General features: G+C 51.9%; 1 protein-coding gene across 1 annotated transcript; it reads left to right on the top strand.

The window, feature by feature from the left end:
• Positions 1-703: 703 nt before the first annotated feature.
• Positions 704-40,817, top strand: FDPS (farnesyl diphosphate synthase). Its single transcript, XM_056552733.1, has 9 exons — positions 704-981; positions 16,508-16,648; positions 16,722-16,802; positions 33,240-33,362; positions 36,530-36,618; positions 36,694-36,766; positions 36,841-36,918; positions 36,997-37,131; positions 40,243-40,817. Exons 1-9 carry the CDS (start codon positions 847-849, stop codon positions 40,441-40,443), a joined length of 1,056 nt encoding a protein of 351 aa, XP_056408708.1. The 5' UTR covers positions 704-846; the 3' UTR covers positions 40,444-40,817.
• Positions 40,818-55,000: the final 14,183 nt, after the last annotated feature.

Here is a 55,000-nt window from a genome sequence, read left to right on the forward strand (position 1 = left end):
TGATGATGATGATGATGGATGTATTGATGATGATGATGATGGATGTATTGATGATGATGATGATGGATGTATTGATGATGATGATGATGGATGTATTGATGATGATGATGATGATGGATGTATTGATGATGATGATGATGATGGATGTATTGATGATGATGATGATGATGGATGTATTGATGATGATGATGATGATGGATGTATTGATGATGGATGTAGTGATGATGATGATGATGGATGTATTGATGATGATGATGGATGTATTGATGATGATGATGGATGTATTGATGATGATGATGATGATGGATGTAGTGATGATGATGATGATGGATGTATTGATGATGATGGATGATGATGATGATGGATGAATTGATGATGATGATGATGATGGATGTATTGATGATGATGATGATGATGGATGTATTGATGGTGATGATGGATGTATTGATGATGATGATGATGATGGATGTTTTGATGATGATGATGGATGTATTGATGATGATGATGATGATGATGGATGTATTGATGATGATGATGGATGTATTGATGATGATGATGGATGTATTGATGATGATGATGGATGTATTGATGATGATGATGGATGTAGTGATGATGATGATGGATGTATTGATGATGATGATGATGGATGTATTGATGATGATGATGATGGATGTATTGATGATGATGATGGATGTATTGATGATGGATGTATTGATGATGATGGATGTAGTGATGATGATGATGGATGTATTGATGATGATGATGATTTTATTATTGATTGTACTGATGATGTCAGTGGGTGATGTTCTGGTGGTCCGCTGACCTCTCTTGTCCCCCCAGGTCTGGATGATGAGTTCGGTTACAGTCGTGTCGGGCGAGCGCCAGGAGTTCTGCGCCTTCTTTGATCAGATTGTGCAGGACCTGACAGCGGAGGATTGGGGTCACCCGGAGGTCGGCGATGCCATTTCACGTGTGAAGCAGGTGAGGCTGGTGGGGCCCCGTCTGATATGGGGTATGGTATAGGTGGGGCCCCGTCTGATATGGGGTATGGTATAGGTGGGGCCCCGTCTGATGTGCGGTATGGTATAGGTGGGGCCCTTGTCCTATGATCTGGGGCCCCGTCTGATGTGTGGTATGGTATAGGTGGGGCCCTTGTCCTATGTTCGGGGCCCCGTCTGATGTATGGTATAGGTGGGGCCCCGTCTGATGTGCAGTATAGTTTAGGTGGGGCCCTTGTCCTATGTTGGGGGCCCCGTCTGATGTGCAGTATAGTATAGGTGGGGCCCTTGTCCTATGTTCGGGGCCCCATCTGATGTGCAGTATAGTATAGGTGGGGCCCTTGTCCTATGTTCGGGGCCCCATCTGATGTGCAGTATAGTTTAGGTGGGGCCCTTGTCCTATGTTCGGGGCCCCGTCTGATGTGCAGTATAGTATAGGTGGGGCCCTTGTCCTATGTTCGGGGCCCCATCTGATGTGCAGTATAGTTTAGGTGGGGCCCTTGTCCTATGTTCGGGGCCCCGTCTGATGTACAGTATGGTATAGGTGGGGCCCTTGTCCTATGTTGGGGGCCCCGTCTGATGTGCAGTATAGTATAGGTGGGGCCCTTGTCCTATGTTGGGGGCCCCGTCTGATGTGCAGTATAGTATAGGTGGGGCCCTTGTCCTATGTTCGGGGCCCCGTCTGATGTGCAGTATAGTATAGGTGGGGCCCTTGTCCTATGTTCGGGGCCCCGTCTGATGTGCAGTATAGTATAGGTGGGGCCCTTGTCCTATGTTTGGGGCCCCGTCTGATGTGCAGTATAGTATAGGTGGGGCCCTTGTCCTATGTTCGGGGACCCGTCTGATGTGCGGTATGGTATAGGTGGGGCCCTTGTCCTATGGTCTGGGGCCCCGTCTGATGTGGGGTATGGTATAGGTGGGGCCCCGTCTGATGTGCAGTATAGTATAGGTGGGGCCCTTGTCCTATGTTCGGGGCCCCGTCTGATGTGCAGTATAGTTTAGGTGGGGCCCTTGTCCTATGTTCGGGGCCCCGGCTGATGTGCAGTATAGTTTAGGTGGGGCCCTTGTCCTATGTTCGGGGCCCCGGCTGATGTGCAGTATAGTATAGGTGGGGCCCCGTCTGATGTGCGGTATGGTATAGGTGGGGCCCTTGTCCTATGTTCGGGGCCCCGTCTGATGTGCAGTATAGTTTAGGTGGGGCCCTTGTCCTATGTTCGGGGCCCCGTCTGATGTGCGGTATGGTATAGGTGGGGCCCTTGTCCTATGGTCTGGGGCCCCGTCTGATGTGCAGTATGGTATAGGTGGGGCCCTTGTTCTATGTTCGGGGCCCCGTCTGATGTGCAGTATGGTATAGGTGGGGCCCTTGTCCTATGTTCGGGGCCCCGTCTGATGTGCAGTATGGTATAGGTGGGGCCCTTGTTCTATGTTCGGGGCCCCGTCTGATGTGCAGTATGGTATAGGTGGGGCCCTTGTCCTATGTTCGGGGCCCCGTCTGATGTGCAGTATAGTTTAGGTGGGGCCCTTGTCCTATGTTGGGGGCCCCGTCTGATGTACAGTATAGTTTAGGTGGGGCCCTTGTCCTATGTTGGGGGCCCCGTCTGATGTGCAGTATAGTTTAGGTGGGGCCCTTGTCCTATGTTCGGGGCCCCGTCTGATGTGCAGTATGGTATAGGTGGGGCCCTTGTCCTATGTTCGGGGCCCCGTCTGATGTGCAGTATAGTTTAGGTGGGGCCCTTGTCCTATGTTCGGGGCCCCGTCTGATGTGCGGTATGGTATAGGTGGGGCCCTTGTCCTATGGTCTGGGGCCCCGTCTGATGTGGGGTATGGTATAGGTGGGGCCCTTGTCCTATGTTCGGGGCCCCGTCTGATGTGGGGTATGGTATAGGTGGGGCCCTTGTCCTATGTTCGGGGCCCCGGCTGATGTGCAGTATAGTATAGGTGGGGCCCTTGTCCTATGTTCGGGGCCCCGTCTGATGTGCGGTATGGTATAGGTGGGGCCCTTGTCCTATGTTCGGGGCCCCGGCTGATGTGCGGTATGGTATAGGTGGGGCCCCGTCTGATGTGCGGTATGGTATAGGTGGGGCCCTTGTCCTATGTTCGGGGCCCCGTCTGATGTGCAGTATAGTTTAGGTGGGGCCCTTGTCCTATGTTCGGGGCCCCGTCTGATGTGCGGTATGGTATAGGTGGGGCCCTTGTCCTATGTTCGGGGCCCCGTCTGATGTGCAGTATAGTTTAGGTGGGGCCCTTGTCCTATGTTGGGGGCCCCGTCTGATGTGCAGTATAGTATAGGTGGGGCCCTTGTCCTATGTTCGGAGCCCCGTCTGATGTACAGTATAGTTTAGGTGGGGCCCTTGTCCTATGTTGGGGGCCCCGTCTGATGTTCAGTATAGTTTAGGTGGGGCCCTTGTCCTATGTTCGGGGCCCCGTCTGATGTGCAGTATAGTTTAGGTGGGGCCCTTGTCCTATGTTCGGGGCCCCGTCTGATGTGCAGTATGGTATAGGTGGGGCCCTTGTCCTATGTTCGGGGCCCCGTCTGATGTATGGTATAGGTGGGGCCCCGTCTGATGTGCAGTATAGTTTAGGTGGGGCCCTTGTCCTATGTTCGGGGCCCCGTCTGATGTGCAGTATAGTTTAGGTGGGGCCCTTGTCCTATGTTCGGGGCCCCGTCTGATGTGCAGTATAGTTTAGGTGGGGCCCTTGTCCTATGTTGGGGGCCCCGTCTGATGTACAGTATGGTATAGGTGGGGCCCTTGTCCTATGTTCGGGGCCCCGTCTGATGTGCAGTATAGTTTAGGTGGGGCCCTTGTCCTATGTTCGGGGCCCCGTCTGATGTACAGTATGATATAGGTGGGGCCCTTGTCCTATGTTGGGGGCCCCGTCTGATGTGTGGTATAGTTTAGGTGGGGCCCTTGTCCTATGTTGGGGGCCCCGACTGATGTACAGTATGGTATAGGTGGGGCCCTTGTCCTATGTTCGGGGCCCCGTCTGATGTGCAGTATAGTTTAGGTGGGGCCCTTGTCCTATGTTCGGGGCCCCGTCTGATGTGCAGTATAGTTTAGGTGGGGCCCTTGTCCTATGTTCGGGGCCCCGTCTGATGTGCAGTATAGTTTAGGTGGGGCCCTTGTCCTATGTTCGGGGCCCCGTCTGATGTGCAGTATAGTTTAGGTGGGGCCCTTGTCCTATGTTCGGGGCCCCGTCTGATGTGCGGTATAGTATAGGTGGGGCCCTTGTCCTATGTTCGGGGCCCCGTCTGATGTGCAGTATAGTATAGGTGGGGCCCTTGTCCTATGTTCGGGGCCCCGTCTGATGTGCAGTATAGTTTAGGTGGGGCCCTTGTCCTATGTTCGGGGCCCGTCTGATGTGCGGTATAGTATAGGTGGGGCCCTTGTCCTATGTTCGGGGCCCCGTCTGATGTGCAGTATAGTTTAGGTGGGGCCCTTGTCCTATGTTCGGGGCCCCGTCTGATGTGCAGTATAGTTTAGGTGGGGCCCTTGTCCTATGTTCGGGGCCCCGTCTGATGTGCAGTATAGTTTAGGTGGGGCCCTTGTCCTATGTTCGGGGCCCCGTCTGATGTACAGTATGGTATAGGTGGGGCCCTTGTCCTATGTTCGGGGCCCCGTCTGATGTGCAGTATAGTTTAGGTGGGGCCCTTGTCCTATGTTGGGGGCCCCGTCTGATGTGCAGTATAGTTTAGGTGGGGCCCTTGTCCTATGTTCGGGGCCCCGTCTGATGTGCAGTATAGTTTAGGTGGGGCCCTTGTCCTATGTTGGGGGCCCCGTCTGATGTGCAGTATAGTTTAGGTGGGGCCCTTGTCCTATGTTGGGGGCCCCGTCTGACGTGCGGTATAGTTTAGGTGGGGCCCTTGTCCTATGTTGGGGGCCCCGTCTGATGTGCAGTATAGTTTAGGTGGGGCCCTTGTCCTATGTTGGGGGCCCCGTCTGATGTGCAGTATGGTATAGGTGGGGCCCTTGTCCTATGTTCGGGGCCCCGTCTGATGTGCAGTATAGTTTAGGTGGGGCCCTTGTCCTATGTTGGGGGCCCCGTCTGATGTGCGGTATGGTATAGGTGGGGCCCCGTCTGATGTACAGTATGGTATAGGTGGGGCCCTTGTCCTATGTTCGGGGCCCCGTCTGATGTGCAGTATAGTTTAGGTGGGGCCCTTGTCCTATGTTCGGGGCCCCGTCTGATGTGCAGTATAGTATAGGTGGGGCCCTTGTCCTATGTTTGGGGCCCCGTCTGATGTGCAGTATAGTTTAGGTGGGGCCCTTGTCCTATGTTCGGGGCCCCGTCTGATGTGCAGTATAGTTTAGGTGGGGCCCTTGTCCTATGTTGGGGGCCCCGTCTGATGTGCAGTATAGTTTAGGTGGGGCCCTTGTCCTATGTTCGGGGCCCCGTCTGATGTGCAGTATAGTTTAGGTGGGGCCCTTGTCCTATGTTCGGGGCCCCGTCTGATGTGCAGTATGGTATAGGTGGGGCCCTTGTCCTATGTTCGGGGCCCCGTCTGATGTATGGTATAGGTGGGGCCCCGTCTGATGTGCAGTATAGTTTAGGTGGGGCCCTTGTCCTATGTTCGGGGCCCCGTCTGATGTATGGTATAGGTGGGGCCCCGTCTGATGTGCAGTATAGTTTAGGTGGGGCCCTTGTCCTATGTTCGGGGCCCCGTCTGATGTGCAGTATAGTATAGGTGGGGCCCCGTCTGATGTGCAGTATAGTTTAGGTGGGGCCCTTGTCCTATGTTCGGGGCCCCGTCTGATGTGCAGTATAGTTTAGGTGGGGCCCTTGTCCTATGTTGGGGGCCCCGTCTGATGTGCAGTATAGTTTAGGTGGGGCCCTTGTCCTATGTTGGGGGCCCCGTCTGATGTGCAGTATGGTATAGGTGGGGCCCTTGTCCTATGTTCGGGGCCCCGTCTGATGTGCAGTATAGTTTAGGTGGGGCCCTTGTCCTATGTTGGGGGCCCGTCTGATGTGCAGTATAGTTTAGGTGGGGCCCTTGTCCTATGTTCGGGGCCCCGTCTGATGTATGGTATAGTTTAGGTGGGGCCCTTGTCCTATGTTCGGGGCCCCGTCTGATGTGCAGTATGGTATAGGTGGGGCCCCGTCTGATGTGCAGTATAGTTTAGGTGGGGCCCTTGTCCTATGTTCGGGGCCCCGTCTGATGTGCAGTATGGTATAGGTGGGGCCCTTGTCCTATGTTCGGGGCCCCGTCTGATGTGCAGTATAGTTTAGGTGGGGCCCTTGTCCTATGTTCGGGGCCCCGTCTGATGTGCAGTATAGTTTAGGTGGGGCCCTTGTCCTATGTTCGGGGCCCCGTCTGATGTGCAGTATGGTATAGGTGGGGCCCTTGTCCTATGTTCGGGGCCCCGTCTGATGTGCAGTATAGTTTAGGTGGGGCCCTTGTCCTATGTTGGGGGCCCCGTCTGATGTGCAGTATAGTTTAGGTGGGGCCCTTGTCCTATGTTGGGGGCCCCGTCTGATGTGCAGTATAGTTTAGGTGGGGCCCTTGTCCTATGTTCGGGGCCCCGTCTGATGTACAGTATGGTATAGGTGGGGCCCTTGTCCTATGTTCGGGGCCCCGTCTGATGTGCAGTATAGTTTAGGTGGGGCCCTTGTCCTATGTTCGGGGCCCCGTCTGATGTGCAGTATAGTTTAGGTGGGGCCCTTGTCCTATGTTCGGGGCCCCGTCTGATGTGCAGTATGGTATAGGCGGGGCCCTTGTCCTATGTTCGGGGCCCCGTCTGATGTGCAGTATAGTTTAGGTGGGGCCCTTGTCCTATGTTGGGGGCCCCGTCTGATGTACAGTATGATATAGGTGGGGCCCTTGTCCTATGTTGGGGGCCCCGTCTGATGTGCAGTATAGTTTAGGTGGGGCCCTTGTCCTATGTTGGGGGCCCCGTCTGATGTGTGGTATAGTTTAGGTGGGGCCCTTGTCCTATGTTGGGGGCCCCGACTGATGTACAGTATGGTATAGGTGGGGCCCTTGTCCTATGTTCGGGGCCCCGTCTGATGTGCAGTATAGTTTAGGTGGGGCCCTTGTCCTATGTTCGGGGCCCCGTCTGATGTGCAGTATGGTATAGGTGGGGCCCTTGTCCTATGTTCGGGGCCCCGTCTGATGTATGGTATAGGTGGGGCCCCGTCTGATGTGCAGTATAGTTTAGGTGGGGCCCTTGTCCTATGTTCGGGGCCCCGTCTGATGTGCAGTATAGTTTAGGTGGGGCCCTTGTCCTATGTTCGGGGCCCCGTCTGATGTGCAGTATAGTATAGGTGGGGCCCTTGTCCTATGGTCTGGGGCCCCGTCTGATGTGCGGTATAGTATAGGTGGGGCCCTTGTCCTATGTTCGGGGCCCCGTCTGATGTACAGTATGGTATAGGTGGGGCCCTTGTCCTATGTTCGGGGCCCCGTCTGATGTGCAGTATAGTTTAGGTGGGGCCCTTGTCCTATGTTCGGGGCCCCGTCTGATGTACAGTATGGTATAGGTGGGGCCCTTGTCCTATGTTCGGGGCCCCGTCTGATGTGCAGTATAGTTTAGGTGGGGCCCTTGTCCTATGTTCGGGGCCCGTCTGATGTGCGGTATAGTATAGGTGGGGCCCTTGTCCTATGTTCGGGGCCCCGTCTGATGTGCAGTATAGTTTAGGTGGGGCCCTTGTCCTATGTTCGGGGCCCCGTCTGATGTGCAGTATAGTATAGGTGGGGCCCTTGTCCTATGGTCTGGGGCCCCGTCTGATGTGCGGTATAGTATAGGTGGGGCCCTTGTCCTATGTTCGGGGCCCCGTCTGATGTACAGTATGGTATAGGTGGGGCCCTTGTCCTATGTTCGGGGCCCCGTCTGATGTGCAGTATAGTTTAGGTGGGGCCCTTGTCCTATGTTCGGGGCCCCGTCTGATGTACAGTATGGTATAGGTGGGGCCCTTGTCCTATGTTCGGGGCCCCGTCTGATGTGCAGTATAGTTTAGGTGGGGCCCTTGTCCTATGTTCGGGGCCCCGTCTGATGTGCAGTATAGTTTAGGTGGGGCCCTTGTCCTATGTTCGGGGCCCCGTCTGATGTGCAGTATAGTTTAGGTGGGGCCCTTGTCCTATGTTGGGGGCCCTGTCTGATGTGCAGTATGGTATAGTTGGGGCCCTTGTCCTATGTTCGGGGCCCCGTCTGATGTGCGGTATAGTTTAGGTGGGGCCCTTGTCCTATGTTCGGGGCCCCGTCTGATGTGCAGTATGGTATAGGTGGGGCCCTTGTCCTATGTTGGGGGCCCCGTCTGATGTGCGGTATAGTATAGGTGGGGCCCTTGTCCTATGTTGGGGGCCCCGTCTGATGTACAGTATGGTATAGGTGGGGCCCTTGTCCTATGTTCGGGGCCCCGTCTGATGTGCAGTATAGTTTAGGTGGGGCCCTTGTCCTATGTTCGGGGCCCCGTCTGATGTGCAGTATAGTTTAGGTGGGGCCCTTGTCCTATGTTCGGGGCCCCGTCTGATGTACAGTATAGTTTAGGTGGGGCCCTTGTCCTATGTTGGGGGCCCCGTCTGATGTGCAGTATAGTTTAGGTGGGGCCCTTGTCCTATGTTGGGGGCCCCGTCTGATGTGCAGTATAGTTTAGGTGGGGCCCTTGTCCTATGTTGGGGGCCCCGTCTGATGTGCAGTATAGTTTAGGTGGGGCCCTTGTCCTATGTTGGGGGCCCCGTCTGACGTGCGGTATAGTTTAGGTGGGGCCCTTGTCCTATGTTGGGGGCCCCGTCTGATGTGCAGTATAGTTTAGGTGGGGCCCTTGTCCTATGTTGGGGGCCCCGTCTGACGTGCGGTATAGTTTAGGTGGGGCCCTTGTCCTATGTTGGGGGCCCCGTCTGATGTGCAGTATAGTTTAGGTGGGGCCCTTGTCCTATGTTGGGGGCCCCGTCTGATGTGCAGTATGGTTTAGGTGGGGCCCTTGTCCTATGTTCGGGGCCCCGTCTGATGTGCAGTATAGTATAGGTGGGGCCCTTGTCCTATGTTTGGGGCCCCGTCTGATGTGCAGTATAGTTTAGGTGGGGCCCTTGTCCTTTGTTCGGGGACCCGTCTGATGTGCGGTATGGTATAGGTGGGGCCCCGTCTGATGTACAGTATGGTATAGGTGGGGCCCTTGTCCTATGTTCGGGGCCCCGTCTGATGTGCAGTATAGTATAGGTGGGGCCCTTGTCCTATGTTTGGGGCCCCGTCTGATGTGCAGTATAGTTTAGGTGGGGCCCTTGTCCTTTGTTCGGGGACCCGTCTGATGTGCAGTATGGTATAGGTGGGGCCCTTGTTCTATGTTCGGGGCCCCGTCTGATGTGCAGTATAGTTTAGGTGGGGCCCTTGTCCTATGTTCGGGGCCCCGTCTGATGTGCAGTATAGTTTAGGTGGGGCCCTTGTCCTATGTTGGGGGCCCCGTCTGATGTGCAGTATAGTTTAGGTGGGGCCCTTGTCCTATGTTCGGGGCCCCGTCTGATGTGCAGTATAGTTTAGGTGGGGCCCTTGTCCTATGTTGGGGGCCCCGTCTGATGTGTGGTATGGTATAGGTGGGGCCCTTGTCCTATGTTCGGGGCCCCGTCTGATGTATGGTATAGGTGGGGCCCCGTCTGATGTGCAGTATAGTTTAGGTGGGGCCCTTGTCCTATGTTCGGGGCCCCGTCTGATGTGCAGTATGGTATAGGTGGGGCCCTAGTCCTATGTTCGGGGCCCCGTCTGATGTGCAGTATAGTTTAGGTGGGGCCCTTGTCCTATGTTCGGGGCCCCGTCTGATGTATGGTATAGGTGGGGCCCCGTCTGATGTGCAGTATAGTATAGGTGGGGCCCTTGTCCTATGTTCGGGGCCCCGTCTGATGTATGGTATAGGTGGGGCCCTTGTCCTATGTTGGGGGCCCCGTCTGATGTGCAGTATAGTTTAGGTGGGGCCCTTGTCCTATGTTGGGGGCCCCGTCTGATGTGCAGTATAGTTTAGGTGGGGCCCTTGTCCTATGTTCGGGGCCCCGTCTGATGTGCAGTATAGTTTAGGTGGGGCCCTTGTCCTATGTTCGGGGCCCCGTCTGATGTGCAGTATAGTTTAGGTGGGGCCCCGTCTGATGTGCAGTATAGTTTAGGTGGGGCCCTTGTCCTATGTTCGGGGCCCCGTCTGATGTACAGTATAGTATAGGTGGGGCCCTTGTCCTATGTTCGGGGCCCCGTCTGATGTGCAGTATAGTATAGGTGGGGCCCTTGTCCTATGTTCGGGGCCCCGTCTGATGTACAGTATGATATAGGTGGGGCCCTTGTCCTATGTTGGGGGCCCCGTCTGATGTGCAGTATAGTTTAGGTGGGGCCCTTGTCCTATGTTCGGGGCCCCGTCTGATGTACAGTATGATATAGGTGGGGCCCTTGTCCTATGTTGGGGGCCCCGACTGATGTACAGTATGGTATAGGTGGGGCCCTTGTCCTATGTTCGGGGCCCCGTCTGATGTATGGTATAGGTGGGGCCCCGTCTGATGTGCAGTATAGTTTAGGTGGGGCCCTTGTCCTATGTTCGGGGCCCCGTCTGATGTGCAGTATAGTTTAGGTGGGGCCCTTGTCCTATGTTCGGGGCCCCGTCTGATGTGCGGTATAGTATAGGTGGGGCCCTTGTCCTATGTTGGGGGCCCCGTCTGATGTACAGTATGGTATAGGTGGGGCCCTTGTCCTATGTTCGGGGCCCCGTCTGATGTGCAGTATAGTTTAGGTGGGGCCCTTGTCCTATGTTGGGGGCCCCGTCTGATGTGCAGTATAGTTTAGGTGGGGCCCTTGTCCTATGTTCGGGGCCCCGTCTGATGTGCAGTATAGTTTAGGTGGGGCCCTTGTCCTATGTTCGGGGCCCCGTCTGATGTGCAGTATAGTTTAGGTGGGGCCCTTGTCCTATGTTCGGGGCCCCGTCTGATGTGCAGTATAGTTTAGGTGGGGCCCTTGTCCTATGTTGGGGGCCCCGTCTGATGTACAGTATAGTTTAGGTGGGGCCCTTGTCCTATGTTCGGGGCCCCGTCTGATGTACAGTATGATATAGGTGGGGCCCTTGTCCTATGTTCGGGGCCCCGTCTGATGTGCAGTATAGTTTAGGTGGGGCCCTTGTCCTATGTTCGGGGCCCCGTCTGATGTACAGTATGGTATAGGTGGGGCCCTTGTCCTATGTTGGGGGCCCCGTCTGATGTGCGGTATAGTATAGGTGGGGCCCTTGTCCTATGTTGGGGGCCCCGTCTGATGTGCAGTATAGTTTAGGTGGGGCCCTTGTCCTATGTTCGGGGGCCCGTCTGATGTGCGGTATAGTATAGGTGGGGCCCTTGTCCTATGTTGGGGGCCCCGTCTGATGTACAGTATGGTATAGGTGGGGCCCTTGTCCTATGTTCGGGGCCCCGTCTGATGTGCAGTATAGTTTAGGTGGGGCCCTTGTCCTATGTTGGGGGCCCCGTCTGATGTACAGTATGGTATAGGTGGGGCCCTTGTCCTATGTTCGGGGCCCCGTCTGATGTGCAGTATAGTTTAGGTGGGGCCCTTGTCCTATGTTGGGGGCCCCGTCTGATGTACAGTATAGTTTAGGTGGGGCCCTTGTCCTATGTTGGGGGCCCCGTCTGATGTGCAGTATAGTTTAGGTGGGGCCCTTGTCCTATGGTCTGGGGCCCCGTCTGATGTGCGGTATGGTATAGGTGGGGCCCCGTCTGATGTGCAGTATAGTTTAGGTGGGGCCCTTGTCCTATGTTCGGGGCCCCGTCTGATGTGCAGTATAGTTTAGGTGGGGCCCTTGTCCTATGTTCGGGGCCCCGTCTGATGTGCAGTATAGTATAGGTGGGGCCCTTGTCCTATGTTGGGGGCCCCGTCTGATGTGCAGTATAGTATAGGTGGGGCCCTTGTCCTATGTTCGGGGCCCCGTCTGATGTGCGGTATAGTATAGGTGGGGCCCTTGTCCTATGTTGGGGGCCCCGTCTGATGTACAGTATGGTATAGGTGGGGCCCTTGTCCTATGTTCGGGGCCCCGTCTGATGTGCAGTATAGTTTAGGTGGGGCCCTTGTCCTATGTTGGGGGCCCCGACTGATGTACAGTATGGTATAGGTGGGGCCCTTGTCCTATGTTGGGGGCCCCGTCTGATGTGCAGTATAGTTTAGGTGGGGCCCTTGTCCTATGTTCGGGGCCCCGTCTGATGTACAGTATGATATAGGTGGGGCCCTTGTCCTATGTTGGGGGCCCCGTCTGATGTGCAGTATAGTTTAGGTGGGGCCCTTGTCCTATGTTGGGGGCCCCGACTGATGTACAGTATGGTATAGGTGGGGCCCTTGTCCTATGTTGGGGGCCCCGTCTGATGTGCAGTATAGTTTAGGTGGGGCCCTTGTCCTATGTTCGGGGCCCCGTCTGATGTGCAGTATAGTTTAGGTGGGGCCCTTGTCCTATGTTCGGGGCCCCGTCTGATGTGCAGTATGGTATAGGTGGGGCCCTTGTCCTATGTTGGGGGCCCCGTCTGATGTGCAGTATGGTATAGGTGGGGCCCTTGTCCTATGTTGGGGGCCCCGTCTGATGTGCGGTATGGTATAGGTGGGGCCCCGTCTGATGTACAGTATGGTATAGGTGGGGCCCTTGTCCTATGTTCGGGGCCCCGTCTGATGTGCAGTATAGTTTAGGTGGGGCCCTTGTCCTATGTTGGGGGCCCCGTCTGATGTACAGTATAGTTTAGGTGGGGCCCTTGTCCTATGTTCGGGGCCCCGTCTGATGTACAGTATAGTATAGGTGGGGCCCTTGTCCTATGTTGGGGGCCCCGACTGATGTACAGTATGATATAGGTGGGGCCCTTGTCCTATGTTCGGGGCCCCGTCTGATGTGCAGTATAGTATAGGTGGGGCCCTTGTCCTATGTTGGGGGCCCCGACTGATGTACAGTATGATATAGGTGGGGCCCTTGTCCTATGTTCGGGGCCCCGTCTGATGTACAGTATGGTATAGGTGGGGCCCTTGTCCTATGTTGGGGGCCCCGTCTGATGTGCGGTATAGTATAGGTGGGGCCCTTGTCCTATGTTGGGGGCCCCGTCTGATGTGCAGTATAGTATAGGTGGGGCCCTTGTCCTATGTTGGGGGCCCCGTCTGATGTACAGTATAGTTTAGGTGGGGCCCTTGTCCTATGTTGGGGGCCCCGTCTGATGTACAGTATGGTATAGGTGGGGCCCTTGTCCTATGTTCGGGGCCCCGTCTGATGTGCAGTATAGTTTAGGTGGGGCCCTTGTCCTATGTTGGGGGCCCCGTCTGATGTACAGTATAGTTTAGGTGGGGCCCTTGTCCTATGTTGGGGGCCCCGTCTGATGTGCAGTATAGTTTAGGTGGGGCCCTTGTCCTATGTTCGGGGCCCCGTCTGATGTACAGTATGATATAGGTGGGGCCCTTGTCCTATGTTGGGGGCCCCGTCTGATGTGCAGTATAGTTTAGGTGGGGCCCTTGTCCTATGTTCGGGGCCCCGTCTGATGTACAGTATGGTATAGGTGGGGCCCTTGTCCTATGTTGGGGGCCCCGTCTGATGTGCGGTATAGTATAGGTGGGGCCCTTGTCCTATGTTGGGGGCCCCGTCTGATGTGCAGTATAGTATAGGTGGGGCCCTTGTCCTATGTTCGGGGCCCCGTCTGATGTGCGGTATAGTATAGGTGGGGCCCTTGTCCTATGTTGGGGGCCCCGTCTGATGTACAGTATGGTATAGGTGGGGCCCCGTCTGATGTGCAGTATGGTATAGGTGGGGCCCTTGTCCTATGTTCGGGGCCCCGTCTGATGTGCAGTATAGTTTAGGTGGGGCCCTTGTCCTATGTTCGGGGCCCCGTCTGATGTACAGTATGATATAGGTGGGGCCCTTGTCCTATGTTGGGGGCCCCGTCTGATGTGCAGTATAGTTTAGGTGGGGCCCTTGTCCTATGTTGGGGGCCCCGACTGATGTACAGTATGGTATAGGTGGGGCCCTTGTCCTATGTTCGGGGCCCCGTCTGATGTGCAGTATAGTTTAGGTGGGGCCCTTGTCCTATGTTCGGGGCCCCGTCTGATGTGCAGTATGGTATAGGTGGGGCCCTTGTCCTATGTTGGGGGCCCCGTCTGATGTGCAGTATGGTATAGGTGGGGCCCTTGTCCTATGTTGGGGGCCCCGTCTGATGTGCGGTATGGTATAGGTGGGGCCCCGTCTGATGTACAGTATGGTATAGGTGGGGCCCTTGTCCTATGTTCGGGGCCCCGTCTGATGTGCAGTATAGTATAGGTGGGGCCCTTGTCCTATGTTTGGGGCCCCGTCTGATGTGCAGTATAGTATAGGTGGGGCCCTTGTCCTTTGTTCGGGGACCCGTCTGATGTGCGGTATGGTATAGGTGGGGCCCTTGTCCTATGGTCTGGGGCCCCGTCTGATGTGGGGTATGGTATAGGTGGGGCCCTTGTCCTATGTTCGGGGCCCCGTCTGATGTGCAGTATAGTATAGGTGGGGCCCTTGTCCTATGTTCGGGGCCCCGTCTGATGTGCAGTATGGTATAGGTGGGGCCCTTGTCCTATGTTCGGGGCCCCGTCTGATGTGCAGTATAGTTTAGGTGGGGCCCTTGTCCTATGTTGGGGGCCCCGTCTGATGTGCAGTATAGTTTAGGTGGGGCCCTTGTCCTATGTTCGGGGCCCCGTCTGATGTGCAGTATAGTTTAGGTGGGGCCCTTGTCCTATGTTCGGGGCCCCGTCTGATGTGCAGTATGGTATAGGTGGGGCCCTTGTCCTATGTTCGGGGCCCCGTCTGATGTATGGTATAGGTGGGGCCCCGTCTGATGTGCAGTATAGATTAGGTGGGGCCCTTGTCCTATGTTCGGGGCCCCGTCTGATGTGCAGTATAGTTTAGGTGGGGCCCTAGTCCTATGTTCGGAGCCCCGTCTGATGTGCAGTATAGTTTAGGTGGGGCCCTTGTCCTATGTTGGGGGCCCCGTCTGACGTGCGGTATAGTTTAGGTGGGGCCCTTGTCCTATGTTCGGGGCCCCGTCTGATGTGCAGTATAGTTTAGGTGGGGCCCTTGTCCTATGTTCGGGGCCCCGTCTGATGTGCAGTATAGTTTAGGTGGGGCCCTTGTCCTATGTTCGGGGCCCCGTCTGATGTGCAGTATGGTATAGGTGGGGCCCTTGTCCTATGTTCGGGGCCCCGTCTGATGTATGGTATAGGTGGGGCCCCGTCTGATGTGCAGTATAGTTTAGGTGGGGCCCTTGTCCTATGTTCGGGGCCCCGTCTGATGTGCAGTATAGTTTAGGTGGGGCCCTTGTCCTATGTTGGGGGCCCCGTCTGATGTGCAGTATAGTTTAGGTGGGGCCCTTGTCCTATGTTCGGGGCCCCGTCTGATGTGCAGTATAGTTTAGGTGGGGCCCTTGTCCTATGTTGGGGGCCCCGTCTGATGTGCAGTATGGTATAGGTGGGGCCCTTGTCCTATGTTCGGGGCCCCGTCTGATGTGCAGTATAGTTTAGGTGGGGCCCTTGTCCTATGTTCGGGGCCCCGTCTGATGTATGGTATAGGTGGGGCCCTTGTCCTATGTTGGGGGCCCCGTCTGATGTACAGTATGGTATAGGTGGGGCCCTTGTCCTATGTTGGGGGCCCCGTCTGATGTGCAGTATAGTTTAGGTGGGGCCCTTGTCCTATGTTGGGGGCCCCGTCTGATGTGCAGTATAGTATAGGTGGGGCCCTTGTCCTATGTTGGGGGCCCCGTCTGATGTACAGTATAGTTTAGGTGGGGCCCTTGTCCTATGTTCGGGGCCCCGTCTGATGTGCAGTATAGTTTAGGTGGGGCCCTTGTCCTATGTTGGGGGCCCCGTCTGATGTGCAGTATAGTTTAGGTGGGGCCCTTGTCCTATGTTCGGGGCCCCGTCTGATGTGCAGTATAGTTTAGGTGGGGCCCTTGTCCTATGTTCGGGGCCCCGTCTGATGTGCAGTATAGTTTAGGTGGGGCCCTTGTCCTATGTTCGGGGCCCCGTCTGATGTGCAGTATAGTTTAGGTGGGGCCCTTGTCCTATGTTGGGGGCCCCGTCTGACGTGCGGTATAGTTTAGGTGGGGCCCTTGTCCTATGTTGGGGGCCCCGTCTGATGTGCAGTATGGTATAGGTGGGGCCCTTGTCCTATGTTGGGGGCCCCGTCTGATGTGCAGTATAGTTTAGGTGGGGCCCCGTCTGATGTGCAGTATAGTTTAGGTGGGGCCCTTGTCCTATGTTGGGGGCCCCGTCTGATGTGCAGTATAGTTTAGGTGGGGCCCCGTCTGATGTGCAGTATAGTTTAGGTGGGGCCCTTGTCCTATGTTGGGGGCCCCGTCTGATGTGCAGTATAGTATAGGTGGGGCCCTTGTCCTATGTTCGGGGCCCCGTCTGATGTGCAGTATAGTTTAGGTGGGGCCCTTGTCCTATGTTCGGGGCCCCGTCTGATGTGCGGTATAGTATAGGTGGGGCCCTTGTCCTATGTTGGGGGCCCCGTCTGATGTGCAGTATAGTTTAGGTGGGGCCCTTGTCCTATGTTGGGGGCCCCGTCTGACGTCCCGTTTCCTGCAGGTGCTGGAGTATAACGCCCCCGGAGGGAAGTGTAACCGCGGGATGACTGTTTTGGCCTCATTTCGGGAGCTGGTGGGGCCGGAGCTGCAGAAGGACGGTAACCTCCAGAGGGCGCTGGCGGTGGGCTGGTGCGTGGAGCTGGTGAGTGTGCGCAGCGTGCTGCCCATATCATGTGACCCACAGACTCCGCCCCTCATGTACTCTTCTATTTTAGCTTCAGGCTTTCTTCCTGGTCGCTGATGACATCATGGATAATTCTGTCACCCGACGTGGGCAACCATGCTGGTACAAGAAGGTGCGTCACCATACAGGGGGAGGGGTCATACAGGGGGTGTGAGGTCATGTTATACTGGGGGAGGGGTCATGTTATACAGGGGGAGGGGTCATACAGGGGGTGTGAGGTCATGTTATACAGGGGGAGGGGTCATACAGGGGGTGTGAGGTCATGTTATACTGGGGGAGGGGTCATATACAGGGGGAGGGGTCATACAGGGGGTGTGAGGTCATGTTATACTGGGGGAGGGGTCATATACAGGGGGAGGGGTCATACAGGGGGTGTGAGGTCATGTTATACTGGGGGAGGGGTCATGTTATACAGGGGGAGGGGTCATATACAGGGGGAGGGGTCATACAGGGGGTGTGAGGTCATGTTATACAGGGGGAGGGGTCATATACAGGGGGAGGGGTCATACAGGGGGTGTGAGGTCATGTTATACTGGGGGAGGGGTCATGTTATACAGGGGGAGGGGTCATATACAGGGGGAGGGGTCATACAGGGGGTGTGAGGTCATGTTATACTGGGGGAGGGGTCATGTTATACAGGGGGAGGGGTCATATACAGGGGGAGGGGTCATACAGGGGGTGTGAGGTCATGTTATACTGGGGGAGGGGTCATGTTATACAGGGGGTGGGGTCATATACAGGGGGAGGGGTCATACAGGGGGTGTGAGGTCATGTTATACTGGGGGAGGGGTCATGTTATACAGGGGGAGGGGTCATACAGGGGGTGTGAGGTCATGTTATACTGGGGGAGGGGTCATGTTATACTGGGGGAGGGGTCATATACAGGGGGAGGGGTCATACTGGGGTAGAGGGGTCATACAGGGGGAGGGGTCATGTTATACTGGGGGAGGGGTCCTATACAGTGGGAGGGGTCTTATACAGTGGGAGGGGTCCTATACAGTGGGAGGACATATTATACAGGGGATGTGAGGTCATACAGGGGGAGGAGTCATATACAAGGGGGAGGGATCATGTTATACAGGAGGAAGGGGTCATATACAGGGGATGTGAGGTCATACAGGGGGAGGGGTCATATACAGGGGGAGGATCATATACAGGGAGGTGTTATAATACAGTGGGGGAGGGGTCATACAATACGGCGGGGGAGGGACCATATAATACAGCAGGGATGGGGTCATGTAATACAGAGAGGGGCCATATAGTACAGCGGGGGAGGGGGTCATGTAGTACAGCGGGGGAGGGGGTCATGTAGTACAGCGGGGGAGGGGGTCATGTAGTACAGCGGGGGAGGGGTTGTGTTGTCAAGGCTGGCTGCGGTTTAGGCCTTTACGTGACTGCTGCTGTATACTGCTGAGTGTCGACACAAGAAATAAACACCAGACAAAAATTGGTATAAAAGTCTTTGTCAGCAGGAAGCTCTGGAGCCGTCCCCACGACTTCTGACTTCTCTTTATTACAAAACATTGGTTTTTACATTTGACAAAAAAGGGGAGGTTAGTTATCATGTCAGAATCATCATGTTATATTTTGATTTGGTTGAATCTTGCGTTTGTGTATATTAGCATATTTAAAGGGGTACTCCCGTGGAAAACAGTTTATTTTTATTTTATTTTTTTTAAATCAACTGGTGCCCGAAAGTGAAACAGATTTGTAAATGACTTCTATTAAAAAAATCTTAATCCTTCCTGTACTTTTTATGGGCTGTATACTACAGAGGAAATTCTTTTCTTTTTGGATTTCTCTGATGTCATTACCACAGTGCTCTCTGCTGACCTCTGCTGTCCTATTTTGGAGAAAATCCCCATAGCAAACAAATGCTGCTCTGGACAGTTCCTAAAATGGACAGCAGGGGTCAGCAGAGAGCACTGTGCTCGTGACGGAAGAGAAATCCAAAAGGGAAAGCATTTCCTTTGTAGTTTACAGCAGATAATAAGTACTGGAAGGATTAAGATTTTTTTAAATAGAAGTCATTTACAAATCTGTTTAACTTTCTGGCACCAGTTGATTTAAAAAAAAATAAGTTTTCGACAGGAGTACCCCTTTAAGAATTTATTCCGTAGTTCACTAATCTCCCTATTCTACCAGAAAATTCCGGATATATCTGCCCTTCTGCACAGTCTGGATTTCTTCAAATATTTTGTCTCCGACTTTCAGCTCGTCTTATGTTGTCATTTGGCCTCGTCCCAAGGTTCTTCATGATTTGCTGATGGGTCTCATGAGGGAAATTAGGTTCCTCTGCTGTATATTCGCATTTATCTCTATTTTTTATATATCGATCAGTAATTACAATCATAATGGTCATCCTTCTCACCCCCCTAGAAAAACCTAATTTGACGACCTCTTTCCCTATAATATTTTCCGCCTAATGGTCTCCGCTTCAGCTGTATTGGTCGCTTCATTGGTTTGAGACGAGTGGCTCCTATTGAACCCGCCCCCCTTTGTACCCAGACTGACCCTTCACCTGAGACGCCTCTGTTCGCCCTACTCCGCTGGGTTTGCACGTGCGCCATTGGTATACAGGATGGTTGTTCTCCTGGGGGGATTCTCTCGGTCCTGCTTGGGACTGATGTACTGATTAGGTTCAGATAAGCTGGAATACAGTGGTCCCTGAACATACCGTGGGAATCCGCTCCAAATGGACCATCGTTTGTTGAAACCATCGTATGTTGAGGGATCCGTGCAATGTAAAGTATAGGACAGTGGTCTACAACCTGCGGACCTCCAGATGTTGCAAAACTACAACACCCAGCATGCCCGGACAGCCAACGGCAACATCTGGAGGTCTGCAGGTTGAAGACCACTGTTAGAGGAAGTTGTACTCACCTGTCCCCGCCGCTCCGGACCGTCACCGCTGCCCGGGATGTCGCCTTCCATCGCTGTCGCCGCGTCCCCGACGCTCCGGTGAGGCCTCTACTTCCACGGCATCCGCGCGCTCCGTCGCCGCCATCACGTCGCTACGCACGCCGCTCCTATTGGATGACGTGATGACGACGATGCAGAGGATCCCGAAGAGGATGCGCCGGAGCCCCGAGGACAGGTAAGTGATCGTCAGCGGAGCTCACGGGGCACCGTAACCGGCTATCCGGGGGTAGATGAAGCGGTCAGCGCTGGGGGATAGCTGTTTATGCGATGGCCCCGACATACAAAGGCATCATATGTTGAAATGATCGTATGTTGATTCTGCCTCTGAGAGTGATCGCATGTTGAAATGATGGTAGGTCAGGGGGCCATCGTAGGTCGGGGCCATTGTAGGTCGGGGGTCATCATAGGTCGGGGCCATTATAGGTCGGGGCCATTATAGGTCGGGGTCATCGTAGGTCGGGGGTCATCGTAGGTCGGGGGTCATCGTAGGTCGGGGTCATTGTAGGTCGGGGTCATTGTAGGTCGGGGCCATTGTAGGTCGGGGGTCATCGTAGGTCGGGGCCATTATAGGTCGGGGGTCATCGTAGGTCGGGGCCATTATAGGTCGGGGGTCATCGTAGGTCGGGGTCATCGTAGGTCGGGGCCATTATAGGTCGGGGGTCATCGTAGGTCGGGGCCATTATAGGTCGGGGGTCATCGTATGTCGGGGCCATCGTAGGTTGGGTGTCACTGTAGTAGGTTCAGTATCCACAGACATTGTCCCGGTTGGCGTTGCGGCCTCTACCCTGGAGATTCTTCTTTTCTTTACCCAACATCCGATTATTATTCTCCTGGTAATAAGAACCACGAATATGGTGACTGCGGAGAAGCCATTTTTGATGACAAATCTTGATCCCTGGGGTCACTTATTCCCGGATTTTTCTTCAGTTCTTCTTTATGGCTTTCGTAACGTTAACCATTTGGACCAGTGTTACCTGGTGTGTAAGTGTAACCCATTGTATTCTGGGAGGTCATGGTAGAGGTGGCTCCTAACTGCTCCGATAATCCTTGTATCATTTATGAACCTTCCCTGATTATAATATTTGGAGTTTATCCAATCAGAATTGGTTGTGGGAACAATGGATTCTAACCCTGCTGTTACCTGGTCTCTTGCTTTAAACTCCTCAGGTACCCGCCCCCCCCCCCCCCCCCCGGGACCCCAATAGCATCACGGTACACTTGGGGTCCCTCTACTCCGAATATCTCCTGGTTCAGCTAATTTGGTCTCGTCCTCCTGATCTGGGACTATGTGCAGGGACCTTAAACCTTGGCGAGTGCACCCTCACCCGTCCAGTCACCTCTAGTCGTGCTCGGATTTTCAGGTCACCTAAGGAGTAACCCTGATTATGCTTTTTTACGGTATCTTATCCATTCCAGCCTTAGGTTAGTGTCTGAGGACCTGGTTCAGTTCTCATGGTGTCCTCCATTGTGGGCTCCACTGTAGTCACCATTTTATCTTTATAAACTGGGCATATTTGGCATTAATTATTATTATTATTATTGGTCTTAACTGATCTTTGGACTCATTTGAAGTGGCCGTGTCCATCGGGCTGAATTGTCCCCAGTTTCCCCTTCAGTCCCTCCATGTACAACCCTAGAATATATCCCCCTGATCTTGTGGGCCGCAGTTTTCTAGAATATTTTACTAGAACCAGTTTTCCCATTTTCGTTACAGGAGCCCGATTTAGTGTCCTTCTCTGGAGTAGAGATTTGTCAGTCTTGTCTTCTATGGGGACTCTGTGGTCTATAGTCCCAGTCAGTCCCTGTGTTCCATCCCACTGCTCCCCAATAGTCCCAGTTGTTCCCCCAGTAGTCATCCGTCACACACATGTATATTGAATACATAAGACATTGTTTTGGCACCTCGGGACAATCCACTGTCACCGTAGTCAAATTCAAAGGTAGTCACTTGGGCACTGGAAGAGGTCTATCAAAACGTTGGCTACAACTCTTGGGTCATTGCCCAGTTGGCCCAGTAGTGTGGTGGAGTGGGATTGGGTTAGGAACCCTCTTGTATTGTGAGGGGTATCCATGTTGATTCTCCTTCCAGTTGTCAGTAGAACCTGGTTAGGACCTTCGAATCCAGGTTCCAGCGGCCCCTCACGTGTCTCTTCACGAGGACCAACTCTCCGGGCTGCAGATTGTGACGTCCTGGTTCAGCGTCTGGATCGGGAATGGAAGAATAAACTAGAACATGTTACTCTCAGCTCATTACACAGGGTAATAACAAACTTTACTAAACTATCATCTCCTGCACTGAGGGTAGTAACATCCTAGCTTAGGGACCCCCAAGAGCGGCTCGTATGGGGTTAGACCTGTTGGCTAACCCTCAGATTTTATGGCGGCTTTGAGTTTTAGGAGTAAATCAGCGCCTAACAGATTGAATGGACAAGTGTCTGATCTGAAGGGCCAGTCGAAGCGCGATCCAGCGTGAAACGGCACCGTAGCCCGCCCAGGTAGCCCTGCTTTTCAGTCTGTCCGTCCTGCACCTTCAACCGTGTTCCCACGCCATGTATGGTTTACATTTCAAATAAAGAACTCTGCACACGAGACCGGACCGGTGAGTCCCCTATTATTTCTCGCTTCTTACGTTCTAGTGTCTGATCGAAGCCGTCGGGGAAGGATGTCTCGCTGTGCTCCAATAGGTATAGGGTGGGTGAGGTTCGAAGTAACGGGTGCCATCTACGCCCACACAAGAAAGGCGATCAGAGGAGGTAAGTACACGGTAGGTCTTTAGAGCGTATTACAGATCTGGCTACACCGGTGTCCACTAGAAAAGGAAGAGTTTTGCCACTGACTAAGATTTACAAAAGAGGTTGGTCCTGATTTAGTAAAGTCATATAAATACAGTGATCCCTCAACACACGATGGGAATCCACTCCAAATGGACCATCGTTTGTTGAAACCATCGCATGTTGAGGGATCCGTGCAATGTAAAGTATAGGACAGTGGTCTTGAACCTGCGGACCTCCAGATGTTGCAAAACTACAACACCCAGCATGCCCGGACAGCCAACGGCTCTCCGGGCATGCTGGGAGTTGTAGTTTTGCAACATCTGGAGGTCCGCAGGTTCAAGACCACTGGTATTGGAGGTTGTACTCCCCTGTCCCCACCGCTCCAGACCGTCACCGCTGCCCTGGATGTCACCTTCCATTGCTGTCGCCGCGTCCCCGGGGTGTCCCCGACGCTCCGGCAAGGCCTCTGCTTCCCCGGCATCCTCGCTCTCCGTCGCCGACATCACGTTGCTATGCACACCGCTTCTATTGGATGACGAGACGGCGTGCGCAGCAACGTGATGATGATGATGGAGAGCCCCGAGGACAGGTAGGAGACCATCACTGGAGCTCACGGGGCACTGTAAACGCCTATCCGGTGGCAGCTGAAGAAGTCTGCGCTGAAGGATAGCCGTTTATGCGATGGCCCCGACATACAAAAGCATCGTATGCTGAAATGATCGTAGGTCGGGGGGGGGGGGGGTCACTGTATGTACTTGAGAGATCAGTGTGGGCACAGGCTTGCCATTGTCCTATAGAGGACCATAAGTCTGAATAGTAGGAGGAGCGAGGATTATTCTCAGATCCAGATTCTTGATCAGCTGGATTGGGTGGAGTCATTCTGTTGTCGGGTGTCCATTGTTGGCTCATCCTGGAGTGGTTTTGGTGTCCAGGGAGAGGTCCAGATTGTTGTTGGTCCATATTAGAACATCCACATCCGAGCTCTTCTTAGTAGGAGCCACTCCAGTTTGTTTTTCGATAGTTTTGACAATGAGTAAGAGCTGCTTTTGGGTCAAGTGTCACATATTCAGGCCTAGTGTCCGTAAGTCTTTTCTTCAGCATCATGGAGGCCAGTAACAAAGGTGCTGAAGAGTTTCTTATGGAATTTGCTTCTCAGGTCATAACCTTGATCCTGGAACAGATTATGTAGTCTGGAGAAAAACTCTTCAGCTGATTCGGTAGGTTCCTGAGAGGCATCAGAGAAATTGGTGGAGCTTGAAGCTAGTCTGACCCAGGCTTGTAGCTGTCGGCAGAATTCTATTCCAGAAGAGTATGTCTCCTCGTCCACAATAGTAGAACTATCAAGGCTCGCGGAAATGATAGGCCAGAAGGCGTCTCCAGCTCCGATAGAGACTAGATTATATAAATCCTTCCATACTGATGAATAGGTGCGTTGGATTTGCTTGATTCTTCTGTAGAAAGGCATTGGCTGTCCCTCTGGGTCAGGGAGTTGGGTTAGGAGATTATTTACTTGCACCGAGGTAAACGGAACATTTTTATAAAGAGTTTCTGAAAGAGGTTTTTTAGACCCTTTATTTAAGTGGGTGGGACATTACTTCCGGGTATACCAAGATGGCTGACAGCAGAGGAAGTGGGTGGGGCAGTACTTTCGGGTATACCAAGATGGCTGACAGCAGAGGAAGTTGGTGCAGCAACATGGCCACCAGTAGAAGGAGGTATAATGGGATATAGTGGGGAGGGTACATTTTGGGTGGGGTACATTTTTGGAGTATAGGGAGGGGCTGTGGTAGTAGAAGGTGGAGCATTTAAAGGAAACACAGGTTTTTGCTGAGGGCAGGTTTTGCTGACCCCAATGCGGACATACCCAACAGTTAGGATCACCATCATTATAGGGCGGTGATAGTTCTTTATCTTTGTAATACAAATACAGTCACTTTCCCCTTTTTGTCTCTGCATTCTTCTTCTACATATTTCTCTTTAGCTATAGCACATGAAGTACGGTGCCATGCTTGAGCAGATGCCAACAAATCATTATCTTCTAAAATCCCTTTATGTTGTTTAAGAGCCTCAGACCATAAGTCTGGGTGTAATCTACCTTTTTCATGCAAGTTGCATATCGACATTAATTTTCATCTTGTCAAGATATTTCCCTCCCGGTGCGTCATGATGTCACGTGGCTCTTCACACCCAGGGAGGGAGGAAGTTGAACCTTTAAATGCAGAGGGCAAATGGCTCCTCTTTATTCTTAAACAGTTAACCAGTGCAGGAATTGAACAATTTTAAAGCTTTTGAAGTCTCTTTTGAAGCTTTTGAGGGTTGTAAATTACCCTATTGGCGCGATCTCTCATTGGATTGGCCGTACACAAATTGGTATTGCTAATCTTCTGGTACAAAAAGATACTGGCTGATACACAAAAATAAAATATATATCAGCAGTACGCTAAAAAGTTCTCAAGAATACAGTAAAGGGATACTGGACTGGAAATCTACCAGCAGAACGATACACAAAAGATGTCACTTGATACAGAAACTGGACCGGTACAGCACAACTGATATCAGACCATGTTTATACGCCACGTTACCAGCACGATTTACACAAACGTTACTTGACTGATATAATAAAAATATATCAGAAGTACATATTTACACACAAGATATCGGGGACACCGATCACTATTTACTAGACATAAAAATACATTCAGAATCTACGGCACTTTTAATTAATTTAAATCTAAAAATGTTGAAAATCTAAATCCAAAAACAAAACATTTTCCGAAGCGAAAATGTCTTAGATTTCGTAAAGCTCAAAAATCCAAAATGAAATCTTATTAAGGAATGCATTTGACCTTGTTTTGTACACTTTTGCTTTGTGATGCTGATAAGCGGTTCACAGTGAGCTGGAGAAGGGAAAATGTTTACATGAAGCTGCAAAACCTGTGACAGGCAAGTTCTGCGCCGCTCTGCGTTCTGATTAAACAGCAGCAGTCGGTCACCTGCGACTAGAACGTCTCTGAAATTGAGACCAAACAGCGGGTAGATTCCATGTTGCTAAAGGCTAGTCCTAGAGGGTCGACAAAAGCTCCCACAAAACGGCCCAAAGGACACAGATATCACAAGACACAGTCTGTTCCATAATGGGGGTTGTAGTACAGGGGCTGAGGGATTGACCGCACCGGGTTTCACTTCTGAGACCCGATGTGATCCGAAGTTATTAAGCAGAGGAGCTGGTGGCATGGTCCGCTCAGTGTTTTTCAACTTTCATTTTTGAATCCCCCGCGGGGAGCCCTGAATGGCCGGTGCCGAGGAGCCCTGAATGGCCGGTGCCGAGGAGCCCTGAATGGCCCGTGCCGAGGAGCCCTGAATGGCCCGTGCCGAGGAGCCCTGAATGGCCGGTGCCGAGGAGCCATTCAGGGCTCCCGGCGGAAGATTTAAAAATGAACATTGTGAGTAGCAGGGGACCATATGTATATTAGAAGTGCTGTGGGGGCAAGATATATAGCGCTGCAGAGGTGGGGGGGGGGGGGGGGCAGACATATAGCCTATATATCTAGCCCCCCCAGCACATTGATAATATGCCCCCTGCAGCGCATTAGATATGACCCCCCCCACCGGCGCATTAATAAATATATGTATAATGTACCCGTGCAGCACAGCGCATCTATATACCTATGCCACTGCAGCGCTATGTGAAAAGCATTCTAGCAGTAGCATCGGCCGCCGGCCGTTCGGGGCTCCTCAGTACAGACCATTCAGGGCTCCTCGGCACTGGCCGTTCGGGGCTCCTCAGTACAGACCATGCAGGGCTCCTTGGCACCGGCCGTTCGGGGCTCCTCAGTACAGACCATTTAGGGCTCCTCGGCACCGGCCGTTCGGGGCTCCTCAGTACAGACCATTTAGGGCTCCTCGGCACCGGCCGTTCGGGGCTCCTCAGTACAGACCATTTAGGGCTCCTCGGCACCGGCCGTTCGGGGCTCCTCAGTACAGACCATGCAGGGCTCCTTGGCAACGGCCGTTCGGGGCTCCTCAGTACAGACCATTCAGGGCTCCTCGGCACCGGCCGTTCGGGGCCCCTCAGTACAGACCATGCAGGGCTCCTTGGCACCGGCCGTTCGGGGCTCCTCAGTACAGACCATGCAGGGCTCCTTGGCACCGGCCGTTCGGGGCTCCTCAGTACAGACCATTTAGGGCTCCTCGGCACCGGCCGTTCGGGGCTCCTCAGTACAGACCATTTAGGGCTCCTCGGCACCGGCCGTTCGGGGCTCCTCAGTACAGACCATTTAGGGCTCCTCGGCACCGGCCGTTCGGGGCTCCTCAGTACAGACCATGCAGGGCTCCTTGGCACCGGCCGTTCGGGGCCCCTCAGTACAGACCATTCAGGGCTCCTCGGCACCGGCCGTTCGGGGCTCCTCAGTACAGACCATGCAGGGCTCCTTGGCACCGGCCGTTCGGGGCTCCTCAGTACAGACCATGCAGGGCTCCTTGGCACCGGCCGTTCGGGGCTCCTCAGTACAGACCATTTAGGGCTCCTCGGCACCGGCCGTTCGGGGCTCCTCAGTACAGACCATGCAGGGCTCCTTGGCACCGGCCGTTCGGGGCCCCTCAGTACAGACCATTCAGGGCTCCTCGGCACCGGCCGTTCGGGGCTCCTCAGTACAGACCATGCAGGGCTCCTTGGCACCGGCCGTTCGGGGCTCCTCAGTACAGACCATGCAGGGCTCCTTGGCACCGGCCGTTCGGGGCTCCTCAGTACAGACCATGCAGGGCTCCTCGGCACCGGCCGTTCGGGGCTCCTCACGGGGGATTCAAAAATGAAAGTTAAAAAACACTGATACATGGCAGGATTGCGCACCATGCCGCCCGCTCCTCTGCTTAATAACTTCGGATCACATCTGGGCTCAGAAGTGAAACCTGGTGCGATCAATCCCTCAGCCCCCATACTACAACCCCCATCATGGAACAGACTCAGTTCCATGATGGGGGTTGTAGTACAAACACTGCAGACAGCTGGGGAGGCTACATTAGACTCCCACGGCCGGTGTGAGGTGGAAATTTGCGCCCCCGTAGATCCATGTGTCCGCTCCTCCCCCAGCTCTCCGAATATTTCCGAAGCTAGAACTGGGGGGAGGGCAGAGTAAGGAGGTTCACGCCCCCTCCCTCATCTCGGCTGGACGCAGATCTCTACGGCCACGCCCCCTTCCTGAGGACATAGATCTCCATGGCAGGTCCCCTCCCCCATCTCCCCGAGCTGAGGACGTAGAGCAGTGCTCCCAATGAGCGCTATGTGTAAAGGGGGACATTTAGCTCGTGCAGTATGTCCCCTTTAGCCCGTGCAGTATGTCCCCCTTTAGCCCGTACAGTATGTCCCCCCTTTAGCCCGTGCAGTATGTCCCCCTTTAGCCCGTGCAGTATGTCCCCCTTTAGCCCGTGCAGTATGTCCCCCTTTAGCCCGTGCAGTATGTCCCCCTTTAGCCCGTACAGTATGTCCCCCTTTAGCCCGTACAGTATGTCCCCCTTTAGCCCGTACAGTATGTCCCCCTTTAGCCCGTACAGTATGTCCCCCTTTAGCCCGTGCAGTATGTCCCCCTTTAGCCCGTACAGTATGTCCCCATTTAGCCCGTGCAGTCTGTCCTCCTTTAGCCCGTACAGTATGTCCCCCTTTAGCCCGTGCAGTATGTCCCCCTTTAGCCCGTGCAGTATGTCCCCCTTTAGCCCGTGCAGTATGTCCCCCTTTAGCCCGTGCAGTATGTCCCCCTTTAGCCCGTACAGTATGTCCCCCTTTAGCCCGTACAGTATGTCCCCCTTTAGCCCGTACAGTATGTCCCCCTTTAGCCCGTACAGTATGTCCCCCTTTAGCCCGTACAGTATGTCCCCCTTTAGCCCGTACAGTATGTCCCCCTTTAGCCCGTGCAGTATGTCCCCCTTTAGCCCGTACAGTATGTCCCCATTTAGCCCGTGCAGTCTGTCCTCCTTTAGCCCGTGCAGTCTGTCCCCCTTTAGCCCGTACAGTATGTCCCCCTTTAGCCCGTACAGTATGTCCCCCTTTAGCCCGTACAGTATGTCCCCCTTTAGCCCGTGCAGTATGTCCCCCTTTGGCCCGTGCAGTATGTCCCCCTTTGGCCCGTACAGTATGTCCCCCTTTAGCCCGTACAGTATGTCCCCTTTAGCCCGTGCAGTATGTCCCCCTTTAGCCCGTACAGTATGTCCCATTTTAGCTCGTACAGTATGTCCCCCTTTAGCCCGTACAGTATGTCCCCCTTTAGCCCGTGCAGTATGTCCCCCTTTAGCCCGTACAGTATGTCCCCCCTTTAGCCCGTGCAGTATGTCCCCCTTTGGCCCGTACAGTATGTCCCCCTTTGGCCCGTGCAGTATGTCCCCCTTTGGCCCGTGCAGTATGTCCCCCTTTGGCCCGTGCAGTATGTCCCCCTTTGGCCCGTGCAGTATGTCCCCCCTTTGGCCCGTGCAGTATGTCCCCCTTTGGCCCGTGCAGTATGTCCCCCTTTGGCCCGTGCAGTATGTCCCCCTTTGGCCCGTGCAGTATGTCCCCCTTTACACATAGAGCTCATTGGGAGCACTGCTCTACGTCCTCAGTGAGGGGAGATGAGGGAGGGGGCATGAACCTCCTCACTCTGCCCTCCCCCAGTTCTAGCTTCGGAAATGTTCGGAGAGCTGGGGGAGGAGCGGACACATGGATCTACGGGGGCGCAAAAAAACACCTATCACCGGCAAATTACTACTCCCATCATGGAAAGAAGTCTGATCCACGATGGGGGGGTAGTAGCAGTCCCTCAGCACTGCAGGTGTCTGTACCATGATGGGAGTAGTAGTAGTCCCGCAGCACTGCAGGAGTCTGTACCATGATGGGAGTAGTAGTAGTCCCTCAGCACTGCAGGAGTCTGTACTATGATGGGAGTAGTAGTAGTAGTAGTCCCTCAGCACTGCAGGAGTCTGTACCATGATGGGAGTAGTAGTAGTCCCTCAGCACTGCAGGAGTCTGTACCATGATGGGAGTAGTAGTAGTCCCTCAGCACTGCAGGAGTCTGTACCATGATGGGAGTAGTAGTCCCTCAGCACTGCAGGAGTCTGTACCATGATGGGAGTAGTAGTAGTCCCGCAGCACTGCAGGAGTCTGTACCATGATGGGAGTAGTAGTAGTCCCGCAGCACTGCAGGAGTCTGTACCATGATGGGAGTAGTAGTAGTCCTTCAGCACTGCAGGAGTCTACCATGATGGGAGTAGTAGTAGTCCCTCAGCACTGCAGGAGTCTACCATGATGGGAGTAGTAGTAGTCCCGCAGCACTGCAGGAGTCTACCATGATGGGAGTAGTAGTAGTCCCGCAGCACTGCAGGAGTCTGTACCATGATGGGAGTAGTAGTAGTCCCTCAGCACTGCAGGAGTCTGTACCATGATGGGAGTAGTAGTAGTCCCGCAGCACTGCAGGAGTCTGTTCCATGATGGGAGTAGTAGTAGTCCCTCAGCACTGCAGGAGTCTGTACCATGATGGGAGTAGTAGTAGTCCCTCAGCACTGCAGGAGTCTGTACCATGATGGGAGTAGTAGTAGTCCCTCAGCACTGCAGGAGTCTGTACCATGATAGGAGTAGTAGTAGTAGTCCCTCAGCACTGCAGGAGTCTGTACCATGATGGGAGTAGTAGTCCCGCAGCACTGCATGAGTCTGTACCATGATGGGAGTAGTAGTAGTCCCGCAGCACTGCAGGAGTCTGTACCATGATGGGAGTAGTAGTAGTCCCGCAGCACTGCAGGAGTCGCTGATGTCACCTCCTCTGAACTCAGAAGTAACAACGGATATTATAAACCGAGTGGACGACATAAAGACTCATCAGTCACCCAGTTTTTTTATTAAAGAATTTTTCTATAAATCAGATATTTGAGAATAAGAAAATTAAAGTAGAATAATAAACAATCATCACATATTAATAAGACCCGGTTACAATATGATAAGATAGATCCGGCTGTAAAGATGTTGTAAAGTCCGGATTATTTCAGGTCGGTTCTGTGAGTATCCGGGGAAGACCCCACATCAGAGACATGAAGTGAGGATAATATGAAGCGAGGATAATATGAAGCGAGGATAAAAGCCGTTATCTAACAGATAATAAAGAATGAAGCGAGGATAATATGAAGCGAGTATAATATGAAGCGAGGATACTAATAATATCTCCTGACTCCGGGTCCATTACACCTCAGCTTATGGTCTAACGTGGCTTTTCTAACGGACGTTTATAACGGATGAGTTTTTATAGTGTGAAAGCAGAAAACACAGAAGAACATTGGTTAGTTATCACATCAGAATCATCGTGTTATATTTTGATTTGGTTATTTGAATATTGCATTTGTATATACAGTGGTCCCTCAACATACGATGGGAATCCGTTCCAAATGAACCATCATATGTTGAAACCATCGTATGTTGAGGGATCCATGCAATGTTAAATATAGGACGTTATACTAACCTGTCCTCGCAGTCACCGCTGCCCTGGAGGTCGCCGTCCATCGCTGTCGTTGCGTTCCCGGGGTGTCTCGCCTCTCCGGAACGTCTCTGTTGCCTGGGATAGTCGTTCCTCATCACCTCCATTACGTCACTGAGCACGCCGCTCCTATTGGATGACGGGACGGCGTGCGCGGCGACATGATGACGACTGAGAGCGCCGGCGATGCAGGGGATCCTGAAGATGATGTCCTGGAGCGCTGCGGACAGGCAAGTAACCATCACCGGAGCTTACGGGGCTCCTTAAACGGCTATCCGGTGGCAGCTGAAGCACAGTGCTGCCAGATAGCCATTTATGGGATGGCCCGACATATAAAAGCATCGTAGGTTGAAATTATTGTATGTCGGGGCCATCGGGGGGGGGGGAGGGACTGTATTAGCATATTAAAGATTCATTTCTCTCTTGGCCGTAGTTCACTGATGTTGCCTTTAGAGATGAGCGAACTTACAGTAAATTCGATTCGTCACGAACTTCTCAGCTCGGCGGTTGATGACTTTTCCTGCATAAATTAGTTCAGCTTTCCGGTGCTCCGGTGGCTGGAGACTCTTTCCTAGGAATGTATCCATCTTTTCCAGGCCACCGGAGCACCTGAAAGCTGAACTAATTTATGCAGGAAAAGTCATCAACCGCCGAGCTGAGAAGTTCATGACGAATCGAATTTACTGTAAGTTCGCTCATCTCTAGTTGCCTTCTCCCTATTTTACCAGAAAATTCCGGATATATCTGCCCTTCTGCACAGTCTAGGGGGAGATTTATCAAAACCTGTGCAGAGGAAAAGTTGCCCATAGCAACCAATCAGATTGCAGAGGCCTTGTTAAAAATTAAAGCAGCGATCTGATTGGTTGCTATGGGCAACGTTTCCTCTGCACAGGTTTTGATTAATCCCCCCGTAGATTTCTTCAAATATTTTGAGGGAGATTTATCAAAACCCGTCCAGAGGGAACGTTTCTGAGTTGCCCATAGCAACCAATCAGATCGCTTCCTTCACTTTGCAGAGGCCTTGTTAAAAATGAAAGCAGCGATCTGATTGGTTGCTATGGGCAACTCAGAAACGTTCCCTCTGGACGGGTTTTGATAAATCTTCCCCTTTGTCTCCAACTCCTCTTCTTATCTTGTGGTTAATAGGGATCTGCAATGTCTGAGGGAAATAACGTTGTTCTGCAGTATATTAGCTTATATCTATTTTTAATGGGGAGGGGGTCATATAGTACGGTGGGGGAGGGGTCATTTAGTACAGCGGGGGAGGGGTCAGAGTACAGCGAGGGAGGGGGTCTTAGAGTACAGCGGGGGAAGGGGTCATATAATACAGCGGGGTAGGGGTCATAGTACAGCAGGGGAGGGGTCAAATAATACAGCGGGGGAAGGAGGGTCATATGGTACGGCGGGGGAGGGATCATATAATACAGCGGGGGAGGGGTCATATAGTACAGCAGGGGAGGGGTCATATAGTACAGCGGGGGAGGGAGGTCATATAATACAGCGGGGGAGGGGTCAAATAATACAGCTGGGGAGGGGGGTCATATAATACAGCGGGGGAGGGGGGTCATATAATACAGCGGGGGAGGGGGGTCATATAATACAGCTGGGGAGGGGGGGGTCATATAATACAGCTGGGGAGGGGGGGGGTCATATAATACAGCGGGGGAAGGGGGGGTCATATAATACAGCTGGGGAGGGGAGGGTCATATAATACAGGGGAGGGGGGTCATATAAAACAGCGGGGGGGAGGGGTCATATACAGCGGGGGAGGGGGGGGGTCATATAATACAGCGGGGGAGGGAGGTCATATAATACAGCGGGGGAGGGGTCAAATAATACAGCTGGGGAGGGGGGTCATATAATACAGCGGGGGAGGGGGTCATATAATACAGCTGGAGAGGGGAGGGTCATATAATACAGGGGAGGGGGGTCATATAAAACAGCGGGGGGGAGGGGTCATATACAGCGGGGGAGGGGGGGGTCATATAATACAGCGGGGGAGGGGGGGTCATATAATACAGCGGGGGAGGGGGGGGGTCATATAATCCAGCGGGGGAGGGGGGGGGTCATATAATCCAGCGGGGGGGGGGGGGTCATATAATACAGCGGGGGAGGGAGGGTCATATAATACAGCGGGGGAGGGAGGGTCATATAATACAGCGGGGGAGGGAGGGTCATATAATACAGCGGGGGAGGGAGGGGTCATATAAAACAGCGGGGGAGGGAGGGGTCATATAATACAGCGGGGGAGGGAGGGTCATATAATACAGCGGGGGAGGGTCATATAATACAGCGGGGGAGGGAGGGGTCATGTAGTACAGCGGGGGTGGGGTTGTATTATGCCAATCACTCTGGTTTCTCTCTCAGGCGGGGATCGGGCTGGACGCCATCAATGACTCCTTCCTGCTGGAATCCTGCATCTACCGCGTCCTGAGGAAGTATTGCCGGCGGCAGCCATATTACCTCCACCTGCTGGAGCTCTTCTTAGAGGTCAGAGTCCATTCTGTGGTGTCTGGAAGGGAGTAGTGGTCTGCACTGTATCTGGCGGTGGGCTGCACTGTATCTGGCGGTGGGCTGCACTGTATCTGGCGGTGGGCTGCACTGTATCTGGCGGTGGGCTGCACTGTGTCTGGCGGTGGGCTGCACTGTATCTGGCGGTGGGCTGCACTGTGTCTGGCGGTGGGCTGCACTGTGTCTGGCGGTGGGCTGCACTGTGTCTGGCGGTGGGCTGCTCTATCTGGCGGTGGGCTGCACTGTATCTGGCGGTGGGCTGCTCTATCTGGCGGTGGGCTGCACTGTGTCTGGCGGTGGTCTGCACTGTGTCTGGCGGTGGGCTGCACTGTATCTGGCGGTGGTCTGCACTGTGTCTGGCGGTGGTCTGCACTGTATCTGGCGGTGGTCTGCACTGTGTCTGGCGGTGGTCTGCACTGTGTCTGGCGGTGGTCTGCACTGTATCTGGCGGTGGTCTGCACTGTGTCTGGCGGTGGGCTGCACTGTATCTGGCGGTGGGCTGCTCTATCTGGCGGTGGGCTGCACTGTGTCTGGCGGTGGTCTGCACTGTGTCTGGCGGTGGTCTGCACTGTGTCTGGCGGTGGGCTGCACTGTGTCTGGCGGTGGGCTGCACTGTGTCTGGCGGTGGGCTGCACTGTGTCTGGCGGTGGGCTGCACTGTGTCTGGCGGTGGGCTGCACTGTGTCTGGCGGTGGGCTGCACTGTGTCTGGCGGTGGGCTGCACTGTGTCTGGCGGTGGTCTGCACTGTGTCTGGCGGTGGTCTGCACTGTGTCTGGCGGTGGACTGCACTGTGTCTGGCGGTGGTCTGCACTGTGTCTGGCGGTGGTCTGCACTGTGTCTGGCGGTGGGCTGCTCTATGTCTGGCGGTGGTCTGCACTGTGTCTGGCGGTGGTCTGCACTGTGGTCTGCACTGTGTCTGGCGGTGGTCTGCTCTATATCTGGCGGTGGTCTGCTCTATATCTGGCGGTGGTCTGCACTGTGTCTGGCGGTGGTCTGCTCTGTGTCTGGCGGTGGTCTGCACTGTGTCTGGCGGTGGTCTGCACTGTGTCTGGCGGTGGTCTGCACTGTGTCTGGCGGTGGTCTGCACTGTGTCTGGCGGTGGTCTGCACTGTGTCTGGCGGTGGTCTGCACTGTGTCTGGCGGTGGTCTGCACTGTGTCTGGCGGTGGTCTGCACTGTGTCTGGCGGTGGTCTGCTCTATGTCTGGCGGTGGTCTGCACTGTGTCTGGCGGTGGTCTGCACTGTGTCTGGCGGTGGTCTGCACTGTGTCTGGCGGTGGTCTGCACTGTGTCTGGCGGTGGGCTGCTCTATATCTGGCGGTGGTCTGCTCTGTGTCTGGCGGTGGTCTGCTCTGTGTCTGGCGGTGGTCTGCTCTGTGTCTGGCGGTGGTCTGCACTGTGTCTGGCGGTGGTCTGCACTGTGTCTGGCGGTGGTCTGCACTGTGTCTGGCGGTGGTCTGCACTGTGTCTGGCGGTGGTCTGCACTGTGTCTGGCGGTGGTCTGCACTGTGTCTGGCGGTGGTCTGCACTGTGTCTGGCGGTGGGCTGCACTGTGGTCTGCACTGTGTCTGGCGGTGGTCTGCACTGTGTCTGGCGGTGGTCTGCTCTATATCTGGCGGTGGTCTGCTCTGTGTCTGGCGGTGGTCTGCTCTGTGTCTGGCGGTGGGCTGCACTGTGTCTGGCGGTGGGCTGCTCTGTGTCTGGCGGTGGTCTGCACTGTGTCTGGCGGTGGTCTGCACTGTGTCTGGCGGTGGTCTGCACTGTGTCTGGCGGTGGTCTGCACTGTGTCTGGCGGTGGTCTGCACTGTGTCTGGCGGTGGTCTGCACTGTGTCTGGCGGTGGTCTGCACTGTGTCTGGCGGTGGGCTGCACTGTGTCTGGCGGTGGTCTGCACTGTGTCTGGCGGTGGTCTGCTCTGTGTCTGGCGGTGGTCTGCTCTGTGTCTGGCGGTGGTCTGCACTGTGTCTGGCGGTGGGCTGCACTGTGTCTGGCGGTGGTCTGCTCTATATCTGGCGGTGGTCTGCTCTATATCTGGCGGTGGTCTGCACTGTGTCTGGCGGTGGTCTGCTCTGTGTCTGGCGGTGGTCTGCACTGTGTCTGGCGGTGGTCTGCACTGTGTCTGGCGGTGGTCTGCACTGTGTCTGGCGGTGGTCTGCACTGTGTCTGGCGGTGGTCTGCACTGTGTCTGGCGGTGGTCTGCACTGTGTCTGGCGGTGGTCTGCACTGTGTCTGGCGGTGGTCTGCACTGTGTCTGGCGGTGGTCTGCTCTATGTCTGGCGGTGGTCTGCACTGTGTCTGGCGGTGGTCTGCACTGTGTCTGGCGGTGGTCTGCACTGTGTCTGGCGGTGGGCTGCACTGTGTCTGGCGGTGGGCTGCTCTATATCTGGCGGTGGTCTGCTCTGTGTCTGGCGGTGGTCTGCTCTGTGTCTGGCGGTGGTCTGCACTGTGTCTGGCGGTGGTCTGCACTGTGTCTGGCGGTGGTCTGCACTGTGTCTGGCGGTGGTCTGCACTGTGTCTGGCGGTGGTCTGCACTGTGTCTGGCGGTGGTCTGCACTGTGTCTGGCGGTGGGCTGCACTGTGTCTGGCGGTGGTCTGCACTGTGGTCTGCACTGTGTCTGGCGGTGGTCTGCACTGTGTCTGGCGGTGGTCTGCTCTATATCTGGCGGTGGTCTGCTCTGTGTCTGGCGGTGGTCTGCACTGTGTCTGGCGGTGGGCTGCACTGTGTCTGGCGGTGGGCTGCTCTGTGTCTGGCGGTGGTCTGCACTGTGTCTGGCGGTGGTCTGCACTGTGTCTGGCGGTGGTCTGCACTGTGTCTGGCGGTGGTCTGCACTGTGTCTGGCGGTGGTCTGCACTGTGTCTGGCGGTGGTCTGCACTGTGTCTGGCGGTGGTCTGCACTGTGTCTGGCGGTGGGCTGCACTGTGTCTGGCGGTGGGCTGCACTGTGTCTGGCGGTGGGCTGCACTGTGTCTGGCGGTGGGCTGCACTGTGTCTGGCGGTGGGCTGCACTGTGTCTGGCGGTGGGCTGCACTGTGTCTGGCGGTGGGCTGCACTGTGTCTGGCGGTGGGCTGCACTGTGTCTGGCGGTCTGCTTTTTATCTGGGGGTGGTCTGCACTATATGTGGCGGTCACACTCTGTTTGTCACTTTCAGACCTCATACCAGACGGAGCTGGGGCAGGCGCTGGATCTTATCACGGCTCAGCCGGAGAAGGTGGATCTGGATCGGTACACGGAGGGCAGGTAGGTGGCGCTGTCCTCTGCACTGACTGCAGGTGCTGGTGACTTTCGTGTCTCACATTCGGCTCCTCCTCCTAGGTATAAATCCATAGTGAAATACAAGACGGCCTTCTACTCCTTCTACCTGCCGGTGGCTGCCGCCATGTTTATGGTGAGTGTCCTGGGCTGCTGAGCTTACACTCGCTTTGTGCAGTCATCCTCATCCTCCGCTCTCTCTCTCCTCAGGCTGGAATAGACGGAGAAGATGAGCACCGGAGCGCCAAGACCATCCTGCTGGAGATGGGGGAGTTCTTCCAGATCCAGGTGAGGGGCAGTGGTGGGTGATGGGAGAAGCCCCCCCCCCCCCCAATGCTGAGCTTATAGTGCTGTATAATTGTGCAGGATGATTACCTGGACTGTTATGGGGACCCTAGTGTGACCGGCAAGATCGGGACCGACATCCAGGACAACAAGTGCGGCTGGCTGGTGGTGGAGGCGCTGAAGAGGGTGACCCCCGAACAGAGGCAGATCCTGCAGGTGAGGAGGGCGGCAGATCACGTGCACTGTATCTCACCCTACCAGCGGTCCAGTGCCACACAATCACCTTCTCATACATGTTCACTAGTGTCACTCTGCACCGTCTCCTTCTCATACATGTTCACTAGTGTCACTCTGCACCGTCACCTTCTCATACATGTTCACCAGTGTCACTCTGCACCGTCGCCTTCTCATACATGTTCACTAGTGTCACTCTGCACCGTCACCTTCTCATACATGTTCACTAGTGTCACTCTGCACCGTCGCCTTCTCATACATGTTCACTAGTGTCACTCTGCACCGTCACCTTCTCATACATGTTCACTAGTGTCACTCTGCACCGTCACCTTCTCATACATGTTCACTAGTGTCACTCTGCACCGTCACCTTCTCATACATGTTCACTAGTGTCACTCTGCACCGTCACCTTCTCATACATGTTCACTAGTGCCACACAATCACCTTCTCATACATGTTCACTAGTGTCACTCTGCACCGTCACCTTCTCATACATGTTCACTAGTGCCACACAATCACCTTCTCATACATGTTCACTAGTGTCACACTGCACCGTCGCCTTCTCATACATGTTCACTAGTGTCACTCTGCACCGTCACCTTCTCATACGTGTTCACTAGTGTCACACTGCACCGTCACCTTCTCATACATGTTCACTAGTGTCACACTGCACCGTCACCTTCTCATACATGTTCACTAGTGTCACTCTGCACCGTCACCTTCTCATACGTGTTCACCAGTGTCACACTGCACCGTCACCTTCTCATACGTGTTCACTAGTGTCACTCTGCACCGTCTCCTTCTCATACGTGTTCACTAGTGTCACACTGCACCGTCACCTTCTCATACGTGTTCACTAGTGTCACTCTGCACCGTCACCTTCTCATACGTGTTCACTAGTGTCACTCTGCACCGTCTCCTTCTCATACATGTTCACTAGTGTCACACTGCACCGTCACCTTCTCATACGTGTTCACTAGTGTCACTCTGCACCGTCACCTTCTCATACGTGTTCACCAGTGTCACTCTGCACCGTCACCTTCTCATACATGTTCACCAGTGTCACACTGCACCGTCACCTTCTCATACATGTTCACCAGTGTCACTCTCCACCGTCGCCTTCTCATACATGTTCACCAGTGTCACTCTGCACCGTCAACTTCTCATACATGTTCACCAGTGTCACACTGCACCGTCACCTTCTCATACATGTTCACCAGTGTCACACTGCACCGTCACCTTCTCATACATGTTCACCAGTGTCACTCTGCACCGTCACCTTCTCATACATGTTCACTAGTGTCACTCTGCACCGTCGCCTTCTCATACATGTTCACTAGTGTCACTCTGCACCGTCGCCTTCTCATACATGTTCACTAGTGTCACTCTGCACCGTCACCTTCTCATACATGTTCACTAGTGTCACACTGCACCGTCACCTTCTCATACATGTTCACTAGTGTCACTCTGCACCGTCGCCTTCTCATACATGTTCACTAGTGTCACTCTGCACCGTCACCTTCTCATACATGTTCACTAGTGTCACACTGCACCGTCACCTTCTCATACGTGTTCACTAGTGTCACACTGCACCGTCACCTTCTCATACGTGTTCACTAGTGTCACTCTGCACCGTCACCTTCTCATACATGTTCACCAGTGTCACACTGCACCGTCGCCTTCTCATACATGTTCACTAGTGTCACTCTGCACCGTCGCCTTCTCATACGTGTTCACTAGTGTCACTCTGCACCGTCACCTTCTCATACATGTTCACTAGTGTCACTCTGCACCGTCACCTTCTCATACATGTTCACTAGTGTCACACTGCACCGTCACCTTCTCATACATGTTCACTAGTGTCACACTGCACCGTCGCCTTCTCATACATGTTCACCAGTGTCACACTGCACCGTCACCTTCTCATACGTGTTCACTAGTGTCACTCTGCACCGTCACCTTCTCATACATGTTCACTAGTGTCACTCTGCACCGTCACCTTCTCATACATGTTAACTAGTGTCACTCTGCACCGTCACCTTCTCATACATGTTCACCAGTGTCACTCTGCACCGTCACCTTCTCATACATGTTCACTAGTGTCACACTGCACCGTCACCTTCTCATACATGTTCACTAGTGTCACACTGCACCGTCACCTTCTCATACATGTTCACTAGTGTCACACTGCACCGTCGCCTTCTCATACATGTTCACCAGTGTCACTCTGCACCGTCACCTTCTCATACATGTTCACTAGTGTCACTCTGCACCGTCACCTTCTCATACATGTTCACCAGTGTCACTCTCCACCGTCACCTTCTCATACATGTTCACTAGTGTCACTCTGCACCGTCACCTTCTCATACATGTTCACTAGTGTCACACTGCACCGTCACCTTCTCATACATGTTCACTAGTGTCACTCTGCACCGTCACCTTCTCATACATGTTCACTAGTGTCACTCTGCACCGTCACCTTCTCATACATGTTCACCAGTGTCACTCTCCACCGTCACCTTCTCATACATGTTCACCAGTGTCACTCTGCACCGTCACCTTCTCATACATGTTCACTAGTGTCACACTGCACCGTCACCTTCTCATACATGTTCACTAGTGTCACACTGCACCGTCACCTTCTCATACATGTTCACTAGTGTCACACTGCACCGTCGCCTTCTCATACATGTTCACCAGTGTCACACTGCACCGTCACCTTCTCATACGTGTTCACTAGTGTCACTCTGCACCGTCACCTTCTCATACATGTTCACTAGTGTCACACTGCACCGTCGCCTTCTCATACATGTTCACTAGTGTCACACTGCACCGTCGCCTTCTCATACATGTTCACTAGTGTCACTCTGCACCGTCGCCTTCTCATACATGTTCACTAGTGTCACACTGCACCGTCGCCTTCTCATACATGTTCACTAGTGTCACACTGCACCGTCACCTTCTCATACATGTTCACCAGTGTCACACTCTGCAACCATTGTGTTGTTTATATTAATCAGTGTGGCACAATATCTCCCTCCAGCAGTACTGCAGCCTGTACTTGTGCACATTAACCCTTTCTGTGGTTGGCAGGAGAACTACGGGCAGGACGAGGCTGAGAAGGTGCAGCATGTGAAGCAGCTCTATGAGGATCTGGGTCTTCCCGCCGTCTACGCTCAGTATGAGGAGGAGAGTTTCCAGCGGCTGCAGAACCTCATCTCCCAGCATGCCCAGGGCCTTTCCACAGAGATCTTCCTGGGTCTGGCGCATAAGATCTACAAGAGACAGAAGTGAGGCCATGGACTGCGTACAGACTCCCTGTCCAGAAGGCCCCCTGCTGCCCGCTCAGAACTATTACTGATGGGTGGGGCTATGTTCTCGCCATAGGTTTCCTGCAGCGGCTCAGGGTGTGGAACCTTCTCATTGTTCCCTATGTTCTGGGTCATCTGTATATGGTGGGGGCAGGGGGAGGGAGGGACAGACGGAGCATTGCCTCACCTGGAATGGTTATTTATCCTGAGGGGCCCCGGCCTGGAGTGGCTGCTGCCCTTGGGGTTCTCGTGTCTGTAGATGACACATCCTGATTTCATACTGGATTATTCTCCAATAGAAAGGTTAAATAAAGAATCTGTGAATGGTGAAATAAATGGTAGTGGGTGTAAATCTACAGTGTGATATACCTCTCCCCGAAGTACCAAAACCTCCATACACCACTGATCTGAGCTGTAGTGCCTTCACCTCCATACACCACCAATCACCAGTACTGAGGGTGTGAGCTGTAGTGCCATCACCTCCATACACCGCCAATCACCAGTACTGAGGGTGTGAGCTGTAGTGCCATCACCTCCATACACCGCCAATCACCAGTACTGAGGGTGTGAGCTGTAGTGCCATCACCTCCATACACTGCCAATCACCAGTTCTGAGGGTGTGAGCTGTAGTGCCATCACCTCCATACACCGCCAATCACCAGTACTGAGGGTGTGAGCTGTAATGTCATCACCTCCATACACCGCCGATCACCAGTACTGAGGGTGTGAGCTGTAGTGCCATCACCACCACCCGTCCAGGATATGAACCCATCTGGGCTCTCATCCGAGATATAAACCCTGCTGGGAGCTCATCCAGGATATAAACCCCTCTGGGTACTCGTCTGTGATATGAACCCGTCTGGGGACTCATCCGGGATATGAATTCCTCTCTGGGGGCTTGTCCGGTATATGAACCCGTCTGGGGGCTCATCCGGGATATTAACCCCTCTGGGGGCTCATTCTGGATATAAACCCATCTGGGTGCTCGTCCGGGATATAAACCCCTCTGGGGGCTCGTCCAGTATATTAACCTGTCTCGGGGCTCATCCGGGATATAAACCCCTCTGGGGGCTCATCCAGGATGTAAACCCATCTGGGAGCTCGTCTGGGATATGAACCCAGGGACTGTATAAATCTTTAGGAGGGAAACTACAGGTCTGAATTTCTGCATGCCCAGCGGGGGTGATTTGGAAGTATTATGGACTGTACTGGCAGCCGAGCAGAAGAAGATAGAGGATTTCACTCATCAGTCCCAAATTTTTCCACAAATATCTTTTTTCATTGTTAATTTCGGGGAATCTAGGCTCTGGCATCTGATGCAATGTCGTTTCCTGAGCTGCTGCACCACCGCTTGGCATATGGTTGCTCTACACTAAAATATTTGTTGGTCATTTTACTCCATCAAATCAAAAGCCCAAAATAAGGGGTTAGACACTCAAAATGTGAAGCTTCACAAAAACATTCATTCAATGAAGAATCATTATAAAGATTCATCCGCTTTCTGGGAAATCTACTGAAAGACACCAAAAGAGGCGTCCGTCACACCTAACAGGATCTGATACCAAAGGGCTATGGATTCTTGGCCTCAGGGACCGTATCACAGGGTTATGGTATCTGGGCCTCGGTGAAACAGATTAAAGGACTACAGGGTCAGGGCCTCGGGATAACATCACAGGGCAATAGGGTCCAGGCCTTAGGTATCACATCACAGGTCGATGGGGTCCGGGCCTCAGAAGTCACCTCACAGGGATATGGGGTCTTGGGGGGTCACATCCCAGGTCAATTGGGTCCGGGCCTTGGGGTAAAATCACAAGGCTGTGGGGGCTGAGCCTCAAAGGTCACATCATAGGGCTATGTGGTCCAGACCTCGGGGGCACATAACAGGGCTATGGGGTCTGGCCTTAGGAGGATCACAGCATGTGGAAAGCAACACAATATTAAGTGGGTGGTTTTAATGTTGTCTTATCAGTGTGTATTAGAGTATATAGAGCCGTGTACCTGTACGTCCATCACACGACAGGGCAGATAGATCCGTGTACCTGTAGTTCCATCACATGACAGGGCAGATAGAGCTGTGTACCTTTACGTCCATTACATGACGACAGGGCAGATAGAGCCGTGTACCTGTACGTCCATCACATGTCGGGGCAGGTAGAGCCGTGTACCTGTACGACCATCACATGATGGGGCAGATAGAGCTGTGTACCTGTACGTCCATCACATGACGGGGCAGATAGAGCCGTGTACCTGTACGTCCATCACATGACGGGGCAGATAGAGCAGTGTACCTGTAGGTCCATCACGACAGGGCAGGTAGAGCCGTGTACCTGTACGACCATCACATGACGGGGCAGATAGAGCCATGTACCTGTACGTCCATCAAATGACTGGGCAGGTAGAGCCGTGTACCTTTACATCTCTCACATGACGGGGCAGATAGAGCCGTGTACCTGTACATCCATCACGACAGGGCAGGTAGAGCCGTGTACCTGTACGACCATCACATGACGGGGCAGGTAGAGCCGTGTACCTTTACATCTATCACATGGCGGGGCAGATAGAGCCGTGTACCTGTACATCCATCACGACAGGGCAGGTAGAGCCGTGTACCTGTACGACCATCACATGACGGGGCAGGTAGAGCTGTGTACCTTTACATCTATCACATGGCGGGGCAGATAGAGCCGTGTACCTTTACATCCATCACATGACGGGGAAGATAGAGCAGTGTACCTGTACATCCATCACATGACGGGGAAGATAGAGCAGTGTACCTGTACATCCATCACGACAGGGCAGGTAGAGCCGTGTACCTGTACGACCATCACATGACGGGGCAGGTAGAGCTGTGTACCTTTACATCTATCACATGGCGGGGCAGATAGAGCCGTGTACCTTTACATCCATCACATGACGGGGAAGATAGAGCAGTGTACCTGTACATCCATCACATGACGGGGAAGATAGAGCAGTGTACCTGTACATCCATCACGACAGGGCAGGTAGAGCCGTGTACCTGTACGACCATCACATGACGGGGCAGGTAGAGCCGTGTACCTTTACATCCATCACATGACGGGGAAGATAGAGCAGTGTACCTGTACGTCCATCACACGACAGGAAGAACAGTAAGAAGAAATTCTACATATGTGAAAAACTGATATCAAGTAAAATAGAACTATACATCACACATAGTGAAAGGTTATGTCAGGGAATGCTGTGAATTGTAGTTAGTGAAAGGCTGCATGCAGTAGAGTTCTCCTTTATTATTTATTTATTTTTTTATCTCCTTCCCTGCCTTCTCAAGGTCGTGTTCCTAATAAGTTACATTTCCTGTAACTAAAGTTTCTTGCTAAAGAATTTCACTATCTGCTAATTGGCGCTATGGACCCTGGGAAGAAGTACGTAAAATCAAAACAATTATATCACCTTTTACTCGTGTCCTCATTTTTAATGGTCAATGTAAATACGTCCTTTGCCATTTTATACTGATGCTTAATGCAATAAAGTAGAGTCTGTTTTCCCTCATATCTTTTTGCATTTCACTTTCTTTTTCCTATGAGGGGGCGCTCTCCTGGCGCCAGGGAAGGTTACACAAACCAAGGAGGAACTAAGACACTATATGGCAGGGGTATATAGTGAGGAGTAGCAGATCCTTTCAGCTGGGGGCTCGCTCCGGGATCGAGAAGGTTAACCCCCAAAAGTCCGGTAAGATCGACTCTATTGTCTGTTTTACTCGGACCAAGGGCTCTGTCCAAAATCTCGTTCCTGTAAACATATTGTGCATCAGGGATGCACAGCGACCTGTGTGTCAGGGATACACAGTGTGTCATGTGTCAGGGACATACGCTAAGGTTAACTATTTAGTGTGCCATGGGTACATCTAAGGTTAACAGTTTTGTGTATTAGGACACACGCAAGGGTTAATTGAACCTAGGATAGTATATAATATACTTAACAGGGTCTAGGAGACCCAAGTTCAGTACCTTGGTTTGTTGTACCCTTCAAACTTTTTAGAAGTGTTAAGATTATTTGTTTGTCTGAGAATCTCTCTCGGGTGGTAAGTGTACGAGAGGGGCTCAGTGATATTTCATAAGTTGGTTTGTATATTTATTGTAAGTTGTTAAGACATCCGTAAGACGCCCCACCCCTCCGGCTAGAGGCAACTCCATGACCCGGAGATAGGTGAAAGCCAGTGACGGACAGTCTATAAACAACCCTCCATCCTCTGTGATATTTATCTAAGAGACCAAGACGTCCTTCTTATCCGTTAACAGGAATTGTCGGAGCCTTCACTGTTCAGCACAGCCGGTCCGGTAGGGGTTATAATTAGTAAATATCACAGACAATTGGCACCATTCACTCCAAATCTAGTTTCCCTTATCCTGAGGTTAAAGAGACATGTAAAATTTATGTAGCCCATGTGAGTCGCACCAACTACTACTTAGTAAATCCCTGGGCTGATAAGTTAGCAGGATGAACAGAAGGTATGATGAGAAATTCCAAAAGCTATGTCTGTGTGGTTGAGTAGTATTAATTGCCTCATTATCTCATAAATAATGTTCTTTAGTGATTTTAGATACAGTAGTTTGAGTGGACAAATGGCTATATGCATTGTTTTGAGGAAATTGGTGTGTTTGGTCCGGTGTGTGCAAGTGGTAAGAGCAGATTGTTGTAAATTGCTTGATAGGATTAGAGAGATTGTTGTTAGAAAGAGAAACTCAACATTTTGGTGAAAAAGCAGGTGATTTGTGAAAGGAAAAGCATGTGAAAATTAAGTTAGTTGAAAGTTTTGAATATACTGATGGTTAATGGATAGTGGTATTCATATACAGCAGTGTTATATACAATATTTGTATAGTTATAAGCTGAAAGGCAAAGGGAAATGTAAAAGGTGACTGCTGCTGTTTAGGAGGATGATGCTGCAGAAGACGCAGACTCAAGGAGTTGGATTAGCAGAGTTAAAACTGTTCGAATAAGTGAAGATGAGTGTTCATTGCTATGAAATGCAGAGGATGTGGTAAATCTATAGGAAAGCTCTGTGTATGTAGTCATATGATGGCATTTATAGGATGGTTCTTATGATATAAAGTATGTTGCATATGTGTGATGTGAATTAATGAATCAGGAGTGTATAGAATATGGCCAGTGAAGGTTTCCTCTATGAAGCTGTTTGTGTTGTAATGAATATGGGGTTAAAAAAAAATTAATAAATAAAATAAAAATAAATATCCACTTGGTATTAAATTGAACTTTTTGATGATATTTCATTGTAACACAGGGTTGATGCAAAAAAAAAAAAATGAAATGTATCAGGAAATGCGATTGTCTGATTATATTACAGGAATAATAAGAGAAGAAATTTGGCTAAGAAGAATAAAATAGGATATAAAAAAAAGTGATCACTATTTAATTGATAAATATTACTTTAGGCATTTAAAAACAAGCTAATGGTTTACTGGATTATAAGCAATGCGCATTGGTTTTTAGAGAGCTGTGTACATTTTGGTGAGAATGTGGGCCCTGTGTGTTGTACGTTAAGTATTTGTAAATGTCGGTATCGTTATATGTTTCTTGTATGTCTCTTGATGTAAAGTAACACTGTCAGTAACACATTTGATACTAGACGTTCAAGGGTGACTGACCAGAACTGGGGAAAGACAAGGAGCCAGACTCAAAGGGGCGGTGACTGGTGACATAGAGGTTTGGGAGGAGTAAGGTGGGGTTTACAGGGAGCATGACAGCCTCTTCTTATTGAAAAACAAAATCACATTACATTTGAAGGAGATATCTGTGTATGTGTGTATATAATAGGAAAGAACTAATGTCCAAACTTGGACAGAGGTGCCTTATTAAAACATAACTTTTACTAGAAATGAATAAGAATAGATGAAAAAAACAAATAGTAGTGCACAAAAGTGGTGGAAAACAAAAAAGATACAAAATATACTATCTGTTATGTAGCAGTAAATACAGCCGTGTGTTCACACAGATGGTACAAAATATGCTCCTATTTATTATCACAGTGGATTTTTGATTTAATGGAGTACACCATACTCCACTGACTATTCAAAGACAGTGCTCGCTAATCACAAACACGTACTACTAAGTCCTTATTCCCAACGCGTTTCCATGCGGGCAACCGATACAGATTGCTATTCCCCGCACTTCATCAGGGGATATAGAATATAGCATAAGAATATTGGAGCAATAGCCAAGAAATAATGAGATTAGAAGGAGGGGCCCATCATCATATCAACAAGGTATATAGTCGCATATGGATACATCCATGGGCAAATTAAATCACCCTCAAGAAAAATGATCCCCAAGTAAATCTTATCTATCCAGCCATCTGATATAGTAACCCCATGCTTCTGGGTAAAACAGACGGGCTGCTGGATAGGTAGGAGAGACCCCGGGGAACCGAATACGTGTCGGCGAACAAAGCAATAAGCTGTCCCTGCAGTGGCAGGGGGTCCCGGAACAGTGTCCAGGTAGTGAGCGTGTTAGGTGAACGGCTGTATTTACTGCTACATAACAGATAGTATATTTTGTATCTTTTTTTGTTTTCCACCACTTTTGTGCACTACTATTTGTTTTTTTCATCTATTCTTAATCATTTCTAGTAAAAGTTATGTTTTAATAAGGCACCTCTGTCCAAGTTTGGACATTAGTTCTTTCCTATTATCTATTGCCGAGAGGTTTAGTGACTACTAGGCACATGTATGGCCTGAGACTCCTTACATACATTTAACTATGTGTGTGTGTATATATATATATATATATGTCTACGGTTTGAAATTGAGTATGTTGATAGCACCTGTATATACAATGCCCCGAGGGTGACCATTTAACCTTCCCTTCCTTTCGTATCATACCTGAATGCCCTGTAAACCTCTTGGGAAGAGACCTCATATGTCAACTCAAATTACATATCACTTCATCCCCGTCCAGGTTACATGTCACGTCTGACCTCGCACCCATAGTCACACCTGCAGGGTACTAACATTATCCTGTTATGTCCCCGACCCAAGTCCCACCTGAGGTAGACCCCATTGTCTGGTCACATGGAGACCATGATGTGGGACACATTGGTTTGAATCTTGCCTTGTATGGTGTACAGTCAGACATTCTGCCGGTCTACCAAAAACAGTACCCCTTGTCACCTGAAAAAATCTAAAAGGTATCTGCCCTATGATCAAACATTTCCTACAAACTTGAGTTTTAGAACATACTGTCTCTCCCTACAGCACTTCAATTAATCCGGTCCCCAAACCCGATAGTACTGTCCATTTTGTACAAGACCTGAGAGCCATCAACAGAATAGTTGTGCCTATTGTCCCTATAGTTCCTGATGTCACCCGACTGTTGTCATCAATCCCAGCACAGGCAACTCATTTTTCTGTCCTCGATCTGAAGAATGCTTTCTTCTCGATCCCAGTGGACAAAGAGACCGGACTCCTTTTTGCTTTTTCCTTTGAGGGACTACAGTTAACCTGGTGTACAATGCCCCAGGGGTATGCTGATTCCCCAGTTGTGTTGACCATTGTCCTCCAAGCCACTTTAAAATCATGGCACACCCCCCTCCCCCAGGGTTCTGTTCTCTTCCAATATGTTGATGATTTGTTACTTTGTAGTTTCTCTGAGGAGGCCTGCCTTGAGGATGGTGTTGCGAACAGATTGAATTTCTGGGTTTTGTTCTGCCAAAAGGGAGCTGAGTACGACTAGAGTCCAGTCTGTAGCGGGCCTGGTCACCCCGCACGCCCAGAAGGAAACGCAATCTTTTCTGGCTATGATAAACTACTGCAGGCAGAGGATTCCTGACTGCTCATACTATGACAAAATCTTGAGAGATGCTACCAAGATCGGACAAACCAGATCTAATCAAATGGTCCTCCGACATGTACAAAGCTTTTAATTACTTGGAATGTGCATTAATGACAAGTCTAGGGCTAGGCCTCCCAGATTACAATTTGCCTTTCCACATATATGCACAAGACAATTGTAAAACCATTTCTTCACAGGTACCAACTCATCCCTTCGAAGTGGGAGACGTAGTGCTGGTCAAAGCACTGCAAGGAAAGAAGTCCCAGGCTGACTTTTCCTACAGTCCCCCCCCCGACCTCTGTGGTAGCAGTAACCCGCACAGCTGTACTCACCGATGATTCCCCTACCTGGATCCACGCCACTAGGATTAAGCTGTGCAAGAAGAAAGCAGTAAAAGGGGTAACGGGAGCAGACAGCTCTGACCTGAAGACCCATCCAGAGGTACTAACGGGGGCAGACAGCTCTGACCTGAAGACCCATCCAGAGGTACTAACGGGGGCAGACAGCCCTGACCTGAAGACCCAACCAGAGGTACTAACGGGGGGCAGACATCCCTGACCTGAAGACCCAACCAGAGGTACTAACAGGGGCAGACAGCCCTCACCTGAAGACCCAACCAGAGGTACTAACGGGGGCAGACAGCTCTGACCTGAAGACCCAACCAGAGGTACTAACGGGGGCAGACAGCCCTCACCTGAAGACCCAACCAGAGGTACTAACGGGGGCAGACAGCCCTGACCTGAAGACCCAACCAGAGGTACTAACGGGGGCAGACAGCTCTGACCTGAAGACCCATCCAGAGGTACTAACGGGGGCAGACAGCCCTCACCTGAAGACCCAACCAGAGGTACTAACGGGGGCAGACAGCCCTGACCTGAAGACCCAACCAGAGGTACTAACGGGGGGCAGACATCCCTGACCTGAAGACCCAACCAGAGGTACTAACAGGGGCAGACAGCCCTGACCTCCATCTCCTAGCAAAGTTTGAAGAGTTCTGGAACCATGTGGAAACAATGCCGCCTGGCGCTCCCATCATGGTCAATAACCATATTGACTTTATTGCCCATTAGCTGCACTCAGGGGCAAGTAGGCAACACTTGGGAGGGCAAGATCCCTGTTCTATGGTATAACTCCACATCCTCGAGTGCTGTTTCCTGGCTTATCCCCCCCTGCCTATCACCACCTATCACTATAAACACTTACTATAGTAGGACATGTACACATGTCCTACTATAGTGTTTATAGTGATAGGTATATAGTAACATTGATTGCTGCCTTTATTGCCATGCGTGTCCTCCCCTGTATCCGAAAAATCCTTTCTAAGAGTGTAAGCGATCTTTCTATGTATCAATCCCTTTCCACAGGACACCCTCCGGAAGCCTACAAATCGTACGTGCAGCATTATAAGAACACTCGGAAATAGAACCATGTTATTTGAGAAATATTATGGTTCTAAGAGGTGATTGAAAGGTTTATTAGGGCATGCTGTGAGTTGTAGTTAGTGAAAGGTTGTATCAGGGCATGCTGGGAGTAAGGGCTGGGTGGTATACCGGTTCATATCAGATACCGTTTTTTTTTTCCCCCCACGGTATGGATTTTTGCCCATAACGCGATACCGGCCGGGCCCCTCCCCCACCCTCTGAATTAATTATAGAGCCCAGCCAGCGGAGCCCTCACCTTTCCCGGACCATGAGCAGGGGGTCCGTAGCAAGTAACAAGCGTGTGCCCAGCTTCCAGTCATGCCCGTACACTCTGGAAACTATATCTATGGTTTTGGAGTATTGACAGTCCTCCAGAACCCTTGAGGCAGTTTCCAGAGTGTAGGGGCATGACTGGAAGCCGGGCACATGCTTGTTACTTGGTGCGTGATGAGCGGAGAATCCTGTAACCGGCGCCCCTCTCCATGTAACGCGCTCCTTCCCCGGCGGTATACTAGAATTCTCCTTCCCTCCATGAAAAGCAGCTGCCGGCCAACATCAGCCAGTAAGACCCGTGAGGAGGCGGGGTGAGTGCGTGAGAGCCGGGGATGACATCTGTAGCTAACACCGGGGGCATTAGGAGAGTGGTAATACCATGATACCGCCATATTTAAAAAAAATACCATGATATTAATTTTAGGTCATACCGCCCAGCACTACTGGGAGTTGTAGTTAGTGAAAGGCTGCACTAGAGTTCTCCTTTATTATTCTTTTATTTTTTCTTATCTCGTTCTCAGTCTCCTCAAGGTCGTGTTCCTAATAAGTTACATTTCCTGTAACTAAAGTTTCTTGCTAAAGAATTTCACTATCTGCTAATTGGCGCTATGGACCCTGGGAAGAAGTACGTAAAATGAAAACAATTATATCACCATTTACTCGTGTCCTCATTTTTATTGGTCAATGTAAATACGTCCTTTGCCATTTTATACTGATGCTTAATGCAATAAAGTAGAGTCTGTTTTCCCTCATATCTTTTTGCATTTCACTTTCTTTTTCCTATGAGGGGAGACAAACCAAGGAGGAACTAAGACACTATATACCAGGGGTATATACTGAGGAGTAGCAGATCCTTTCACAGAGAACTCAACATATCACACACAGAGACCTCTACATCACACACAGAGACCTCTACATCACACACAGAGACCTCTACATCACACACAGAGACCTCTACATCACACACAGAGACCTCTACATCACACACAGAGACCTCTACATCACACACAGAGACCTCTACATCACACACAGAGACCTCTACATCACACACAGAGACCTCTACATCACATCACACACAGAGACCTCTACATCACTCACACAGAGACCTCTACATCACACACAGAGACCTCTACATCACACACAGAGACCTCTACATCACACACAGAGACCTCTACATCACACACAGAGACCTCTACATCACACACAGAGACCTCTACATCACACACAGAGACCTCTACATCACTCACACAGAGACCTCTACATCACACACAGAGACCTCTACATCACACACAGAGACCTCTACATCACACACAGAGACCTCTACATCACACACAGAGACCTCTACATCACACACAGAGACCTCTACATCACACACAGAGACCTCTACATCACACACAGAGACCTCTACATCACACACAGAGACCTCTACATCACACACAGAGACCTCTACATCACACACAGAGACCTCTACATCACACACACACACAGAGACCTCTACATCACATCACACAGAGACCTCTACATCACATCACACAGAGACCTCTACATCACATCACACACACACAGAGACCTCTACATCACACACACACACACAGAGACCTCTACATCACATCACACACACACAGAGACCTCTACATCACACACACACACACAGAGACCTCTACATCACACACACACAGAGACCTCTACATCACACACACACACACAGAGACCTCTACATCACACACACACAGAGAGACCTCTACATCACACACACACAGAGACCTCTACATCATATCACACACAGAGAGACCTCTACATCACACACAGAGACCTCTACATCACACACAGAGACCTCTACATCACACACAGAGACCTCTACATCACACACAGAGACCTCTACATCACACACAGAGACCTCTACATCACACACAGAGACCTCTACATCACACACAGAGACCTCTACATCACATCACACACAGAGACCTCTACATCACTCACACAGAGACCTCTACATCACACACAGAGACCTCTACATCACACACAGAGACCTCTACATCACACACAGAGACCTCTACATCACACACAGAGACCTCTACATCACACACAGAGACCTCTACATCACTCACACAGAGACCTCTACATCACACACAGAGACCTCTACATCACACACAGAGACCTCTACATCACACACAGAGACCTCTACATCACATCACACACAGAGACCTCTACATCACACACAGAGACCTCTACATCACACACAGAGACCTCTACATCACACACAGAGACCTCTACATCACACACAGAGACCTCTACATCACACACAGAGACCTCTACATCACACACAGAGACCTCTACATCACACACAGAGACCTCTACATCACACACAGAGACCTCTACATCACACACAGAGACCTCTACATCACATCACACACAGAGACCTCTACATCACTCACACAGAGACCTCTACATCACACACAGAGACCTCTACATCACACACAGAGACCTCTACATCACACACAGAGACCTCTACATCACACACAGAGACCTCTACATCACACACAGAGACCTCTACATCACACACAGAGACCTCTACATCACTCACACAGAGACCTCTACATCACACACAGAGACCTCTACATCACACACAGAGACCTCTACATCACACACAGAGACCTCTACATCACACACAGAGACCTCTACATCACACACAGAGACCTCTACATCACACACAGAGACCTCTACATCACACACAGAGACCTCTACATCACACACAGAGACCTCTACATCACACACAGAGACCTCTACATCACACACAGAGACCTCTACATCACACACAGAGACCTCTACATCACATCACACACAGAGACCTCTACATCACACACAGAGACCTCTACATCACACACAGAGACCTCTACATCACACACAGAGACCTCTACATCACACACAGAGACCTCTACATCACACACAGAGACCTCTACATCACACACAGAGACCTCTACATCACACACAGAGACCTCTACATCACATCACACACAGAGACCTCTACATCACACACAGAGACCTCTACATCACACACAGAGACCTCTACATCACACACAGAGACCTCTACATCACACACAGAGACCTCTACATCACACACAGAGACCTCTACATCACACACAGAGACCTCTACATCACTCACACAGAGACCTCTACATCACACACAGAGACCTCTACATCACACACAGAGACCTCTACATCACACACAGAGACCTCTACATCACACACAGAGACCTCTACATCACACACAGAGACCTCTACATCACACACAGAGACCTCTACATCACACACAGAGACCTCTACATCACACACAGAGACCTCTACATCACATCACACACAGAGACCTCTACATCACACACAGAGACCTCTACATCACACACAGAGACCTCTACATCACACACAGAGACCTCTACATCACACACAGAGACCTCTACATCACACACAGAGACCTCTACATCACACACAGAGACCTCTACATCACACACAGAGACCTCTACATCACATCACACACAGAGACCTCTACATCACACACAGAGACCTCTACATCACACACAGAGACCTCTACATCACACACAGAGACCTCTACATCACACACAGAGACCTCTACATCACACACAGAGACCTCTACATCACACACACACACAGAGACCTCTACATCACATCACACAGAGACCTCTACATCACATCACACACACACAGAGACCTCTACATCACACACACACACACAGAGACCTCTACATCACACACACACAGAGACCTCTACATCACACACACACACACAGAGACCTCTACATCACACACACACAGAGACCTCTACATCATATCACACACAGAGAGACCTCTACATCACACACAGAGACCTCTACATCACACACAGAGACCTCTACATCACACACAGAGACCTCTACATCACACACAGAGACCTCTACATCACACACAGAGACCTCTACATCACACACAGAGACCTCTACATCACACACAGAGACCTCTACATCACACACAGAGACCTCTACATCACACACAGAGACCTCTACATCACACACACACAGAGACCTCTACATCACACACAGAGACCTCTACATCACATCACACACACACAGAGACCTCTACATCACATCACACACAGAGACCTCTACATCACACACAGAGACCTCTACATCACACACAGAGACCTCTACATCACACACAGAGACCTCTACATCACACACAGAGACCTCTACATCACACACAGACCTCTACATCACACACAGAGACCTCTACATCACACACACAGAGACCTCTACATCACACACAGAGACCTCTACATCACTCACAGAGACCTCTACATCACACACAGAGACCTCTACATCACACACAGAGACCTCTACATCACACACACACACACACAGAGACCTCTACATCACACACACAGAGACCTCTACATCACACACAGAGACCTCTACATCACACACAGAGACCTCTACATCACACACAGAGACCTCTACATCACACACAGAGACCTCTACATCACACACAGAGACCTCTACATCACACACAGAGACCTCTACATCACATCACACACACAGAGAGACCTCTACATCACACACAGAGACCTCTACATCACATCACACACAGAGACCTCTACATCACACACAGAGAGACCTCTACATCACACACACACACAGAGACCTCTACATCACACACACAGAGACCTCTACATCACACACACAGAGACCTCTACATCACATCACACACACAGAGACCTCTACATCACACACACACAGAGACCTCTACATCACACACAGAGACCTCTACATCACTCACAGAGACCTCTACATCACACACAGAGACCTCTACATCACTCACAGAGACCTCTACATCACACACAGAGACCTCTACATCACACACAGAGACCTCTACATCACACACAGAGACCTCTACATCACACACAGAGACCTCTACATCACACACAGAGACCTCTACATCACACACAGAGACCTCTACATCACACACAGAGAC

The sequence above is a fragment of the Hyla sarda genome, unplaced genomic scaffold (genome assembly GCF_029499605.1).
Source record: "Hyla sarda isolate aHylSar1 unplaced genomic scaffold, aHylSar1.hap1 scaffold_1830, whole genome shotgun sequence".
NCBI classification, from domain to species: Eukaryota; Metazoa; Chordata; class Amphibia; order Anura; family Hylidae; genus Hyla; species Hyla sarda.

What these genes read in the sequence shown, in the direction of transcription:
- FDPS (XM_056552733.1), top strand. Translation starts at nt 847, where the DNA reads ATGATGAGTTCGGTTACAGTCGTGTCGGGCGAGCGCCAGGAGTTCTGC. An exon ending in TGGGCTGGTGCGTGGAGCTG is followed by an intron (nt 16,649 to 16,721) that starts GTGAGTGTGCGC and finishes CTTCTATTTTAG; the next exon opens with CTTCAGGCTTTCTTCCTGGT. An exon ending in TGCTGGAGCTCTTCTTAGAG is followed by an intron (nt 33,363 to 36,529) that starts GTCAGAGTCCAT and finishes TGTCACTTTCAG; the next exon opens with ACCTCATACCAGACGGAGCT.